Source organism: Xiphophorus maculatus, chromosome 9, assembly GCF_002775205.1.
Source record: "Xiphophorus maculatus strain JP 163 A chromosome 9, X_maculatus-5.0-male, whole genome shotgun sequence".
Lineage (NCBI taxonomy): Eukaryota > Metazoa > Chordata > Actinopteri > Cyprinodontiformes > Poeciliidae > Xiphophorus > Xiphophorus maculatus.
In genome coordinates, this window is record NC_036451.1 from 8,217,423 (window position 1) to 8,279,354 (window position 61,932).

Genomic DNA, 61,932 nt, shown 5'->3' on the forward strand with positions numbered 1-61,932 from the left:
CAATCCAGGAAAGAGCATTTTCCTTCGCTGCACCTCAGACCTCTGAGTCCTTACCAGTTTCATCCAGTTTTACAAAGCCCAGTTTACATTATTATTAATATTAAGATTCATTTGAAATAGATGCAAAGAAAAGTGGTAGATTTGTATCCTCTGACAACCGACACCGGTAAAAATCTAAGTTTTATCCATATTATTTGAGAAGTGTAATAAATACAACACAATTAAACATTTTCCCCCTTCTCTTTGAGTATATGAATAGAAATAGCACTTGGCCCTAAGCTAACACACGGCTGGCCTGACTTCTCCAGACAAGTTAAAATCTCATGACTGACCTCAGACTTTGTAAATTTGTCTCGCTTTTATTTTATCTCTTATTTTGCATAAAATAGTACAAAAAGAAAAAAAGGTACATGGAGCCAACATAATTCAAAGTTACATTCAAGCTCACTTGCTCTGTCCATATAAACGAGTAACATTAATTCTGTCTGAAGAAGACTAACTGCTTGCTTTAAGTTTTATAAAACCTTGCCTTTTCAATGACATGATTTTACACAACTGTTTGTTTCAATACATTTCCATCTTGTATGATGTTTTAACTCAAAAAGGTTTACAGTACTTGGATTTTTTAAAATGTGGCGTTTTACTGACATCTAGTGTTTGATGGGTAAGAACACGTTTGAAAGACATCTTTCTGCTTTCTAAATAACACTTTGCAATTTTAAGATTAAATGGAAGACCATATGTTTAATTTATAATTCAAATTCCACTTTATCAGCTAAGATCTATATGATCAATTAAAGGTTTAGACACAATTTAATAAACGAGACACTTTTAGAGGCTTTTATAATGATTTCTTTTAAAAATTCAGTGAAAATTGTCATATTTCTTTTCTTGTAATGTGTGACCAAAACTAATTTATAACCACACTCATGTGATATATTTAGGAAATATTATTATTTCTAGACAGCTCTGAGCTAAAACTAAGCAAACTAGAGCATCATCTGACTATTAATATTTATTAGTTGCTTTGTTTATTTTTTATATTATATATCGTTTTGTTTTCTCAGTTTTCTAAATATACCTAAAGGTTAAATTTTTCCAGATAGTAAAAGACAGCGTTTGGGTTAACTAAACTCTTTTGGTTAATCCCTTGTTACCTTCAAAATGTTACCCTCATGATGACACAGGTGTTAAGAGGTTTGAAGGGGGTGAGAGGGATATGATGTAAAACTGAATTTTTTGTTTTAGCGTCATATCATGTTATAATATTACTCATACATCAAAACATACCAGGAGTGTTGCCTTGATTCTTTCATTTATGTTTGAAAAATCCCAGAGTGTTTGGTCGTAGCTATTCAGGGTGCTGTGATGACGTGCTGAAGGTGGAACATCGGAAAGAGCAGGAGCTTTTTAAAGAGACAGAAGCAAGTTACATTTGAAATATAAAGTAATTACATAACTGAAGATAACATATTTACTTGATTTTGCTGTAAAAAGCCTTGAAAATATATAATATCCCCCTTTACCTACTTTTTACTCATCTTTAGTTGAGGTGCCAATAATGGAGGAAGGCGCTCTATTTGCTTACACAAACATCATTGTCCGATTTGGGTTTTTGAAAACGTTCATGTCTCATATGAATTGTACCTTGTATAATAGGAATAAAGTTAATGTATATCTGCTCTCTGGGTATCAAATTATGAATAAAATAATAGTTGTTTATATAAAATAATGCTAAGCTAAGAGAAAAATAATTTTGTTAAAAAAATCTTTCACATTTTTATTGTAAGCATACCTTGTTGAAAATACTTTCTTACAGAATTTGAGCAAGATTTTTTATTTTTTTTTATTTTTAAGTGAATTTAAAAACTGTAAAGTGGCGTGGTTGGTATCACTGTTGCCTTGCAACAAGAAGGTCCTGGGTTCGAGATAGGCACCAGCACCCCTCCCAACCCCGATGGGATAAGGGTGCAAGAAGATGGATGGAATTTACAAGAATATATCTTACGTCCCCCAAACTGGGTGTTGAATTCCATATTTATGATCTCCACTAGGTGGCAGCATTTGATTTGTTTTTCTTACCTCGATTATCCCTTCCCTTACCAATCATGCTTGGTAAGGGAAGGAATATTGATTTGTGCAGCAGTTTTCACACACAATGTGCTGGAACACAGGAACAGAGAAAGGACACACAAAATACATCTCAAACAGAACATAAATAAAAAAAAAGAACTACTGTAAAAATATGAGCTTCACACAAGAAAAAATAAAATGCACAAATGAGGCAAATAAAAAATTAAGACATAAAAGATGTGACCTGGCAAGAGAACATTGGGCCTATATGGGTAAAGTGCAATAAACAGCATGTTTTCAGTCCTGATTCAAAATAAGCAACATTTTTTGCAAATTTTTTAGTAACACTTTTTAGGGAGCTTGTTCAACATATGGAGAACATAGAAACTAAGTACGGTTTCCTTTTGTTTAGTTCTGGTCCTGGAAATACTGAGTACAGACGTCTCTGGTGACCTGAGTAGTCTTAATGGTTATCATCAGCATTATGACGTTTTCTTGGCCCTTTCAGTGCCTCACAAAACCTCAACAAGATTTTATAATCTAATATTTCACAAATGGCAAGAAGCCACTACAGTGACACAAGGTCTGGTATGAAATGCTCCACTTTTGTTGGTCATAACTTTAGAAGTAGAATTTTGGATGAGCGGAAACACAGACAATTAAAAGGTAAGGATGAAAAACATGGGGAGGAAACACATAAACTGCTGAATATTCAACTTGAATAAAATCTCACAGGGCAATTTGTTTGGTACGAGATGTTAGTACTGTGCTGACCCTTCCCCACCACTCACACCATACACTCTGCCATTTTTAATGTTACTTAAATCCCATCTTCCTCGTCTAAATGTTGAATTACATGAAGTTGCTGCCATATTAGATGGTGTTGCCATTGTGTTTGTAGGAAATTGAACAGGTGTTTTAATAAAGTATAATAATAAAGTGTGTATTTAGAGAGCTCAATATTACAGGGAAAACATTTGCAGACTTCTTTTTTAAAACAACCACAACAGAATCATTTTATGTTAGGAGAAGAAAGCTGGATCTTTTTTCTATGCTGACTGTTTTTAACCAATATTTCTAAGCACATACTGCATATCCATTATAGTAGAAGCCATGAACATCTTCATCTGGCTGTGCTTGTACCCCTTGTCCTTGAGATTAAAATAGGTGTTGCTCATGCGGTGCACACAGAGTCCCATACTTCTCATTGGGGATGCAGAGCGACTCCCTTCGTGGTCATAAAGACAAGAGCAAACCGGAAGCAGATGACCCTGTGTGCACATTCCTCACTGTCTCCCCCAGGGCCGGACATGTGCAGTGCATACGTACCTCAGTGTGGCCTGAACCTCCAAGGACCTTTAGTCTGCGCCCTCAAACTATCTCTCATATCTAATAAAGACACTGGCACAATATTTGACACGTAGCCTAAATACACCACACACCAACACACAGCTTCACTTTAAACATAGAGAATGTTATTTTTGAAAAAAAGGTGCTTCTTTCCAATATGAGAGTTTATTTTACAAAGATTGAATTGAATTGACAAATTCGCACAAAACCTTGAACATAATATGTTTCCTTCATATTGTATTGAGAAATATTGAGGGAACATTTCATACAATTATTTGATTATTACAGCTAGGAAAAGAAATCAAGACTTCAAATTCAGGCACATGAGAGTAAAAGGAGAAGAAAAGGATAAGGAGAGGTTCCATGGTAACCATATTAGATGAGTGGGCAAGAAGAGAGCGACAAGAGTGAAGGGATGTGACAGAAACAGTTATTATCCTGCAAGCGTGGGAAATCTCCTGGTGTGGGTCCCTGGTGAAAAGACAAAACTGTCCTTTCTGATGACTTTCAGTTCCTCAGGGTTCACATCCTCTTGTCCCCTCAGGACTAAGCTCAGCTCTGGAGGCAAAGCAAGCTGTTGGACATTCAGTTACTGCTTTCCTTAATTGTATAGTATTTAAAATTAAATGTGGTAATGTCCTTGCTAAGTTTTTATGAAAACTTTCTAAAGCCACACATGTGGTGCCATACACTATTTACACAATTATTTAATGAGTATTTTGACCATTCATAATGTTCAGGTACATTTTCTAACTCCAAGTCAGATAAACTTGAATGTTATTCAATGTTAAGATTGTCATTTTAATGAAATATTCCCAACAATACTTCTTTGAATGATGAATAACTTAGGTAGATGTGTTTGGAAAAACCAAATGTATATTATACAAAGTGGATAAAAGTAATGATCAATTAAAAACTAAAACAAACGTGTTTTAATTTTTTTCTCCTATTTTTCACAAGTTATAACCATCTAATATTTATAAAACACAGATATCATCAACTGCATATTTGTACACACAAAAGAACGTCAAAGTTATCAAAAAAAGATTTAGAAAAATGAAATGCAGTAAAATGTAGTTGTGAAATACACTAAGAAAAAAACGCCCTTTTCCTTCACAGATTCTTGATTAAAAATAAGTTCTCATGCTGGAATCTTCTATATCTCTACAATGTAATTCAGCTTACTTTGGATGGAACTGCAATGTTTCTCCATCTGAGATTGTTTTTGTACTTTCCCCCTACATTCCACCTTTACGCTTTTCTGAACTTCCTAATGTTCTGGAAATGTTTACACAATTTTTAAAGATATTTTTACACAATTTGTGTGTCCTTATAATGTTAGTGGTCATGTATACATTATGAACAGTCTTGAGTAACAAATTTAATCACAAGTTGTTTATCATTGCTAATGTTTACATACATTATGTCCCTGAAACTTTAGTAACAAAGATAACATATTTGTGCAACAATAAACAACCCTTTCCTACACGTATTATGATTCTGAGAGATCTTAGGCAGAATAAAGAGCTCCTTCATTCTCATTATTTAATTTTTGTGCTGGATTCCTTCAAGATCAGAAAAACACAATTAGTACATCAAGACACAAACCGGGTCAGACAGAAAATAAATGCAGCAATTTGTAAAGTGAGATTAAACAGACAATATCCAGGAAAAATTCAGGCAAAGTAAAAACATTTACTGTTTAATTTGTCCGCAGTTCTATTTAGTTCATAAAAATGCATGATTATGTAACATAATCTGGCAAAAGCCAGTGGTCTGGAAAAGTCTGACAGCTTGTAACACACATTACATCAGAAAATGAGGACAGTAGTGGAATTTTACCAGAGAAATTAGGACAATTTAATCATTTTTCTTCAAGTATCCATCTTCTGCAGTTTTCTGGATTTGAACCTGTGTGTGCTTCAATATGATACACATACATATTTAAATGTATGCACATGCTCTTTCAGTTTACAGCTTTTAAGTCTCAGCACAAATTAAAATATATGCCTTAAAGTTAAATAAATGCGGGTAAAATTTGAAAGTACAATGCAAATAGACAGTTTCTGTCTTATATTATCTAAAAGAGCAGTATTATGTATGTTCCAGGCTTATAGTGGCATTTAACAGCACAAACAAGTGACTATGTTACCTTGAGTTAAATAAAAATGTTGTATATATCCAATATGACTTAAAAAAAATTTGACTGTGTAATTTGTGTAAATCTTTCTCTTTAAAAACTTCTTTCTGAAACGTCACCTTGTCATCTCTACAAATCACTCTATTAACCATTTAACAAAATTTTTCCCAGCGGTACACTCAGAAGTAGCTCTTATAATGAGCGTAGCAGACACAATAAGGTCAACCAGGTGATTGCTAATTGCTGTTGGCTATTCTGAAGGAGCTGAGTGGCGGCGTCTATGGAGGCAGCTGGGGGCGAGGGGCTGCTCTGTGAGGTGGAAGCTCAGAAACTCCAGCATCGAGGCGAATATGCGTCTCTAAAAAAGGAGGAGCTACTCTTTGGCCCCTCTCCCCCCAGGCATTTTGCAGAGCAATGTCATCTTTGTGTGTCATTTTACAGGAGATTAAATTATTTCTCAAACATATATGAAAGAATAAAAGCAACATTTAAGGTATGCATTTTTTTTTTAGGGAATAACATTATAACATGATCTAAAGTTTGAGCTTTAAACCATCTTTAGATGACCTTGAAAAGAGTCCGTTTTTCCACAATATTGCCCCTTCACTATCCTCCACAGTGTCTCTATGTCTGTTTCTGCAGAAACCCCTTGAGGTCACACCACAGCATGAACGTTACAGAACAAACTGTGGTTGTTAACTTATTTTTAGCTATTTTGTTGGCCAATATTTGATAGTACTGTACTGACAGCAGTGTTCATCCAGGACAAATGACCCTGCATTTGACCTGAGAAATGCTTCGATAAACAGAGGAGATTATGATCACCTTGAATGACTGTAAGGTGTGCAAGATTCTGGGCTGTAACATAAGTATCAGTTATGCATCTGTAAACAAAATGCTTCAACATTGATTTTTTTTTAGTGTGCCAATTTCTTTGGTACTTTGACTCTACTCCTCGCACCAAGCTATCCCATAAAGCTGGTGATGAATTGCAGCATTCATTTCTTTTTTTGTAAAACCTCTCACACAGAATGATAATCAGTTAATCAATGCAACTAATTACCAGCATCGGCTAATCAATACAATTAATTAGTAACATCTGCTTAGCCAGTGGTCTCCAAATTCCAGTTTCTTGCAGAGGGCGTTAAAGTTTGGATTCTCACTTTTGCGTTGTTTACTTTTAAGACCTTGAAAAAAATTTTATTTATTTTTTATTTTATAAAGTATGTATATATATTTTATCACTATATTTTTACTTCAGTTTTACCTTGTGTAATTCAAGGATGTTACCAATTCTTTTCTTTTAAAATGTTCATTTTCCAAACAGAAATTTTCATAATTGCAAATATACTGGGCCATCTGGCTGTGTCCAGAACTGACAGTTTGTTGATCACCAACTCTACTTCCATTATTAATGTGAGCTATATTCATTCTCATTACTTGATGGCAGTTTCTAAAAACAAGGCAAGAACAAGCAGATGAGGGAAAAAATGCTAGTCTGTAGATTTTCCTTTGATAATATGATTTTCATTTGGAAACTGAGCTTTGCATTTATTTCTTTGAAATTAAAATTTATCTAATAATCTGAATAATTTAAATTTGACAAAAAAGAAAAATAGAATTATGTAATAAGTAAAACATAAGTACAAGTAAGGTGTCAAATGCGCAGTCAGTATCGTAATAATGGTATAAAATGTTGAAATTTATAAAGAGAAATGGAGGATTTTTTAGAACAGTTTACATCACTGAAAAACTAATTTTTTTTTACTTTTAAAACATTAAAATACAAATTTTACACTGATTACAGAGTTTTAAACTTATTTGTGAAACAACACAGAGCTTTTCTAGTTTTCACAAAGCATTGCTACAATTTTGTCTCATTCTTGGTAAGTTATCATTTGGACCATCTTGTCTAGTTTGTTCATTGTACTTTTAGAATCTCATTAGCAAAACATTGAAAAATAACAGAGCTAAAACCTCAATTAAAGTTAAAAAAATTATATTTGTTGTAAAATGTGATGTGAGCAAGCTTACTCAAGTGTCCATCATACAAGACATATACAGTAACTGAGTATAACTGTCTCTGTAAGAGAAAAACTCAGTGCTTTACTAAAACCTTGTTTGAGCTTCCATCTTAAAGCCCATTAGTGGCAAATGCAATAACACACATGCCTACAGTAAGCAACAGTGAGTGCTGAAGCAACCATCAGTTGCAATTTTGGCCCCCCCACCCCATCCTGAAGTGCTCCTCAGTGCATTAACCTTGCCAAAATGTCAACATGACAAACATGAAGTACGTGAGCTCTATAGGAAACAGGCTTTCCCACCACAAATGTTTCTTTTACCAAGGTCTAACTTTGTAATGTTTGATTTGGCTTTAATGTTCTCAGTTTTAAAGCTATTTGGTTTGATTTAATGGCTATATCCTCGAATACCAAATAAACCACAGTACTAAATTAAATGATGTCATTAGCAATGTTTTTTGTGTATGCTATTTTAACTAATAGGACAGATAAGGAAGCTTCTTGACTGTGAAAATACACAGGAAAAGATTGATGCTGAATATTTTCAATGTTTGTTCAATCTTCATGATTTCACAATGTTTTGTTCAGATTAATATTAGTACTTTTACATGTAGAAATGTGCCAGTATTTTTTACCAAAATAGTGCTGGGTTTAGTTTTGAGGAAGTGTGTTATAGAAGCAGCTTAACAAAAGTTCCATTACTAACATTCAGTGCTGACCTTCCAATGGAAAATCCATTTTCTCTCATAATGAAGAATGCAATTTATTTCTCTAAAGCTGGAATGCTAACGGATGCATGAGTATTTATCCTCAGACTCTCTCCGCTGCTTGTTTAGAGCACTAGTCAGTCGCAGACAAATCCTTGATGATGCAAGAGAAAACAGTCTTTGTAGCCTTACTCGGCCCCGTGTTAGTGCCAGGTTGACCGGAAAAGTCCCAGCAAACAAACAACTTCACAAAAATAATTAATGAAGCTGTGGGAAAAGCGATTTAATTTCCTCTCACTGACTATGTGCATAGGTCTCTGAGGTTCAGCATGAGAACAGAGAGGAAAAGTTGCTCCTAACATAGATTTAATCTGGAAAGCCATAACAGGGAAAATCAGAGCATGAAGATAAAATTAAATTAAATTGAATCTACTGAATGTGTCACAGCTTCATTGTTTTTATTGACGACCTTTGTCACTCACCACCCTCCCTCCTTTCTTCCACAACACTTAGGATGGATATATTATTTTCCTGGAGCATTCACTGTTGTTTTCATTAGCTAGAACACACGTTTTCCCGTAGCTTAAAGAAATTCTATGGGCAAACTCCCAATCTCCCAATATGTTGTTGGACAAGATGTAGAGTATACACCCTGCATGGACTGCTAGTTCAAAGGGCATCACAGATAAAATGTTCATGAAAGAATACATCTCAAAACGGAGTTTGTTGGGTATTACTAAAATCTTTATCATTCATCAAAGACAACTGCAATAATCTCTACAGAACTGAGTAAACCACAGGGTTACATAAAAAATGCAAGATGGTAATCTGATGCTATGCAACAATGTTAAAGCCATTGGGTTGTGTTAATGACTTTAATTCACACAAATGCAATATTAGCCTTTATTTGCTGAGTATTTAGCACATGACTGTACTAGCTATGTTTGGGATTTAAACTTTGATTACTAACTCTTTGATGAAAAAGTTAGTAATTTGCATAAATGTTTTTAATAAATTCAGACCTGGGTTAGTAAATTGGATTGATTGTTTGTTTGTTTTTACCCAGCAGTGCTCCAAAAGCTCAAATCCCACAGAATAATTTTAACTAGTTATCAGAACTAATAGCAACTTCTGTACAAGTAAATAAATATGTATTATACAATATACAATAAATCAACCAAAATATATTAGATACAGACAATTGGCACAGAAACAAAACAAAAAACAACAACAAAAAAACAACAGCACATTATTAAGCAGCATACCATGAAAGGTCTTTTACAAAATTCCAGCTTTATCTAAATGCTGGAATTGCAAAGTTTTGTTTCTGGATGCTCGAAATCCTGTTATAGGTCTCAAAGGAATCCCATTTCCTGTTACTAATTAAACAGCTGTTTCTGTATTTGTTGAGCTGTGTCTTCCAGTAAGGAATAATGCTCAATTGAAGGAAGACATTGACCTTTCAATTTGTTCATAGCTGCAGGTCGCTTGTAAGCAGAGTAAGCAGAGAACTTCCTAAAAAAAAATGTCCAATCTCATTGCCCATTTATGTCCGATTGTGTGTTTTTTCTTCAAGCTTTGTATGATTCAGGTAAAACAGGCTAAACTAATATTAATTAGGGGTCTTTCTGCACAGAGTGTCATGTTCTCCCTGTGTGTGGGTTCTCTCCAGGTACTCCGGCTTCCTCCCACAGTCCAAAAACATGACTGTTAGGTTAATTGGTCTCTCTAATTTCTCCCTAGGTGTGAGTGTCTGTGTTCATGGTTGTTTGTCCTGTCTGTCTTTGTGTTGCCCTGCGACAGACTGGCGACCTGTCCAGGGTGAACTCCACCTCTCGCCCAGAACGCTGGCTGGAGATAGGCACCAGCAACCCTCCTGACCCCACTAGGGACAAGGGTGTTAGAAAATGGATGGATGGATGAATATTAATTAATATGTCAACTGCTCTTTACAGATTTAAAAATATTTAAGTCTCATTTCTACCTTTATATATCTATATTTCTATTAAGAAAATCAATAAAAAAAAATCTTACAACCATAATTTATGTTCTGCCTTATTTTCTAATTATGAGTACATTTTTGGGATGCACTGAACCCTATTTTATTGGGAAATCCTAGCAGGTTATTATTATTATTATTATTATTATTATTATTATTATTATTATTATTATTATTATTATTATTATTATTATTATTATTTTGCTCAAGTGTAGACATAACCATGATCTTTTGCAATGTATGATGAGGGGCATTGCCAAAGAAATTGCAATCTCTGTTGGAACCAAAACTTTAACAGTGTGCGATATTGGCACTCCCACAAACTTTTGAAATGCTAAACAAAACCATTCTTTTGTCAGTGTCTTCAGCTTTGATAGCCCACAACCATACCAGCAGACAAAATAAATGATTCAAATGGAACATTCTTTTTTAGATGTAGCAATAAATACATTGAGTTAAATTCAAAAAGTTGTAATAAAAACTAGGTGTTTGTTACTGTAAACACAATGAAAACAAACTTAGTTTACTGTCTAATATCTGTTCTGAGTTCATATGTTTTGGAAGCAGTTGAAGAGGTTATTCATATGTGTTTTCAGACAGACGAAACAGGTATATTGAGTCGTGCTAAATATGAATTTAAAACCTTTAAAACTGTATGACCTGCACTTTTGTATTGCATCCCAGCTCAATGAGTTTATATTGACTTTAGAATGCTTGTTGACACCAGCCAACTACTATTTCATGGGTTAAACTTTTATTGAGCCATTTTGAGTCAATTACGCCTGAAAAACAGATTTTATTGAGAGTTCCCTACTGTCACATGTCTATTCTCAACGTTAATTTAGATAAATAAAGCCTCTGTAAACATCATAAACAAAGCACCCGGTTGCCAGCTGTTACCAGTTTATTTGAACAACGGTCCAGCTCTTGCCATTAGCTTTAGCGTTCATTCACTCAAAGGGCTGTCCCTTCCTGAACCTTTGCTTCCAGGAAATTCTATAAAGAAAGCATAACTCCCTTCTCTGCATGTGCCGTCTGCAAAGGAAATACAAAAGCGGTCACAAAACGGAAGCACTCCTCAGATTTTCCAAGTGAAATTTATTCACACATCTGTCTGTCAGCATAGTGATGCAAATTATGATGTGCACAAACTTTTATTTTTTTATTCAAGGTTACCAACATGAAAACAGTCTGAGCAAGATGCAAGGGTGCAAACGTTTTAAGTGAACAGAGGTACTTTGTACTTTTTGAGATTTTGCACTTGAAATTGGAGACAAAATGTAGAAAAAAAAGCTTGTTCACATATTTATGTGCTTTAGGGATTCGCAGTCAACCTACAAAAAATGAAAGAAGGTGTATGAAATTACCTGTAGACGTTTTGCACGCTCCTGAGTTAAAGGACACCTAGTCACCCTGACATTTTGTTCAATTTTTATAAGTGCTCCTGTTACGTAATTGACAAGAGTCTATTGTCTGGCTACAGAACAGGCAGTGCTGGAATAGGCACTTTCCCCAACAAACCACTGTGCCCATAAAGCTGATCCCCTTTAAGGCTCAAAGCTAAAAATCAGGACTAAAAAGACAGGCAAGGTTCATTTGAAAAGCTTGAACTTAAATCTTATTGCAGGGTCCCAAATGTTCTCTAGACAGGGTGTTGTTTATTAATCTGTTAGGAGAGTTAAACTGTGTGAAATTAGAAAATTTCCTAGGTTGTTCTGGCTCATATGTTTGGATTTACATCTCATGGATTTTATCCCTGAAGCAAATTTTAAGGACGGTTTAATGCTGTGTGTTGCATATAAATTAACAACCCAAATAGAAAAATCACCTGAAGTGAGTGAGAGGTTCCGTACATCTGATGTCAGAAATAAGCAGTGAATGTTACAAAATTTAAAAAAAAAAGTTGTTGAATATTTATAGAAGATATATGTCCATGTAATGAGCAGCATTGAGCCAGGCTCATCTTCCTTTGTTTCCTAAAAGCTTCATTTTTTGTCTGCCCTCAGTTGGCCGGAGACACTTTAATTAAAAAAACGTTACAAGAAAGATTAATGAGTTGCATCTTAATAAAGTTGGTGCAATGACATGCTCAACCAACACACAATGAAATTTGACATCAAATATATCAAAACCGCTTTTTAATAATTCTGTTAAAGATCAAAATGTTTATTGGCTTAGAAGCTGAGAGATAATTGCTTTCTCGTTTTTATCTTTGTTATGAGTAGCACTTTCAACCAAGATAATATAGCTCAGTAATGATATAAAGATAAAAAATAGCCGAGAGACCAATGACTAACAACAGTCAAATGTGCTTGTCTTGTTTCATTAAAAGTAATAAAACACAAGTCATTTTAAAATTAAAGCCATGTAAAGTAACAATCTCTGACATTATACCATACTTTTTAAATTTGAGATTTTACATTTACACATTCGTTAAACAATACGTGTAATTGTGAGAAACTTGTAATTGCTTTGCTATTCTTGATTTTAATATGTCAAATGAAAACCATTTTCCCCTGACTAGCAGAAATGTTTTACTTGTTTTATAACCAACGTTAAAAATGGGCATTAGAAGGAAAATCTTATCCCTTTTTTCTAGTCCTGAAATGAGACATTAAATTACTTATTTGTATTTTAGAAAAGAAAGTTCTACATTTCATAGAAGTTCTGTGAAAGACTCAATGTGTTACTTATTTTGAAAGTATTTAAGAATCTAAATGTGGTAACTGATTAAGTCATGACATTTCCATCATGTTGTGAAAAAGAAACTATGTTGATTCAGTTAAATGAAAAGTGCTGCTGTCTGAAGGAAATGAATTAAGGTCTATATTTTATTAAATAATGTCAAATATTAAATAAAAAGTGTACCATAGTTTGCCATTCAGAGTGTAAGAGACCTTCCAATATTTAGTGAATATCAGGATATTGATAAATTTCCTGAATCATTTTATGCAAATATATTTTAGGTTGAATTTTAGATGCTCATCAATCTTGAATTTTACAAAACTTAATACATTTAGGATTATATGGAAGCTCTTTGGGATTATTTAAGATGAATGCTGAGTTGCTGAAAATGGGAAGGAAATTTGACATGATCTCACAAACTTCAAGTGAAACCCTTTTGACCTGTCTTTATACTTTAACTACATACCAATCATTCTGCTTACAGTCACCACATACAGCACATCTATCTTGCAACCCAAAATATGCTAAAGGATCTAAAAAGACAACAAGAAATTCATGAAGCAGAAGAAAAAAACATGAAAAACTAAGTCATAGAGATCTATTGTTTTAGAAAGGTTTTTGGACTCAAACAAACTGCCGAGATCTTCTCAAATGGGGAAAACATTGATCAGTGTTGAACCTTCTCCAACCTTCCAAGAATTCCAGTACTACATGAAGTCATTATCTATTCATACACACAATCAAGCATTTTATGGTAGTAAGCTATATTGACAGAAACCAAGGATGCCATAATCTGCACCACCAGGCCCTTTGACCACCAGCTCCAGGCGAGATGGGCATTAAAGGTGAAGTGTCTTGCTGAAGGACACAACAGCTGAGAAAACCCACTGGTTACAGGACAAATCCTTACTCACTTGAGCCACTGCCATCCCCTTCTCACATTCAATGAGTGTGTCCAGTAACTAATGAACGAAATAACGCACAGATGTTTATGTGCTGAAGAAGGCTATGAATTATTCAGGGAAGAGATCTTATTTACATAGTTTAATGCTCCCTTCAATATAACTTGAGTCACTTAGGTGATGTAGAAAAGCCTGAAGACATGATTGAACACAGCCACTATCAGAGTCAGAGGACTGGCAGGATTAGATTAGGTTTTTCACTCTTTATGCGGAAGTATTCTAAAAATATTTTTACTTCCAAACTGGCAGATATCAAAATAAATACTGTTGAAAATTTGAGAGGTTGAATGTGACGGAGGAGCCGTCACGAGCTGGGCGTTAGAGTCCGTGTTAGCATGCCCGCATAACTGCGCACACACGCCGACAAACACATACATCATCACTAATTTACTTTTGTTGCAGGTTGGACTGGGGCGGTTCATCGTGGGTGCACACGCGGTGTTCCTGCTCCGGTTAAACATTTACTGTAACCTTTTTTTTTAGCACTGGACGTTTTCCTGGTTTTTGTTTTCAAGTAGTGTGTTTCCGGATTGTGACGTGCCGGGAGGGAGTCACATGAGGAGGTGACGTCAGCAGAGCGCATTGGGTGTTGTATATTAAATTGAATATTGTATTTTTGTTTACAAGTTTATTTATTTATTTTTTTTTGTATTATTTGGTATACTGTATAAACTTTAGGCTGATTTGAAGTTTGATTCAAATCAGAATCAAACTTCTGATTTGAGTTAGAGATGATTAGTATTTTGCTAGTTTGGATTGTCTGTGGGCGGAGCCTGGGGCTTTAAAAGCAGGGCTCTGCTCCACAGGAGTCAGTCGGTGGTTAGACTGAGAAGAAGTCACGCTGGTGATGATGAACTATTGCAAGCAAAGGTACTAATGATTTTTGATTTCTAGCCTGCTCTGGATGTCCTTTGTGTGTGATCTGCACCTGCCACCTTTGTGAGAACCGAATAAATCTTCTAAAATGATCTCCAACTTGGAACAGTCATTCTTTTTTGACTAAACCATAAAGAACCTCGTCACACATGGTGTCAGGAGTGGGATTATGGCGAGCCGGAGAAGAGGATCTCGTTTGGTGAAGCAAAGATCTGGTCTTCGATCACAATCAAAGATGGAAGAACAGGTGACTGACAAAGCATGGGAAAGCATGCCAACGACGGATGGATCAGATGAGGAAGGTGAACCAAAGCCTGGCCCCAGTGGATCAAGTGCATCTGGCAGTGAGTTTCTCACTTTGATGAAGGGCTTTATGGCAGGTCAGCAAAAGCGAGAGAAAGGGCTGCTGAAGGAACTGCGACATCTTAGGATGTCCCTGCAGCAACCACAGCAAGTACCACGTCCTCACCTTCAGTTAGGAGTTGGTGCAGAGCAAAGTGACGATGATGATGATGACGACGGTGATCAAAGCTATCAACCTCAGTCAGTAAGTTACACCACTGATCCAAAAATTCCCCCTTATCAATTAGGAGAAGATCTTGAAAACTATCTGCTGCGGTTTGAGCGCATTGCCAAGACCTGGAGGTGGCCAGAGTGTGAATGGGCGTGCCGTCTCATTCCACTCCTTTCTGGGAAAGCGCTGGAGGCCTATGCTGCCATGGATGAGGACTGTGCTCACTGCTACAAGGACTTGAAAACTGCTTTGTTAACAAAGTTTGACATCTCACCTGAGACATACAGACAGAAGTTCAGAGCAACAAGTATACCTGCTGGTGAAACTCCTACTGAAACCTACCACCGCCTTAGAGGTCTCTACCGACGATGGATCCGTCCGGACCAGCATTCCAAGGAGGACATCGGGGAGCTCATCATCCAGGAACAACTGCTGAGCATTCTGCCCTCTGATGTAAGGACCTGGGTGAAGGAACATGAACCTGAGGATGGTCTGACTGCTGCAAAGTTGGCTCTACAGTACATGAACGCACGGCGAGGAGGAGCAGCACGGTTCTCCAACCCTGGACCGCGACCTGTTCAACCAGCTGGACATCAACGGTATCCCAGAGACCCAAGACAGGAGGTTAAAGGTATCACCAGTTCTCTGAATCCACCATCTAATGGTAAGACATTGATTTGCTATTATTGCCAGCAGCTGGGCCACAAGGCTTCTGTGTGCCCAATAAAGAAGACTAAGTTTACTGGTTCCTGCTATGCTCCTAGAGTTGAAAATCAAGCTGGAGTCAAAAACTTTGAAACTAGAACTCATAAAACTGTGACTGTGAATGGACAGCATGTGACTGCATTAATAGACAGTGGTAGTTCCACATCACTTATAAAAAAGAGTCTTGTACCTGTTGGATGTATGAACTATGAAAAAAAAACTGAGATCTTGTGTGTGCATGGAGATTGTCATGTTTATCCAAAAGCAGAAGTGACTGTCATTATTGATGATCAACCATATTTGCTAACTGTCGGTGTGGTGGAAAACCTACCTTTTGATATAATTTTGGGTACTGATCTACCTGTGATGTTTCATCTTTTGGAAGAGGTACGAACCGAGGGGAGTAAAGTTAGCAATGTTTCCGGACCTGTGATTACTCGTTCTCAGGCCAAAGAACAAGTTGAGTCCTTACCTGACTTTGATGAGAGTTTGTTTGAAATTCCAAAGAGGTCTAGAAAATCCAGAAAACAGAAAAAATTTGAGAAAAAGTTAATGCTGAGTGGGAATGTGTTAACAGATTTAACGGTAGATGACATGTGGAAAATACCTGAAAATATTGCTACTTTACAGAAACAGGATGTGTCTTTACAACCTTTGTTTGATCGAGTGGAGGAAAAAACTGATGCTAAGTGGAGAGGAAGAGAAACTTTTGTGTTAAAAGATGGTGTATTGTATGCTTGTAATGAAAAACAGCGGTTGGTAGTTCCAACTTGCTGTAGGGCACTTGTCATGCATTTGGCACACACCATTCCATGGGCAGGGCACTTGGGGCGTCACAAAACATTTATGCGTGTCAGCTCACGTTTTTTTTGGCCGTCAATGTACAATGACATTAATGCATTGTGTGCTTCTTGTCCCACATGCCAGAAGACTCGTCCTGCTCAGAAATCAGATCGGGCGCTCCTCCAGCCACTACCAGTCGTCTCCACTCCTTTTCGTAAGGTTGCAATGGACATTGTTGGACCCCTAGTGAAGAGTGGGCGTGGTCATCAGTACATCCTGGTAGTATGTGACTATGCCACCAGATTTCCAGAGGCTTTTCCACTGCATACCATTACTGCCCCTGCAATAGTTCGAGTTCTGGTCCAGCTATTTTCAAGAGTTGGAATCCCAGATCAGATTTTGACAGACCAGGGAACTAATTTCACCTCTAACCTCCTAAAACTCTTTCATAAACAGCTTGGGATCTCAGCCATCAGGACGACGCCTTACCATCCGCAAACTGATGGACTGGTCGAAAGGTTCAACCAGACATTGAAGAGGATGCTGCAGAAGTTTGTGGATGACACTGGCAGAGATTGGGACCGCTGGTTACCATTCCTTCTCTTTGCCTATCGTGAGGTGCCGCAAGCATCAACTGGATTCTCCCCATTCGAACTCCTGTATGGGTGGGATGTTCAGGGACCATTAGACCTGCTGAGAAAAAGCTGGGATGCATCAGAGACCTCATCCAATGCCAAAGGTGTGGTCCAGTATGTGCTGCAGATGAGAGGTCGGCTTGCTGAGTACCAGGAAGAAGCTGAAAAGAACCTGCTGCAGGCTCAGCAGAAGCAAAAGAGGTGGTATGACCAGCAGGCACGGCAAAGGGTCTTAAGTCCTGGACAGAAGGTGTTGCTTCTCCTGCCTTCATCCACAAGCAAGCTTTTGGCAAAGTGGCAAGGGCCCTATACCATCAGCCGACAGCTAGGACCCACCACCTATGAAGTCTACCATCCTGACAAAAAGAAAGCTACACAGGCTTATCATGTGAACTTGCTAAAGGAGTGGAAAGAACTATCATGTCCAGCTCCAGAAACATCATGCCTGTTGAGGCCAGTGGAAGAGGAAGAAGAGGTTCCTGGTGTTGAAGTGATGGCTGAACAGTCAACCCCCAATCTCAGCCACTTGACCTCACACCAAGCCTCACAACTTCAGCAGATCTTCCAGAAACTGTCTCCTCTCTTTTCTCCTAATCCAGGCCGGACCTCCTTGATTGAGCATGCAATTCGACTGAAAGAGAAGCAGCCAATTCGTCAACGCCCATATAGAGTTCCACAGCAGTTGGTGGGGCAGCTGCGAGATGAAGTCGAGACCATGCTAACGTCAGGTATTATTGAACCTTCAAACTCTGAATGGTGCAGTCCAGTAGTCATTGTGTGTAAGAAAGATGGCTCACTGCGGATTTGCATTGATTTCAGAAAGCTTAATGCAGTTTCAGAGTTTGATGCCTATCCCATGCCCAGGGTGGATGAGCTGCTGGAAAGGATTGGAAAAGCCAAGTTCATTACCACTCTGGACCTGTGTAAAGGGTACTGGCAGGTTCCATTGGAGCCTTCAAGCAGACCGTACACAGCATTTCGTACCCCTTCTGGTCTTTTCCAATTTACTGTAATGCCATTTGGCCTGCATGGTGCTCCAGCCACCTTCCAGCGGCTAATGGACAAAGTCTTGCGAGGAAGTGAAGACTACAGCGCTGCTTATCTTGATGATGTAATCATTTACAGCAATAGCTGGGAGGAGCATGTCTCACATCTAGCAAGAGTGTTGGAAAAGATTGGAGGTGCAGGACTGACACTTAACATATCAAAGTGTGTTTGGGCACAACAGGAGACCAGATACCTGGGTTACCAGCTGGGGAGAGGAGAGGTGCGACCACAGATGGACAAAGTTGAAGCGATCCAAAAGTGCCCTCGTCCTCGAACCAAAAAGGAAGTGCGGTCGTTCCTGGGACTAGCTGGTTGGTATCGAAGGTTTGTGCCTCATTTTGCCACACTTGCTTCTCCACTCACAAGTTTGACAGCTAAAGACCAAAAGAATCCTGTGGTGTGGACTAAGGAGTGTGAAGCTTCTTTTAACACTTTGAAAGATCATCTATGTTCATCTCCTGTCCTCCGAAGTCCTGATTTCAGTAAGAAATTTCTGGTTCAAGTGGATGCATCCACAGTTGGCTTAGGAGCTGTCCTGGCTCAAGGAGATCCTGGGGAGGAGCAACCCATACTCTACCTGAGCCGTAAGCTGTTACCTCGTGAGGTGAGGTATTCTGTAGTAGAAAAAGAAGGCCTGGCCATTAAATGGGCTCTGGAAAGTCTCAAGTATTATTTGATGGGCAGAGACTTTGATTTGGAGACAGACCATCGTGCCCTGACCTGGATCAACACCATGAAGGACAGTAACCATCGTCTGACTAGGTGGTATTTGTCCTTGCAACCGTACAAATTTACCATCTGTCATAGGAGTGGCAGACTTAATAAAGTGGCAGACTTTCTTTCTAGGTTGCCAAATTTTGCCAACCTTGGAGAGGAGAGGGGTGGTGTGACGGAGGAGCCGTCACGAGCTGGGCGTTAGAGTCCGTGTTAGCATGCCCGCATAACTGCGCACACACGCCGACAAACACATACATCATCACTAATTTACTTTTGTTGCAGGTTGGACTGGGGCGGTTCATCGTGGGTGCACACGCGGTGTTCCTGCTCCGGTTAAACATTTACTGTAACCTTTTTTTTTAGCACTGGACGTTTTCCTGGTTTTTGTTTTCAAGTAGTGTGTTTCCGGATTGTGACGTGCCGGGAGGGAGTCACATGAGGAGGTGACGTCAGCAGAGCGCATTGGGTGTTGTATATTAAATTGAATATTGTATTTTTGTTTACAAGTTTATTTATTTATTTTTTTTTGTATTATTTGGTATACTGTATAAACTTTAGGCTGATTTGAAGTTTGATTCAAATCAGAATCAAACTTCTGATTTGAGTTAGAGATGATTAGTATTTTGCTAGTTTGGATTGTCTGTGGGCGGAGCCTGTGGCTTTAAAAGCAGGGCTCTGCTCCACAGGAGTCAGTCGGTGGTTAGACTGAGAAGAAGTCACGCTGGTGATGATGAACTATTGCAAGCAAAGGTACTAATGATTTTTGATTTCTAGCCTGCTCTGGATGTCCTTTGTGTGTGATCTGCACCTGCCACCTTTGTGAGAACCGAATAAATCTTCTAAAATGATCTCCAACTTGGAACAGTCATTCTTTTTTGACTAAACCATAAAGAACCTCGTCACATTGAATGTCACAGAAAGCAGAAAAAAATAATCATGTGCTCTGACTGATGTATGAGACCAATGTATCTGGTCAAATCAAAATGGTTTGCATCAACAGCACACAACACTTCATGAGCAGGATTGATTTCTTCCTTGTTTAACTTCTGCAAAATGTTCAATGCTTTAAAGTGTTCTAACTTCGCATACTTGACATTACAAAGTGTTTTACGATTTGATTATTTTTAATTTAAAAAATTTTTTTTTTAGTAAAGATATTTTTGCATTTCTTTGTTCATTAAATTAGATTTGCTAAATTCTGTTCTTAATTATGTTTTCTTAATTGTCAATATGCAGTTAAATACGGTTAAACCACTGTTGAACCATGTTTGTTTTTGTAAATGAGTAAAAACACTGGAAGGAAGCGGCTGAAGACTGCAGGATACAATCTATGTGACGGTGAGATTGGGTGAAATTATTTCATGTATTTCTAAAATAATTATATCTACATTTTAAAGATGGAGAGGTAGTCTAATTATAAGGAAATATTTTATTGAGAGAAAGAAAAAAAAAGAAAAAGTCTAGTAAAATACAACACATATTGAGCTCTAAACATATTCATGTATACAGTCATGTAAAGCACTTTGTTATAATTGATTCTGAGGAAGTATATAAAAAGTACTCTATAAATAAAGTTGGTTTAATAGTTAAATAAATATTAAATTGTGCAATTGTTACAAAGCATATGTCTTGCACAAGAGGTAAAATTGGAATAACTAACATTAGTGCAAACTAATTTTGTTTCTTCATCCCGCAGAAGTGTCCAGGAGGTTTTAGCTAATTGAAACCTTTAGGTAAACACCCATTCACTTCTGAAAACCCACCCTTCCTCAGCCAGGATGCTCAGCTGCCCATGCTGTAGACATTCCAGTCTGATTGGCTTAGCTGCTGGCCTCCGTCCCAAAGGGCGTCTGTATAAAAACTCCCCAAGTGGCGAAACCCGGAGACAGACAGCAAACAAAGCTCAAGGAGACTTTCAGAGGGCTAGCAGGAAATAACAATTCTCTTCTAAGTGCTGCAACTGAAAGCGTCTGAAAATGTGCAAAGGATTAGCTGCATTACCTCAAACTTGTCTTGAAAGGTAAGATCGTTATTCACCTGTTTTTAACTGTGCAAAACAAAATGTAAACTGTGTTGTTACTTTGGGTACTGAAAAGTTTTGAGGAAAGTTCAGATCTTTTTTTTTTCTGTCTCAGATTAACATCTTATCCCAAGTATTTTTTTCTGGTTTTATGAGGCTCTTCAAATTATTATGTTTTAATTTTTTAACAACATTAAAGTTAATATAATTTTTTTAAGTAACTTTTGCAACTACCCGAGATCAACACAGTCTGTTTGTCTACTACAGCTTTATTAGACATTTGGTTTCAAACAACGTTATCAGCATGCTGGCATGATGGTGATTTATATCCCAAGGACTTTTTCCAAGATGTCAAACCAAGAACGTAACATCTGCTCCTGATTTGCCTAACCCAGGGCCAAAGAGATCAAGTCAAAGTTGGGAGTTTTGCTTCAGAAGCCTGATAATGCTATCGACCTCATCATCCCATACCCGGAGAAGGTTGACAAGAAGCCGGAGAAGCTGCAGAAGTGAGTGTTCTGTTTTGTTCTACAAGACTAATGATTGGCTGTGCCTGTTAGGTGGCCTGTGTATTGCCTGTTGCCTTAACCAGATAAGTGAAAGTGAAGTGGAAGAACAGAGCCCTGAGCATTCACAAAGAGGTGCTGATCAAAAGAGATTAGACATGCCCAGACATTGATTTGGCTCAGATGTCAAATGCTACAAAGCAGATACCTTGAAGAGATTTCTAGGAGACAAAATTGTGTGGGAAACATTCAACCTTGCTTTGTTTGTTTGTTTGTTTGTTTGTTTGTTTTGTCTTTCCTTTGCCTCAACTCTGTTACGTTACAACCTTGTAAGTATTAAATATTTTTGTACTTATCTTAGCTAAATTGACAAGAAAAAACATCAAAATTTATCTCAGATGTAGTTCCTTAATGAGCAATCACGGAACTGGAGTGCTCAGATAAACACAGGCTGTTGTTGAGTCAGTTAACAACTTACAGTTCTGCCGCTAATCTTTCCAGATGTATTTAAGACCTGAAGCTCTGAAAAACTGTGCAGAAAACAGAGCATAGAGAGGGCAGAAAGGCCACAGCATTTTAAGATCAAACACAAACTTAGGTATCTATTGTACCCCTTTTATCTTGTTTTAGAGATTAAAGTCAGAGTTGAAATAGTTCTTGTGAACTCACACTTAATACCAGATGGAACCTGCTTTGGGGAAATGTTTCCCAGAGTTTAATCAACTGGAAGAACATATCTGAGGTTTGAGTCTTTGTGGATCTAAAATATATGCACTATATATGTGAATATTTATGTCATTTAATTATTTTTTTTAAATAAATTCAGAATTTCCTTCTGAATCTGCACATTGTATTTTTGCTTGTGTGTTTTTGGATAATATCACCTTGGTGCTTTGTTGAAACTACAGGCACTAGATTCAGGCACAACACTTAAGTGTGGAAATGGAGACATCTTTCCAAAACCAAAATTTCAGACCTGTCCTCCAATGCTTCTTTTTTTTATTTTAAAACTCACATCTCACACTGATCTATGGTTTCTCAGCAGATTTTTCTTAAAATTGTACTCCAACTGAGAAAACCCCCCCAAAAACTACAAATTTTACTAAGCACCCCCACCACAAATATCCATAAATTCAATACTTACTTCTTTTTTTTTTCTCCATGCAGGCCTACTCCTGAGGAGGCTGCTCAGTGGCGTGACAGTCTGGAAGGAGTCCTGAACAACAGCTGTAGGTCTTGTTCTTTCCTTGATCTCTAACAGTGGCTATGTTAGTTACTGTGAATTTTATTTGTAACCACAAACAGATTTGTAGGAAAAAATTATGTCTCTTTAAAAACAAATATTGCAAGTAGTGTTTTTAAATTGTTTCCCAAAAAACATATTGGTATATACTGGTTAATAAAGACTTTAGTTGTTTTTTTTTTGTTTGTTTTTTTTGTCATGATATTTTCTCCAAACTGTGTGACTTGCATATTTGATCTCAACAGTTTTGGTGTCTGAAATCTAGAAATTGCACATAACACAGCAATTTTAAAATGACATAGTGCAGCATTCGGGTTTGAGTTGTTGGGAGTGCAGCCAAGCAAAGACACTGCAAAAAGCATCATTATTTTGTTCTATACACACCATTACACAGCATCTAGAGCAACATATATCTAAACAGAATATACTCCTTTCCTGATGCCCAGTGTCTATCTTGTTTTAATCAGGTTCAGCACACCAAGCAAGGCTTGGTTTCCATAAACATTTTACAGCTTGTGTGGTTGTTTAAAAACCTGAATGACAGTAGTTAGGATTGAAATTAGTAATGAAAAATATAATGATGAGGATATTTTTCTTTTAGTATCTCATCGAAGTAAGTTTGTTTAAGGTTTACAGGACTAAAAAGAGCAGTTTTTCAATTTGTGAGTGCAAAAATGGTCCAGCAATGAAAAAGTTTAAAATTTAGATTTGTAACCAGTTCGTGTATACTTTTAGATCTAACCATTTAAATAAATTTGCATGTGCAATTAATCAAGTAGCTTAACATCTCCAACAACTAACTGTATAAGACAAAACTTGGGTCAATGTTTCAAACAACTGAAAGCTCAATGTGGCTCAATGAATTGTGTCCACTGATGAGCAACTGGAAGGAAGAAAGCAACTTTTTGAAAAGTAAAAGGTTCTGTGTTATTCTAGTTGTACTATGAAAACAGGAACATAATGATGAAGAAAAGAAGAAAGCTTCAGAAACTCTTATTACTGGGCAACATATTAAAATAATCAGGCATCTGTTGTAGCAACATTCACTCCATGCAACCACCTAGAAAAACACAAAAATCAGTGACTAATTCTATGCATAGTAAAGAGCCTGCAAAAAAGCAATCCACAAGGAAATATTTACATTGGAATAAGTTTAAAGATGATGTTAACACCGGAGGAGTTTAGGTGCCAACCTAAACTAGGAGAAATGTTAGCAACGCTCTGTGGGGGAAAACACATTTATATTCTCTGTGCATACCACAAGCAGACATCCTGCTCCACTGTTTACTTCACAAAGTGCTCAGAAAGCCTAACCGGTGAGACGGATGATTACCTCTAACTGTTAATGGTATTTAGCCATACATGTAAACTATCCTGCTAATAAGTCACTTGTGTTAAAACCACATAGAGATGTCACTGAACAGCTGATTTGTGTACACTGAAACATTTTCTCTGAAGAGGTCAGTGGGTGGCAAAAGACCTTCCTAAGTGACTTCTTTAGCACAGTTTGAGGCTCAAAGATATATTTGTACAGCCTTTGCATGCTTGAGTTAGTCTGTGTATGCACTTATGTCCGTGCATTTAAAGCTGCCCATGAGGGTTACTCGTGTGTTGGTAACATCTCTAGGGAGACATCAGACAGAGTCCACAGGGCTGATTTATATCTCATTTGCTGCTACCCACTGTGTCATGATTGTTTAATGACTTTCCATCAACATTAGCAAAGTAGCTCTTACAGAAAAATTATATTTCTTTCACTTAATGTTGAAACCAACCAGTAATAAGAATAAAATCTAAATTCTGCTGACACAAGTGTTCAGCTAAACAGTCTTTAATTTTTGATACACAAAGTGTTCGTCATTTGTGCCTGTGAATGTGTGCGTCCTCGTATGCGTGTCCTTGTACTAAAGGTCTATCAAAAAAAAAAGGAAAAGCTGAAGCTTGATTGCAACTCAGAGCTATTTTGGACCAAGCCAGCCATTTAGATGGAAGATAAAAGCCTAAGGCCACAGCAGAATGCTTATCATCTGCAACACCGGCTTGTTCAGACAATGGGAGCTTTCACCAGCATTGTGTGAAACCACAATAACCTTGGCTGAGATGCGTGGATCTTATACTTTGGGATAACCACAGCGCATTTACTTTGAAAGTTACAAATCGTTCCTGAAAGTACATAGTTAAAATGCAATTCTTTGAAGTAATACCAAGTAAATCTTCTGAACTGGAAAGAATGCAGTTCATGCATTCAGCAATAATAAGTATTTTTGGTAATCCATCTCACCTAAACATGGAACGTTTTGTCTTATTTAATGTCAGACAATGATTTAAAAAAAAGATGTGTTAGGACAGTGCAGTTATTAAGAACAACCATGTTTTGGTGTCATGTTCATTTGAATTAAGTGAAGAAAACTGAAACTTCTTTGGGGAACTTTTGGACAAAGTAAATATATTTTGGTAAGAACAATGAGACGAAACACTTTACACGAAATTAAACTTCTGTCATTCTATGGAATACTCTATCAAAGCTTTGAAGTCTTCTGTATGTCTTTCTAGATAACACAAGAGTCTTTGTCATTTTTTTGGTTGACAATAATTTTGGCCCTGGTGTTTTCCTTTAAATGCTCTTTGTTGCCCAATCTCTTTCTTATTGAGGATAACTGATAACTTAATGTTTGGCAAATGAGTCCATCATGTTCTGAATGTTGGTTTGCTGTCTTTTTCTCCTGGATTAGACTGGTAGGCTGGCCACTCCTGGGAAGGTTTATCATTGGTCCAAGTTTTCACAATTGTTTGCAATGCAATGCAATAGAGTTCCAAAATAAATGGCTTTCTATAGGTGCCTATTAAATGTGATAAGTAGAGGTTAAATAGGTAAACAGAGGTTATATTTAACTAATTCCTTTGTTCTATAAATTCAACTAGCAACCAACCCAAAGATTTTTAGTTTTTTTTTCCTCTTGTGATGTAATTAATGTGGCTGAAAGCTGATATGCTTTGTTCAAGTGTCATGTAGATGTATAGTTAATGCTTAAAGCAAATCTATTATTGTGTTCTCCTTGTTGATTTTATTAACGCCCTCTGTCTTTGTCAGACGGCCTGGCTGCTTTCCGCAGTTTCCTTCAGTCTGAGTTCAGTGATGAAAACATCGAGTTCTGGATGGCCTGTGAGGACTTCAAGAAGACAAAGAATCCTATGAAGATGGCTGCCAAGGCCAAAAAGATCTATGAAGACTTCATCCAGTCAGAGGGACCCCGAGAGGTCAGAGAATGCCCATTTCTATGTTATAGTCTATAATATAATATTCTACATGAATAGAATAGGTTATTTATATTGTACATGACCAATAAGCAATGTTAGACTTTATCCATGTCTGTTTTTTTTTCTGCTAACTGCAGCTTTTATAACTGTTCCTCAACAGGTGAACATTGACCACTTCACCAAGGATGTGACCCTGAGGAACCTGGTGACTTTGTCATCTTCTACCTTTGATCTGGCTCAAAAGAGAATTTATGCCCTGATGGAGAAAGACTCCTTTGGCCGTTTCCTCCGTTCTGACCAGTACCTGGAGCTTCTGGTCAACTAAGCCAATAAAGAGTCCAGGAAGGTGGGGAGGTTTCAAACAGCAGCTGATTTGTGAAAATGAAGCCAAATTCACATATTTGATTCAAGCAAATATCTATAAAGCACTCCTGCATAGGACTGAGTAAAGAATTTAACTAATCTCAAAATTAGGTTTCAAAATGTGGCTCTAAATTGACATAAAATGACAAACTGCATCTTGAAACAGCCCCATCTTTCCACATAACACATGTTCCTGAATTTCTATCTGAACTGGAGATTTTGGGGAAGTTGATTTAACCTGTTACTGTTAAAGTTTCCCCTGGTATATTCGTCAGATGTATCTCCTCAATATTCAAAGTAACTGAAACAAAAAAAGCAGGAACATTTACATTTTTCAATTTGCTCCTTTAATTTAGGATGAGAAAATATCTGAATACACTCTAAAAAATTATCTGTTACATCTGTTAAAATTTATGAGATATTTCAAAAGTTGCTTTGCCACAAATCTATCATTTTTTGCCTTAGAACTTTAGAACTAAGTTCTAAAACTTTCTACATCAGTTATTTTGTTTGTAAACATTTATAAAATACGAAATGATGACGATGACTTAATCTTATTAGGAAATAGTTGCAACTTCAACTAAGCCTTGAGATTGTTAGTTGGTTTAATTTCAGAGCAAATAATTAATAAAATAAGTAATTTCACACAAAAAAGACTACGGTATATGCATGCAAATTGACAAACATTATTATTTTCATTCTTACTGACCAACAAAATTCCTCTTAACAGATAATGGCCAGTTTAGATAGTTGTCATGAGAAAATTCATTAAAAGTTTTCTAAAACTGAAAGTATACGACTATATCATGCGTATGTGATTTCAACAAGAAGTCTCAGTAAACACATATGTTACATATATTTTAGTATCTGGGAGAGAAATGAGTCATTTATCTATAAGAAAAATATGCAAAGGAAGCTGTTGCAAGTCAAGGGCAAAATCATTTAAAGTCTTTTGTCTGTATTAGTGTACAAATATGAATTTCCCTGTTTCTCCACATAACTGTTTCACATTTCCATTATTAGCACACTTGGATTATTACCAAACCCACCTTTTAGTTGTAATTCCTCCTGTGGGAGCAATTCATGAGAACAGTGCTGCTTAGCTGGCCCAGTGGTGCAACCCTTAGGTTGCCACTAAAATGTAAGTTGCTAAGATGGGAAAATCATTTAGGAGGGAATCTCAATTTTATAAATGGTATAAACAGAGTTGTGGGTTTATATGAAGAAAGTTATTTTTATTTTCCCATGTGATAAAACTAAAGTTTTACTGCAAGTATGCATACCAGGTTCCTAAACGGTCCAGTTAATAAAAACATGGGAGAAGGAATTTAAAGGTTTGCAGCACTTAATAACGCCACGCCATGTAGGCAATTATTTTTGCAAATCCACTTATTACAAGTTAACTTTAAGACTCAAATGAATATCCACAGGAGAAACATTATCAAAAATGCAAATCCTGTAGTTTTTTATTTTATTTTTTACAATTATCTCCATCAGACAGCATTTAAATCACAAGTCATCAATTTTTTTAAGTCACAAGAAATCATAAATCACCCAGGTACACTTGGTCAAGATAATCTGATATAATGGAGAGGTTGTTGTAAGAGTGCAATGTTTAAGTGTAAAGTGTTTTGCAATGAGTTGATTATTGACAAATGTATTCATCATTAAGTGTGATTATATGTACTCTTTTTTTTCCTTTTAAATTTAGAAATCATTATATTTTAACCACCACTGAAAACAAATCTATATTTGATATATTCAGCATTTTAAGCCCTTAACATGCCAAAACAGCTCACTAATTTCAGATGGTATATTTTAAAAAATATTTTCAAGTCACTAACTGAATTTTAAACATCCTATATTCTGCACTAGATGACAAGTACAACGATTATCCAATCATTTTGGAGAGAATTGACTAGAGGGTCTATAGGAGCACAGATTGACCAGTCTGGTAGTTCAGAACCCTAGAACTACAAGCAGAGAAATCCTTGGAATATCATAAAATATATAATGTAAGAGCTTTAATAATGCTGAATATATGCAATTGCATGTAGCCTTGCATGTATGTTTTGTAGTGGATCACATAAAATATATATAATGCATACAATTGTTGAAGATGTATTTATTTATATTTGTAAATATCTATCTAAGTTATTCTAAACACAACAATGGAGTCAATGATTCTTTTCATGGAGAGCTGCAGAGAGCTCATAGAATCTTTCTACTGTTATAAAAACAAAATTTGACTTTCTTTTGTCACTTTGTTTTTCTTCACTAGACAACTATAAAGTTTTCTGGATGCAAAGACTTAATTTTTTGTCCTGGGGATGAAAATGTTATAGCAGGTTTGGAAGACTTGGTGGGATGATCTTCAAAAGGAAAAAGCAGTTATCTTAAATAAAAAAACCTAGAGAAGAATTTTAAGGCTATTGTTCCTCTGCAGGTAGACGCCAACATTTACTCTCAACATTTACAAGGAGACTAAACCTAACTTGTTTCTAAATGAATGTCACCATAATTATCAAAATAGTAAAAGAGAAAAAATTCAATGTCTTTTGCAAATTATATGACAACTTTAGTTGGAACCTAATAAAATAAATTAAACACCTCCTTTAGTTTTGTCTAAATGGTGGCCTGAACAGAACAAAAATCAAAATCTGCACATAGCACAATGTTGCATGTAAGAAGTACGCAACTCAAACGTCAGTGAGGGTTCGAAGAGCAGAGCGGAAGCAGATGCGACTGAAGAACTGGCTGTAAACAGTGTTACAAGTTCCAGGGAGGCATCAGTTACTACAAGATTTCTTGGGCCTAATGGAAAAGGTCACATACTGTTAGTCCCCAAAGGAGGTCGATGACTATCTGACCGAAACTTTGTTTAGCTGCAACATATACAGTACAGTGACATATTTCCAGAAACCTGGTAATGTGAAGTCTTAAAATTATGTCATGTGAACAGGCTGAATATATATATATATACATATATATATAATTGTGTTTACCAGTATACAATACATCTATTATCTTGCTAAGGCTTGCAAGGCATGTGAAACTGCCATAGCACTCGTGTTATTGTCTACAGTTCATTCATTCATAAACTTCATGTATACAGGTAATTCCTATAAAAATTATTATTGAATTCACTTTGCAATATAAAATGTGTTTTGTTACAAGTAGACATCATCCAGATATCACAAAATTTATGTTTCTTTTAAAGTATCCTGTCTGGGACTGTTGCTCTGAGAATTGCCTGACTACCAAGGAGAAGATCGACACAGAGAAGGTTTCCCCGAGGTAGATATGGTGAAATCGGAGCCACAGACATCCAAAGCTCTAAATCTCCCACCTCCAAGGGCACACCCCCACAAGAGAGCTCCAAACCCAACACAACCATGGACCGTGAGCCCACTCCAAGCCCCCTTCCTCCTCCCTCACTCCACCACATAGAATGCTGCAAATGCAAGGCAATAGCATTGTGTGATGCCAGTCCAGCCACCATATTCAACAGACCAGATGTTACCAAGACACACAAAATGCCCTGACCCTACACCAGGAGAGGATTAACTCACTTACCAATCCCCTGGCAGGCGAGACAATGGCCCTCACCATGCTGTTGCAAACACACGAGAAAACATACAACATCTGGGTCATTACAGGATTTGGCTACCCAAATGCCAGAGACCCCACATCCAAAAAGGCCTATATCATAAAGTTTTGTCTTTATTAAACTTTATGACAAAAATTTATATAAAGAGAGTTGTGCAAAGTAGAATGTCAGCACAAGTGAGGAAAAGCAATCAAGAAAGAGTGGTTTAAAAAAAATCCCTCAACCACTCAAAATTAGCTCCCTGCTGTGAAATAAGTGGTGAAACACACCAACGCCATCTATACTAGCACCAGAGGTGGTGCTGGCCTGTTTGACTCAACGGGTGAACCACCCTACAGGCATTGTTATTACCTAACCCAGCCCCTCAAGCATAGTTGGAATCTATATTTTATGTCACTATCTTTCCATTTTAGTTTAATCAGTGCAATTACTAATGATATAGTATAAAATATCAAGCTTAGTAGACTTCTAGTCAGATTTAAAACCCTTTGGAAAAGTAAAGTTAAAACATAAATGCAACATAACACCCTAAAAATGAAGAGGTAGTGATTTCTTGTGTCAAATCTTGTGTAAGGCATCTTGTTAATTTATGCCCACAATAATTATGACTAATATGCCATTCTCAACGATATTTGAACCACATAGTTGTATAATCTAACACCACTATATGTCATCTATACATCTATGCATTCTAATCTGTAATATATTCCTCAGCATTATAGTCACAACAGTACATCAGGAGGGCAATCCTAATTAAATTTTTAAGCCCTCAATGATTGAACTAGGAAAAAACATCAGAACCTTAATTGTAGTGTTGATTTTTATGAACCGAGTAAAATCTACAGTATGTTATCAATGTACCTTCTTTTAAAAACAAGTTGACTTATCATGTGAATGATGTGGTTGTATTTTTTAGTTATTCTGTTTTCTAATGTATGTTAAATAATCAACATGCTGCTTTGTCTTCTGTTTGTATTATCACATTTTTTTCAAGTCTGAATTAAAGTTCATTCAGACTTGAATTCAAAATCTTTAAGCCACTTGCTTTTCCCAAACTAGTCAGAGCATCATGTCCTCATGTTATTTAATAAATTCACATGGAATTATGAAACTCACAAAGTCTTTGTGCTCAGTCAGGTTTAGAATGACACCCTGTCTAATCTTCCCTTTATTTAGTGTTTGCAAGATTGATTGAAAGCAGATGGTGTGGATAGGATGAACTCAAAACCCTTACACAGTGATCAACAGTGACGTTGGCCCTCGTACACAAAATTCGTTTTTGTCTGTCACAGTAATTAAGGTACTTGACCTAGAAGATAAAGACGGCCAAGTCTAAATTAAATTTCACTGTCATTCTGTGAAGTTCAGTGTAATATTTTACTGAAATTTTTTTAAACAATGTCTGTTAATCTCACAATCACAAAGAGCACATTATGAAACTCAAGATCAGGAGTGTAATATTTTTCAGTTTCTATGGTGACAAACAATTCATGTTTGGTGCAGAACATGACTTGTTAATCTGTTGATTCTATGCTGACAGTCAATACTTGATAGTCACAGATGTGAATCTTGCCTAGTGTGGAGTGACGTTCTGTAGAGCATTGAGCAGATGCGTTGTTTGCCATATTCAGTAATGTCTCACCTGCTGACCAGCTGTCCTTTGTTTGTCAACCTGCCTGTTAACGCCTGCCATTTATCAGCTTCAGACTGCTTACAGCTTACCCAGCTGCTTCTCTTTGTCTGATTAACCTTCATGTGTCTTTTCAGAAAGCCCATGATACATTCAGTTAAATCAGTTTAAGTTTGTCTGAGCTTAAATGTCAAAGGATAAATACCCCCAAACCCAAAACATTGCTTGATTACTTTTCATCATCCTTATTTTAGTGAAGTTAAGTTTATTTACATAGCATATTTCAGCAACATGGAATTCCAAGTTCTTTACAAATATAATACCATAACAAATTCTGAAACAAGCAAATATTACATTGCTTCAAATGCCATCATCAAGCAAGTATGCATCAAATATATTAACGTATGTTCCAGCTGTTATTAATCAAAGGTAACTCTAAATGGGAGGGTTTTTTAAATGTAAACAAAGTCAGTCTTTCAGCTGTTTTGGAGTTTTATGTAAGTTTGTTTTTGGAGTCAATGTAAGGACATTAGAGCTGGGGTGATGTGATCTTCTTTTCTCATTTTAGTGAGAACGTGAGGGCATCTGCTCCAAAGCCTACAGGAAGTCCTCGCCAATTATTCGCCCTCAAACAGAAAGTGACAAAAATGGAAAGTTCGATTTCTTTCAATCTTTTAAGGCTTGACCTGGGCCTGAACTAAAGTGGACTGAAGGTGATTTGGAACATTCACATAAAGGGCCACCTTGTGGACAGGTTCAGGAATAGCACTGACGGGTTACAACAACCCTGACAAGGGCGACAATGATGGAGATGGTGCCTTGTGGTGTGGTCGCCACAAGGCAGGAGTGGCACTGACTTGCAATACCCATCCAATTGTGTTTGCAGCTTTAATTTTTATTGCAACCATAGTTTTATGGCAACCTTTTCTGTCAGGATGAACATTGATCTCATGAAAAAAAAAAAAAAAAAGCTAAGAATTTTAGATTGTTTTGAAAATGTACTTTACGGAAACAAAAAAAATTAGGAGCAGTTGACTCCCTTATGAGGTTGCGCTATGGGTGCTTAAACATTCTCCTTTAAGTTTCATTAAGTGTCTTTCATTTTTCTAAAGGCTCAACATCCACAGTAGCACAACATAAAGTTCCACAAGTCAGCATGGCATGCCACATTTGACTATTGTTATTATTATTGTTGTTATTATTATGATTAAAAAAATTATTAAGGCATTTAGTTTATTATCAAAACTATGCTTTTAAAAACTGTTTGGCCAAAAAGCTGGTCCTCAAAAGCAATTGCTCACTAATTTGCCCCTTTAAAAAATCTTTACTTCCCATCCCATGAATATTAAGTTATTTTGATGCAAACTAAACTGATAGATTTGGTATAATATTCCCTATGAACCTCTACTCACTTTGAAAGATCCTGTGGGCCTGATTTCCCTATATGCGTTGTAGTCCAGACTGTTTTCATCTATGCTTATGACATAGTAAAATGATCTACAATGCCAGTGGCTTACTTCTACCCTTTAAAATACTTCAAGACTTATTGTCAAAGAAAATGCCTTTAATAACACTCCTAACATAGAGAGTACCTAACGTGTTTCCTTGTCTGTGCTGTTGCCACCAACAATGCCATGTACCGTAATTAATTTTTAGTTTTATTTCTGTACAAAGTAAAATATAAAACTTTAAGTGTTATTAAGTGTGCTTGTAATTTAGGCTACATCACTGCAAATCTTTTCTTATTGTAAGTCTGAGGCAATATTGTAATAAAAAAAAAAAAAAAAGAATATATATATAAATTCCCTTCTCACCCACCGCGGGTGGTTCTTATCCTCTGAGCTCGGGTCCTCTACCAGAGGCCTGGGAGCTTGAGGGTTCTGCGCAGTATCTTGGCTGTGCCAAGGACTGCACATTTCTGGACTGAGATGTCTGATGTTGTTCCTGGGATCTGTTGTAGCCATTGGTCCAGTTTGGGGGTGACTGCCCCGAGGGCCCCGATGACCACAGGCACCACTGTGGTCTTCACCTTCCGGGCCCTCTCCAGTTCCTCCCTGAGGCCCTGGTATTTCTCTAGTTTCTCGTGCTCCTTTTTCCTGATGTTGCAGTCGCTTGGTATTGCTACATCTACCACAACGGCTTTCCTCTGTTGTTTATCCACTACGACAATGTCTGGTTGGTTTGCCATTACCATTTTGTCTGTCTGGATCTGGAAGTCCAACAGGATCTTAGCTCTGGCGTTCTCCGTCACCTTTGGGGGTGTTTCCCACTTTGATCTCGGGGTTTCCAGTCCATATTCTGCACAGATGTTTCTGTACACTATGCCTACAACTTGGTTATGTCGTTCCATGTACGCTTTCCCTGCCAGTATCTTGCACCCTGCTGTTATGTGCTGGACTGTCTCAGGGGCCTCCTTGCACAACCTACACCTTGGGTCTTGTCTGGTGTGGTAGATCTGGGCCTCTATTGCTCTGGTGTTTAGGGCCTGTTCCTGGGCGGCCAGGATGAGGGCCTCTGTGCTGTCCTTGAGTCCAGCTTTTTCCAGCCATTGGTAGGATTTACTGATATCAGCCACTTGGGTTATTTGCTGGTGGTACATCCCATGCAGGGGCTTGTCTTGCCATGATGGTATCTCTGGCACCTCAACCTCCGTTCCCTGTTGTCTGAGATATTCACTGAGCACATTGTCTGTTGAGGCTTTGTCCCTGATGTATTTATGGATCTTAGTTGTTTCGTCCTGGACTGTGGTTCTCACACTCACTAGTCCTCTGCCTCCTTCCTTGCGGCTCGTGTACAGTCTCAGGGTGCTGGATTTGGGATGGAATCCTCCATGCATTGTTAGTAGTTTTCTAGTCTTAATATCAGTGGCTTTTATCTACTCCTTTGGCCAGCTAATTATTCCAGCAGGGTATCTGATTACTGGCAGGGCATAGCTGTTTATTGTGTGGATTTTGTTCTTGCCATTGAGCTGGCTTCTCAGGACTTGCCTTATTCGTTGGAGGTATTTAGCTGTGGCTCCTTTCCTTGTGACCTCATCGAGGTTGCCATTTGCTTGTGGTATACCTAGGTACTTGTAACTGTCCTCTATGTCTGCTATTGTTCCTTCTGGGAGTGAGACCCCTTCTGTGCAGATGACCTTCCCCCTCTTTGTGATCAGCCGACCACACTTCTCTAGTCCGAATGACATCCCAATGTCCGTGCTGTAGATCCTATATATATATATATATATATATATATATATTGTATATAAACAAAACAACTAAAGGCTTGAAAACAATAGTCTGCACGCTATCCAGATCATTTATTTCCCCTCAAGGAATGAGTTGTGGGAATAATTAAACTTTTTAATAATGTTATAACTTAGCAAATATGACTGCAAGAATGTTATGCAACAGTTCTATAGTTAACAATAAGGTGCAGACATATTCTGAATATCAATTTTATTCTGTAGAGTTTAGAAATGAAACATCATAGAAAATAAACCACACATCCAGACATGTGGCAGCAGGGCTGTGTGTTTTGCATGTACTTGGTGCATGTATAATTGTGTGGTAGAGATAAGTGCCTTTGTGTCCATGTGTATCAGAGGGTACGTGCTTTCTTGTGCGCATGATGACATTAGAGCTCCAGACCCTCCTGTCAGGTTTCAATTATCAAAGCTCACAGCTGCTTAGCGTTTGGAAGCCTGGAGAAAAAATCCACCGATAAGCAGGTTAATACAAAATGGAGTACCGCTTAGGGCCAGAGTGTCTCAGCCCGTCCAGGACCTGGGCATTATTACAGCTGCAGGCAAAGAAACACACATACTTGCAAGACAAAACCTCTAGAATTATATTTTAAAAACTTTTTCAAGAGAAAAACAACAGGAAAAAAAAACATTCTACTTTTTTCTGTTGTCCACAAACTAATGCTGGTAATTATTGTTAGATTTTTTTACTTGATTATATTAAATCAGACTTCTTTATCAATGTGTTGTTTACAGAGCAGTTAATCTAATCACAATACCAGTCAGAGACAGAGGAGGAGGAGGAGGAGGAGGAGAACAGAGCACACTGATTAGATGGAGAATGCTACAAAATACAAAAGAGAAAATTACAACAAAGGTCAAACAGTTTCCTACAACGTTAGGAAACTTTGTAGGGAACTGATTTGTCATCAGAGAGAAGGAATGATAATTGCAGATAAAACCAGGTGTTCACATGAAGTGCATAAAACACCCATAGAAATCCAAAAAAGGATTTTAACCCCAGAACAATAGCAAAAGATAACACAGGCTATACCTCGTATAAGATTGCCATTATGTGCAGTAAAAACACTCCTGTGTGGCCTAAAGAACTCATCAAAGGGAATTTATTGAACCAAAAGCAATATGTAAAGACAAATTAGAGTTTGCAAATGCACTCAGGAACAAGGAATTTTCAAGACACATTCTGTTGCCTAATGAAATCAAAATAGAACAGTTACATGTTTAGGAAAAAAGGGGGGAAGAGCTTTAGAGCAGTTTGTTCTCAAAGACTATATTGACCATTCCTGATGTAAATTGTCACACGATTGAGACACCGCTGGCAGATTTCATCCAGTTGTTGTATGCATCTTGGCGATCTAGAACAAAAACTGCAGCAAGACCATTGAGGTGCACAGAAAAAGATCTTGCATTCCTTCAACTTTGATGCGTCAGTACTAAATTGTTATAGTAGTATATGAATAATTCCAAAGTTGCTCCTTCCTTTTCCTTAGCTTGCACCCCATTTAATCCAGTAAATAAATGATTCATTCATTCATTCATTCAAGTGGTTGTCTTTGAGTGTAGTTTTTCATATTGAGGAGAAGAACACGAATTGGTGAATTTCTTCAGGTGGCAATAGTAGCTCAGAAAAGAGGTGGAGAAGATCAATATTTTCACAGATTATCTGTCTCATATTGTACATGGTAAACTTTTTATCAAACTGTAAAAAAATAAATAAATAAAACATATTAAAAAGAACACACGGCACCTTTAAGAGAAGTACAGAATGCACACAAAATTGTCCGACCACACGTATAACTCATATTGTCAACATATTGTCTTGCTTGAGGTGTGCATCTCTGCAGTCCCTTCAAAAACTGTAGAGTCTTTGAAGCGACTGCAGCTGGAAACTTACATACTACAGTACTTTGTCTGTTTCTTTTTTTAAAAATATGGATACAATAGATCTCAGTGAGTCAGATTGAGCTATGTTTTTTAGCACTGCTTTAAGCTCTGCAACTTTATCCCTTATCTGTCTTCTGTGTTCCTTGGTCTTCATGATGCTGTTTGCTCATTAATGTTTTTTGAAAATTCTCTAAAGCTATGTTTCTCAACCACGATCCTCGAGGCACACTTCCCTGCGTGTTTTAGATCATTCCCAGCTTTAACACGCCTGATTCAGATTAATGTAGTTCAGCAAAAGCCTGTTTTGATACAGGGAAACATCTAAAACATATGTTTTCCTTGAGGACCAGGATTGAAAAACACTGCCTTATGCCTTATTGCATTAGTTTCATATTTGTCCACAGTTGTTTCTCATCTCTTGATTTAGTCACCTAAGGTAGCATACAGTTCTCAGACTTTCCAGTGTAAATATTGTTTTCTGACTTCTGAGTATTAAAATCTTTTTTTCAGTCACGCACCTCCTGCTGTTGTCTGAGGTTGGATCCCCAACAGTACATTGACATGATAATTTTTCCTTTTAATTTGTAGTATTCACTTTGTGTTTTTAAACTTCACATGGCTCTTTATTGCTTCCAACATCCTGCCAGGGGAATTGCCTAATGTTAATTCTTGTGAGGGAAGGAAGTTGACAATGATTTGTCTAGTGTAATATTTGAAAGTGTTTTTACAAGCAGATTGTATGTTAAAATCAAAAAAACAAAATCAGTTTTGTCATTTGGATAAATTGACTTGGTACTATTTAGGTGTAAGCAGAAACATTTAGAAAAAGCATACTATAATCTTAGGAAGGTATTTGAAAAAAGCTAGATTAATTTCTTCGTGTCCTGTTCAATGTTGTCTTTCTTCTTCTGTCTCTTTTTGGGTTTATGGTTTTCTGTGCTGTTAGTGCTAACAAGACATAATCACTCGTTCACTTCATGTGCTTTATGCCTCCATGATTGCTTGACCTTGCCTTGAATAGTCACATCTGTGTCCTATTATTTCCCTTTAAACTTAGTTTTTTCACTGCTCATTTCAAGTCACATACCATTTACTTTCTTTGTTCTTTGTGCTGTGGCTCAAATACTAAGAGCCACAGCAGTTCTTAGTATTTGTTGTGCATTTGACCAAACGCCAAGATAGTGGATGATTTCTTTATAACATCATCTCTTGCACTTAATCATCTCACTTGTTTTTCTTGTACTTTGAAGTGTGGAATCTGAAAAAGAACCATATGAGATCTGAATTTTTTCACAACTTTATATTAAATTGCTTACATACCTAAAAAACAGCAACAACAAATGGAGTAGATTATTATGTACAGGTAGGCATTATTAAAAATGTTTGTTTTGTTTTCCCAATCTTGAGATTCTTTGATATGACGTATTTGTCAATTTATCATCATATTACCATTGGAATGTAACCTTTGTCTCCAACATTCCCTTCCCCATATGTCAACTCTTTCAAGCATATCTTTGTAAAGCTTTCCATCTCCCCCCAACAGCAACTAGATATTGTTTAGTGTTTCTGAACTTTGTTCAAACCTACTGATTTGTTTTTTTTTTCCTCACATCATCCATTGACTGATAACCTGTGGGCTAAACTTTGCCTGAGGTAAAAATTGTTTTTCACTTAGTCTTTGCTGTTGTGCTTTGGTCATCAGAGGTTTTTCCTTTGTGGTGTTCTGCAGGACTTGCGCAAGATTAGTCTCGGGGATTACACAAGCCGTACCACTCAGAGCTGAAGTTCAAAACGCAGAAATGCATTGGCCTAGTCACAAAGTAAAGCAAACCATTAAGGCTGAATCCCTTTTTTCTGCCTCTTTAAAAGGTGAATATATAGTGTAACCCCCATAAACTATGCTGATCTGTCTGTATGTTTAATGTGTTTGTTTGTTAGTACTTAGACTGTCCTGTAGAGGGCACTAGACCCACATTTCTCCTGTGTCGGTACGAGAAGAAGAGTAAAGAAGAGGGAAGAAGAAAAAAAGAAATGGCAGACTATGCAGACTAAGCACATTTCAGCAGAAGTAGAGAAGTTACTACGCATAAGTGCTGCTGTGATATGAAAGAAATCTGTTTATTTTGAACTGGATAATGTACATTTTGTTCTGAGAGTTCTCCGGTAGTTTTTTTTTTTTGGACGACCGATATCTGAACGAGCCAGTGGTTCCAGAAGCAGGAGGGTTCCGCCGCCATCTTTGTGACTCGGACTGAAGCCTGGAAAGACGGAGGGCCTGGTGCCGCTGGAGCTGGATGTTTTGCGTGGACAACAGATAAGCTTATTGAACAAAAAGGGGGCCCCAAATCTTTTTTTTATTCCACAAACTATTTGTTCATGAACATTTTCATAACGGACAACTTATGCCCACATTGACTGAACTGACTGGCTGAACTGTTATATTGAAGGACTAACTGGAATATGTAATTTCTTTTGTTGAAATAAGCTTTAAAGCTACTGTTTAACAAAAACTAACCTCAATTTTCTATATATTAATTTGATATTTTTATATAAGGGTGGACAATTTAAGTTTTATACCTTAATTTCATTAAGGGAACTAGTGTGACCTGGATTATATTTTTTTTTTGTGGGGAAAGAAAAGTAAACTTGAGTTGTTAAAACTTGTATGCTTATCATCCTCCTGTGTGACCCTAGAACAAAAGTAACTTTCCTACTGAATTTATTGCTAATTAAATTAAGTAGTGGTTACAATAGCTAAAAGAGACTAGATGTTTGGCACCTGCCTAAATCTGCAATGTTTTTGTAACAAAGTTACTGGTCCAGTTAACAGAGGCTCATCCAGGCTTTTGGAAATGAAGCTTGGTCCGTGAACCTACCCTGATGGTAAACAAACATTCAATAGTTAGCATTGTCCAGACAGACAGAGAGGAAGAAAGAGAAAGACACACAGAGAGAGATTTTGTTTTATTGTTTCTTAGTACCAGCTATTTTATTTTTTTCATATGAGGAATTGACAATTACATAACTGTGTAGACATACAATTCCATCATGGTCCTATAAAAAGCTTTTCAACAATCTACAATACATTTATCAAGGATTCAATGGGGGATTGGGGTCATTTTCTATTTAATTTTCTAAGAAGGCTTAGAGCATTCATCATACTTATTATATAAAATTATCCATCCACCATTCTGAAAATGTCGCAGTGTCCTTGAAAATGACATGGAAATCCACCCCAAGTGTCCCTCTCAGTGGGTTCAGATACATGCTGCTGAATAAATAAAACAATTTCCAGGAAATCGTTTACTATTTTTTTGTCCTTGTCTTTCTTTAACATGTTTTAAGACTTGTTTAAGTCTTTAAGTTTTAAGACTAAGTTTTAAGACTTTACCTCTATGAAATTAATCCTCTATCAGACATTACAACAGCTTTAAACTTAAAGTTGAGTAGCATTTCTCTCAGTTTCTGTGTAAGTTGTTTAAGTTGTAGTAGACCTGACCCGGGTGACTAAAAATAAACACAAGCCATATTTAACATTGTTTACTATAATTAAATTCAAATTAAAAAAACAAAACAAAATAAGCATATGTACCTATTTTCAGAAACTTAGCAAGTAATGCAGTAGGTGATTTTGCAACTACTTTAGTTACTTTTATCAACTCTTAGGAAAACTAATTTCCTAACTAAGGAATTGGAATGACTAGTTTTGCTTGTTTTGTTTTGTTTAATTTGGCGTCTTATGTGGGATGGGGGCAGTAGTGAGTAGTGCTTGTGCTTTTTACTTAGAAGTAAAGTCATGTGCAGTCTATGGTGTGAGTATGAGTGGATGTGACCGGTGGATGTGATGCATATCAGAAAGATGTAACACTACATTTGCTCAGATTGCTCTACTTTTCTGTACATAGCTCTTTGAATGGATGAACTTGGATCTAAATGCAACTGCAGCCATTTAAATTAATCTGAAACAGGGTAAATAACTAACTGATAAACATGGAGGAGAAACTACTATTGGAGCTCCAGTAGAAGTTTCTTTGTTGGATAATTCAAAAGGATTCAGAGGCTAAAAACCTTCCGAGGCATATTTTATTCCATTTTTGAACAGTTAATGGAGATGTCAACCGGCTTGAGGAAATTAAATGAAAGCAGTGCTTTAAGTGTAAGTCAATCCACTGTTACTGTCCTTTAACTAGTGTTCTAACATTAAACCAATTGATATGTGTAAGTTAGGGATATGCATAAATAGATACACCTACACTTATTCCTCTGGACAAAAATTGCCCTGTGCTTATTATCAGATGATACTGTTACATTTTGATAATGATCTGTAATCTGAAAACACTGCACAGGAAATGATGTAGGTTTGCAAATGACAGAAATTTACTGTAATAATAAAAGAACAATTTTACTTTTAAGACCTTCAAGTAAACAGATCAAACCCATATTTACTGATGGATTGAAATTTGTAATATAAAACTGATTAAATTGCAAACATACACCCCAACATGCACACACACACTTTAATAACTAATAAATTGGTCAACACATCAATCAGTCTTCTGTTTAGACACTTTCCTGCAGCAAACAAATCTCTGAATAGGCTGTGGTAAATGCCTATTCAGATATAGGCTGTGTTTTACCACAGCCTATTCAATTTCTGGTAATTTCTATTTGCATTAGATTTCTAATTGCATTAGAAATACAGCCTAATTACCTGTTTTGACAGTAACAGATTAAAAACATTTTGATTTGAAAATTTTGCAAATAATAAAATCTTCAATCTCTTTTCTATTTTTTCTGTATATGTTGATTAAATATTACAGCAACTTTTTCTATAATTTATCACCATGCTTTGTTATTGCTCGTTTCCGACCATGATTGCGTGTCAGGAGAAGCTTATTACCTGAGCTAGCAAAATGAACAAAGCGCATCTTTGTGTTTTCCTATTAATATTTATCCATTGGATACAGAGATGGGTTGTTACCAGCTTTAAGTACACACATATTTGAGGCTCATCAACAAAATGAAGCCTTTCTCAGTGTGAGCACTTCATCCCTGTTTTATCCACTTTACACTGGCTGCCTGTTTCTTTGAGAATAACTGCTACAATTTAACTTTTAGTGTTTTAATTCTTTCAAAATCGGGAGTTTACTTTCCTAAGTATTTAGTTGCATTGCCTGTGAACTGTATGACATGGGAGAAATGTCTGGAAACTTGTGCAGCTCCATAATTCTCTTCTTGATATCTTGGCTGATCTCTTTTGACATTCACATTATGTCAATCAAGAAAGCAGTGTGTTCAGGGTGTGGCCCTAAAAATACATCCACAGGTATAACCCCAATGTGTCAGGTAACTAAATGATCAAATATTCTTAAAGTGTGCATGCAGAACGGAGTGTGAAGACACAACTTCATATGCATCAAATTGAAGGAACTGGTTTCCTGATCTTCTTATACTTAGCATTGAGTAAAAGCTAATATTTTATTAATATAATATCTCCACAAATGACTATGTGTTACACCACACCTGTGTATAATGCACAGCAAAAAACAGAGTCTAATCAGCAAGGGGAGCATTGTGACTACAAACATGGCCAACATTTGCCCAACTACTCCTACTGCAATGTGCAGTTTAGGACATGCATAAAAAATGAATGACTACCTTCATTGCCATTAAACTAAAGAAGGATTTATGTAAATGGAATAATACACAGCGAACAAAACATCACAACTTTTGAAGCACAACTTTATTTTGAACAATCACAGACAGATAAATAGGACAATACCATAATTGAATAATATCAACATACAGAATCAATCGTTTTTTCAAATGATCACTGTATACATTTTAATTTAACACGTATGTCTCCTTTTATATCTAGCAAGTCACCATCCATTTTTTTGGCAATGCAGCATGGCTTACATATAAATGTTGAAAACACCTCAATAAAAAACAATTAGCAATTAGCTGTTATCTAAAATGTTTAGAGAGTATATAGCATGAAAATATGGTATTCTGATATTAGTTTTATATATTTTCACAGTGTATAGCTCATGTCAAGATGTTCATACAGCACAGCCAATTGATAGTTTTGTTGAATTTTGGGAATTACAAAGCAATGAGAACAGGCATCAGAGACATTCATTTGCTGTTGCACAAGCCACCATAAACATTGATTATAGACTTAAAAATAAGTTATAAAAATGAAAAACTTAAATTGTTAAGCCATAGAGAGTGTTTGTATCTAACATTCTGTTTACTGTTGCCACTAAAACTCATTTTGAAGCAAGTGGCGTTATCTTTCTTGCATTCAGTTAAGGTGCACTATACTAATATTTTTATGTTGTAAAACTGTTTTGTTTGTGAATAGTTACCAACCAACTTAATATTTAATACTTAATATTTGTGCTTGTCAACACAAATATAATGTTATAATGTTATGCTGGGCTGTATTCAAACATTACTGTGTGACAAAACATATACTGTATTTGCACAGTGCTTTTAGCTGTATCTGAAGTTTTGTAATCAATCAGACCATATGTCTATAGTAATATTGTCATAAGATCTGATTGATGTGTTTCTTTTCGCTTCTATTTCAAAATTTGTCAGATTTTAGGTTTTTGAATTCCAAAGAAAAGTCAAAAAATTGCTAAAGTGCAAAGGAGTGTCTTGGCAGGTTGATAAACTGAATCAAGTTTTGGTTTTGTACTAACTTTGTGCTGGAACTGCACTAAAATTCAGCCCGCAGTCTTTAAGCAGTCTGTGGTACTTACTTGTCTTTTTAACCTTTTTTCAAGTGTTCAAAGTCTTTCAAAGTGAAGAGCTTTTTAAAGGTTAGTTTGTTGGTTGGAGGTAGATTGATCGTAATCCATTTTAATGTCTGACCTATAGTTCCTACAAGGGTTATAATTTGGAGTCACTATACAGTACATATATTTGTGAAATCTGTATTTTTTATATTAATGGAAATACAATGCAAGGTCTATCCATACCAATCTCTCCAGAAAACCACAACACAGCAGATTGTGAATTCAGAGATGGAAAGCATTAGATTTTGTCACATATATGACTACTAAACTTTACAAGTGAATGACAGCAAGTTGAATAAGTAAAAAAAAAAGGCATCCTAGATAAACCTACATGAGTCACCATTAAGGATAAACTCTTTCTGATAATCTGTCGCTCTCAGTCTAGTTCTCTGTTGCACTTTCCATCTTTGGCTCCTGCTTTAAATCTTTATGTCACCCCAGTGTTTAGGCCCCACCAGCTAAAACCTGCCTACTGTCAGGCCAGTCACAGCCTTTCTTCTCTTGAGCAGCACAACTCTCTTTCTGGCATATTTCTTGAATCATTTTGGATTTCAGGAACCTTCTATAAGAGTCTTTTTCCATCAAATTGTAGATCATCTTCTGAGCCTCATCAAAACAGGATGGGCTGCCACTCTCGATTTCCCGCCTTGTTTTTTCTCTAGTAGCTGCGTCCAAGTTTACCTTGAATAAAAAAAAGAGGCAGAGTAAAAATCTGGAAACTTGGATTAAATTTTACAGGTGCAGGTGTAGGGCAAATGGAACGTCATCTTCTTAGTAAACTGCTGACCATATCCAGAAAAATCTTAAAACTATGTTTTAAGGGGGTGGGGGGAATGCAACAGTGGCAAAAAAAATCTCAAAGTTATTCGCTCTAAGTCATAAAACACTATGTTTTCAGAGAATGTAGTAAAAAAAAAAGAAAAAGAAATAGCCAAAGAAAAATAATGAGCTAAGCAGAAAGCTGGTTTCACCAAGATTGGTAACACTGTTCATTGTTGAATTTCCTGGGGGGAATTAAAGTCCTTCCTAATGATCAGATTTTCTTGTTTTAATTAGATAGACTACATACTTATTTACCATGTCATTTATGTGCATTTCTACTTTCAAAAGATATTTACCCTTGGCTGTTTTTTATTTTGTTTTTTTCATTTAGTTGCCTTTTCTAGTGCTTTAGACTTCATTCACAAATAAGCAAGAGTAAGTCGTAATTTAAAACCTATTGTCTTAAATTATGTTTAAAACAGTAAGTGTTGTATAATGTTTACATAAGCAAACTTACTGATTTCATTCAAGTATTTTTATCAAATAATGAAAAAATCGTTACCTCATTTGGAGCATCTGCCTCAACATATTGCTGGTACATTTGCTTGGCTTTGGTTGCCATCTTGGAAGGTGGAGTCTTCTTGTAGTCCTCACAAGCAATCCAGAAGTCAACATTTTCCTGGCTGAACTCTGACTTCAAGAAGCTTGTAAAAACTGTGCGACCCACTAGGAGCAAGAAAGAAATTATATAGACATGTGATAACACAACTTAACATCCGTTCTTCTTTCCATTTGGACACAATCTAACATCTAAGGGAAATAATAATCAATGACTGTTATGTTTCTGGACTGTCCATATTTTTTAACCGTAGGAGAAAGCCAAAGTACCTAGAGGATCATACAAATTTTACATAGAAAATTCAATTCATGACTAAAAGATCATATCTGTGACTATACCAATAAAAAATTTGTAAATGCCAAATTAAATGAAATAACCAAAATGACACTTTTAATAGCTTAAGATGACAAAATGTCTATTTTGTGCTGGTCCTTACCCATGTTGGTTTTGTAAATGAGAACTAGTTCTTAATTGTCCTAACTCATCAAATAAAGGTTAAAATTAGGAGGTAGCAAGTATCTACTTTTCAGTTTATCCAAACCAAGGTCATATATAGTGTATTGCAAGGTAGAAAAGCTTACAAAGTTTTTTGAAATATCTTAAAAACTATTTTAACTAAGGAAATTAAACTCCTTAAAATAGCTCATATGGGCTTCTTTAGAAAATTTCACACTTTACAAGATAAGCCATTCTTGACTTTGACTAATGCACAATGGAGACATTTGGCTATTAAATATCGAAGACGTAATTGTCATAACTATGTGCTACAGCCTCAGTTTGAACTTTTACAGCATATCTAAAGCAAGTAAAAGCATTGCTACTGTCCAAATCTGAAAATCCAGAGGAAGCCATGTAGGCTCATGTAGTACTGATCATTTGTGTTCAAACAAAAGGAATAAAATGAATTGTCATTTGATCATAATCAATTAGTATTCACACAAAGACTAATCCATCTGCATCAGCATTTGTTTAATCTGTGTGCTAAACATCAGCTAATTGTTAAGTAGTCTAAAGTATTTAAAGACGGAAAGCAAATAGATGTGAGCCTCTGCTGGGGACATAATGCCAAAAGACTTAACAGACACAGCTGTGCTTCTTCAAACTTCTGCACAACTAAAATGACAGATGGTGGAAACTGTTTATGATAAACAAAGTCTTCTAAAAGAAGATCAGTTCACTAGAAGCTGACGGCTGGAGGCAGAAGGAAGACATGACAATGTTGGAGGTCAGTAGTTAGGTTCATGGGATGCATCATGTCAGAACTCAGCTGGTTCCCGCAAGGCCAATGCTCTACTGTCTATTGCATACGCTTGACGAGATTCTCAGAGTGCTGAAATGCACAAACACAAATACACACGCCCACATTTGCCCCCCCACCCCCCACACACAAACTCTGCACTAGTCACAACACCCACAGGGGCCATCCAGTTGTGCCTCGTGACACGTAGCAAAAACCCAGAGCCTGAGAATTAACTGGGAATTGCCTGTGCATGTTTGTACTTAATTTGTTCCTCTTAACATCGTGAAGTCTAAGTTCCATTTGATGAAAAATAGTGTTTCATTGTTTCATGCAAAATTATGTCACTTCATGAATAATTATGACAATGAAACCCTAAAAACAAGCTTCCACTTTTTTTGGATTTTTTTCAGGTTTACATTTTTAAAATGTGGAGCAGAGATAACACGCATGCTGCTCTCATCAAAAACCTTATTGACGACCATTAATGAGTAAAGTATTTGTCAGGCTGCTGTCTGATAGTGTTCTCATGACTGAAGCACAACTGTGTCTCAAGAGAAACATTATTCAGCTTATATAAACAAGTTTATTCTTTTACATAAACCCCAAGGACCTCCTGCTGAGAACTAATGAGTCCAGCATGACAGTCAGAGGCAATGTAATTGGGATCACATCAGCTTTTAGCTTCATTTATATCTGTAGCTGTTCATGTACTTTACCTTGTTCTACTTTAAAGTCTTTTTTATAGATGTGAAACTGTAATATTGTACTCACTTTCACTGCTCATTACATGACAGAAAGACTCCTTCCATTTCTCCACCTCAGCAGCATTAGGGACTCTGGAAGATGACAAATAGCTTTTTTAAAAGGTAGCAGAGAGGTAGCATGTGCAAAAAAATGTAAATGTGATTTTTATTGGTACATATTTATTCAGGTTTATCTTAAGATTCCGCTGTTTTGTTTTGTTTTAGACTTGTTTTATCTCACATACAAATTCTTCAACTCTATTACTACCATCTCAATAAATAAGGTTTAATATGATTGTGATGAGGATGAATGATTTATTTTCAATACTGCATAAAGAAATATGCTTTTTTTTGTCCCAGAGTATTTTTAAATTATTGCGTGTATTATTCAGAATTCAGTGTTGACACCAGTGACAATAACATCTGACCTTTCTATCATGGAAACTTACACCTCCACAAAAATCTCTCTGCCTTCGCAAAACCAAAAGTCATAAGAATAATAACAGCTATGTCCAGAGGGGAAAAAAGCATGATTTGTATTCATATAAATGACTCCATGAACTAAATATTGATTATTTATCACTGTTAATTTATTGGTTACGTATTACCGGAAAGGAAAGGTCAGCACCATCACCTTCTCATAAAGAACAATTACAAGCTTCCCGTGAGAATTACACCTGCGGGCAGATCAGGGTCAAAACAAGATCTGTTGTTCCGCAAGTTGTTGATGTTAAATTTAACTCTCCAGTCAAAACACCAGTAATCATAATAAAGGTATGAGTATATTTGGTCCAAACAGCTACAAAAGAGTAAGTAGACTAAATGAATGTAAAGAACCTCAGACATGTGAGCACTGATTTTCTAATTAAATAAAATGGCATTCTGGCTGAGTACATCGTTGGTAGGTCTTTTGTCACATGAATCAACGCATCAATCAATCAATTCTCTTTATCGCTCCCAAAATTACAAAATAAAAGGCATTCTCACTACTGAAAAGAATCCTCAGTTTCAATTATTTATTGAAAGAGGCAAAAACATCTTGTGAAATAAGAAAGCATTGAAAGCACTTTACAGGTAATTTTGTTCATCAACAAATTGTGCTTAAACAATATTAGACTGAAATAAAATAGAACAAACAAACCAACACATATGTTTATTCACATTACTCTCTCCTACATGAATATTTGTATTGTTCTTAATGCAACAGGTGTATTACAATGAGCATTATATATATATATATATATATATATATATATATATATATATATATATATATATATATATATATATATTTTTTTTTTTTTTTTTTTTTTTATCTTCTGGAAAAGGAACATGTTAAACTTTAGGACAAATCAAATATTAAAAAAAAAAGAAAACTAAACCATCTGAATTATTCTGACCTCTTTGTAACAGTCGTTGCAGTTTTCTCCTTTATCTCCTTCTGATCTACGGCTTGAGGTTCAGGCTTCTGGAGTAGGAAGCTTATTTTGTGCTTGATGTCTTTAGCACTGTGGAAACATGCATTTCAAAGATTTCAGTTTCTGTATGCATAAAAAAAAACATCAAAAGAATGGCTTAGAAGCATAGAAGTGTTCAAGAGCTCTTATATTTTATTGATGAATATAATATACAAACTGGTTTCAAATAGTAGTATCCTGTTTCTAAAAATAAACAGTTAAAGAAAAAGAGCAGATAGTATTTGATTTGATTTCCGTAAGCATAACAACTTACTTCCTCTTATTGTTTTAATTACACTGATCTTACCTTTTCAAGCAGGTGGCAGGGAGTGTTGCAAGTCCTTTACACATGATGGTACTCTAAAAATCCAAAAGTCACAACTTGTTTTTCTCAATTACAGAAGAGAGCCAACTGAGCAATTGTGACCAGCAGAGTTTTTATAGCGTTGTCCTTCAGCATTAGACAGCAAGCTGAAGTTATCTCCACCCCCAACAGTGATTTATACCAGCAGAAAGCTTTCAGAGAAAAGCAGCCAATCACAACAGATGGAGAGAGGAAGAGAGAGGCGGAGAGAGGGAGGGAAATAAAAGGGAGAAGACACAATAGAAACTGAAAACAGATGGGATTCAAATCAACCTGAACAAAAGGTGATTTGTTCCTATTGAGGTCATTCGGGTGTTTGAGGAACTTGTGAAGGTGTTCATATGAAGGAGAAAGAAAAAGTATTTATTTCCTTCATAAATCTAACCTAGGCTTTGACAGTGACATATGCTTGTGCTCTTTTTATTGTACTTAACAAGGTATTTCTGCAAAACCATTGTCATTTGTTTTCATTGAAGAAGTCCCTTTCAATAAATGTCACTGCAGTGAATTTTCACAGTTAAATACATAAGGGTAAATTCCTTCAATAACATTGTATGTGCTTTAGTCAGGATAATCCATTCAAAATAGCATGTTAACTTACAACATTTGGCTATCCTTTTTATTAATATCTTCCCATTTCAAACGGCACATATAAACTGTTGTTGAACAATATTAGATGTGTTTAAAATCTCTCCTGTTATCAGGTATCTGATTTGTATATTTACATTTGTGTTTCCACTCCCAAGTTAGTTTAGCTGTCTGATTATTTGTTCATCTTAAGCAAGTATGATCAGCCAACAATATGTCTTAAACACATGTATATAGCAGTTGATAGAACATATGAGAGAAACTTGTCACAATAAGATTAAGTATCAGTAAAAATGTGTTTTTCTCTAAAGAAACTTAAAGCAAGGGTGATGAAGGTGGCTTGAGATAGCATGTTGTAAATTCACACTATTTAAATAAATTTTCTTTTCTAAACAGAAAACAGAGGGAAGAGTACATTAATTATTTTTATTATTTTTACATTTTAATAATTCTCTGCAGACTTTACTTTCACTATAATGCTCCACTTAGTATGCACTGATATTATTCGGCTTATTTCAAATGCAATCGACACACGGACAGAAAAGAAAGGTATAAAGAAAAATGCAAAGGAAGGGCGATGGAGTAAGAATTTAAAAGGAAGAGATAGAAAAAAGATAGAGGAGAGAAAGATGAATAGATAGGGGCTTATTGGGCAACTCCTGAGTAGGAGAAGAAAAGTTGCCTCACCTGTGTGTAGAAAAACTCACAAATGCCCTGGTCACTTTTCTTGATTTTAGAGTTCTCTCCAATAAGCTCGAGGGTTTTTACTTTGCTCTTTCATATTAAAAGAGGGATGGTTCTGATTCTTCTCCAGGCTTATGTACCACACAGTAGTTCAGATTACAGCGGCTTCTTGGAGTCTCTGGATGTGTCCTGAAATGTGTATTATCTAGGTATGTTGTGGTATTCCTGAGGGACTTCTATACCCATGTGGAAAGGTTCGTTTTAAAAAATCTTTATCGATCTGAATTCAAGCTGTGTTTTGTAATTTGACTTCTGCAGTAGGCATAGGCTGTTCATAACAAACTTCACATACAAACAAAAGGCAGTGCATAAGTATGCTTAAAATTATTACATCTTGGGCCAAAGGTCAATAATAAGCACCATTCAAGAACGAATGTTTTGGTTTTTGTTCAAATGTGCAGAGTTTGTCTTCATTCTTTGTGGTAAATATTTGCCTTACTGTCATGTGTATCTTCAAGGAAGAATGTTTTCTTAACGTACATCTTCCATCAAACTTGTGCAGTTTTTTTTCTGATTGTACAAGCACCTACACTGAAATCAATAGTACCCCTGAGTTAGACAACACATTTCAGATACTAAATTAGCATCATTCCCAAGCCAAACAAATTGGGATAAAGTGACCAATTTGTTTTGGTCACTCTATCCCAATTATCTGATAATGGAAAGAAGAAATAAAAGCTTGTATGGACATAAATGACCCTCTGGCAGGGTGTCAGCACACCCTGGACAGAGATTATTATGACCCATGAAGCTCACTAAAAGCATGTTCTCAATTTTTCTTCCTTATTTGGTATTTCTTATAATCTCTCTAACTTTGTTCTGTAACAATGTGCAACATATCACCAGCTTTAGAGCAAGTCTACAAAAGAGTTTTTACTGTTTCAAGCCTTTCAAGGTTTAGATGAATTGTGTGTGTTTTTGTATGAGACAGTCTACAACCCACTTTGTCTTTTTCACAGTCTTTTGGTTAGATATTCAACATATATGTGCAGGGCCCACATAATGGAAGTTTGCTTAGTTTCTACCAAAACAGAGCTGCTTATGAATTCTCCCTCACAGCCCCCAGCAGCTGACCAGCACTGATCCAGACAGCAGGATGTAATTAGAGCCCCAGATGCCAGGCAGTCGCAGCAGGCAGACAATGATGCCTCTGTGTGGTTGTGGTTCTTACAAAGTCACACACAATCATGCAGGTGTAACAGAAAAGTAATTGGGAAAAACATCCAATTTGGGAATTTTTGTCAACAAAAAATGGAAATAAAGCATAAGTAACCATAATGTTCCAGATTATACAATTTGCAAACAGTTATATTCATATTTGTATCAGGATTATCATTCAGTTTTGATGGATTAGCATTGTATAACAAAACAATTATAACAGATAATTTTGAACTTGAACAGGATTTTAAGCTTCCTTTGTTAATAATTTTTGGATATAAAATAAATACTAAATAAATAATTTGGTTTGGTAAATAAATACTCAACATTTGGTACATAACTCGGTTTGGTAAAGTGTGGGTTTGATACCAAAAGAAAAAAACCCAATGCCAAAAAGTACTTATTTTACTTGTTTGAAATGAGAAATAAATTGAAAACCAATGAGAGGTTTTATTTGTTAAAAAAGAGACTCTGTTCTCAGGTGCTGTACAACAGGACAGTTTTGTCAGGTTGATAGAATAGATATTCATTGATCAAATGACTTTTGACTCTTGTCTGTAACCATAACCATAAAGTTTGCATTCTTCTTTTTTTCTTTTGTTTTTGCTTTTTATGTCATATCCCTAAGTACAACGCATAAGTCGTCTTCCACAGATTACTTTTTAAAGTAATTAAATAACTCCATATTTGACCGTTATATTTCTGTAGCAAATGTAACCCAAGTAAAATATATTGAATATGTGGAAAAAACTGAGACTTGAACAATGAGACTATAGCTCCCTAATATTTACCCCCACAGTTATCCTATTCATCTATCCATTGTCTACAATTGCTTATCCTTGCAGGTTATCTGGTGCTTATCTGGTGCATTTCTCTAGCTGTCACTGAGGGCAGGGTACACCCTGGAAAGGTTGCCAGTCCAATAAAGAGCAACAGAGACACACATCAAACAACCATACATGACCACACCTTCATACCCAAGGATAATTCTATTATCTCTTCACTGTAACACAGTTATATTTTTGGACTTTGGGAGAAAACCAGAGAGAACCCACACATGTATATGGAGAACAATTCCATGCAGAAAGACTCCAGGTTGAGACTCAAACACAACTGCAAGGCAATAACACTTCTAACTAAACCTCCATGCAGCCTCTTATATGTATTCTGATGATGTGTTTGTTGTGACTGTGGCTGCTAGCCCATAGACTTGAGCTATGCAGAATAATGCTAACCAGTTGAATTCCCCTATTGATTGCAGCCCGACAGCTTGGAACAACTTTGTCATAGTCCAGCATTCAGAAACCATCTCACTCAGGCATACAGCCCTGCCCACCCCGTGGAGAGTCAGGAGTTGAAATAGCATGACCTTGATGAGTATTGATCGATAGCATTACACAGCTTTGCAATTAAGCGATTCATTTTCAATATTGACTCTCAGACTGTGGGTACTGGTTTCTCTCCTCCTTGTAGGCTGAAACAAAACATATGCTCTGGTATGTCATGTACCTTTGCATGTCATGTAAATAATCATGGTGGACCACCATGGCCAAAATGCCAGGACCATTTTTTGGTTGCAGTCCTGTCCAGCCCTGCACAGCACCCACAGTCTGAGAGACAAGCTGGAGATGTCAGCAGTGGACTACCACCCAGTGGATCCTGGCCTGCCCCACTAACTACCCACAGTATGTGAGGACACAAGTCTGTGTTTCAGACAAGCTGGTCTGCAGTACGGGGGCCATGAAGGTAATTATGCCTGCACTGTTCCTCTTCAGCTTCTACACTATGTCCATCAGGTCTCCAGTTAGCTATCTTCAGAAGTTTTCTAAACATTCTGCCATAGTCTGTCTCATCACAGGTGTTGCTGTTACACTGAAATTTCTGCACTGCGGAACAATTGTGTTTCGTCTTCTATAATATTACACATGGCAGTATGAATTCTAAGAACTTGTGCTAATAGAGCCACCTGACAATATTTCAGTTATTTCATACAACAATTTTTTCTTTACCTACTGAACAGTATGAGATTATGCTACTGCAATTAAGGATGAATGCAGTTTAAGACTTTTTACACATAATTTTAGGAAAGGAAGTAATAAATGTTGAGAGAGCTGTACATCCTCCCACCTATGACACAGTTGAAAGGTGCGTCAGAGCATGAAGCACTTTATTATCCTCTCTCATAATACATCCATCTTGACGTCATGGAATTTTACATCTTCCTATTTTACATATTTAAAAGGAAGTAAAAGGAATGACATGGCCACAGGATTATTTTTTGTTGTTGCCTTTGTCTGAACTGCCAGATTAAACAAGTTAGAACTAAATTTTTCACATTGCTGAAAACACGCAGAAAAACACTGCATTGTAAACAGATGAACCTGTTTATTCCAATCTCAAGAAAAAAAAGGCCCATACTAAAAGGAGCACATGGTCAAAATGATCAAACAAGAGAGACATGTAAAGACTGCAGAGTTCTGACAGGATACAAATGCTGCAAAACTGAGATAGCCTTAGGCAACCTAACATCTAATCTTGCCAAGTTGTGGTACTCCTAAAACAAAAATAGGAAAAGAGCTCCGTCAACACACAGAAAAAAAAATCTTCCAGGAAGCAAGTCCATGGAAAAGGTGACATTGTTAGTTGAAGATAGGGGAGTCCTGGTGTTTGGTTTACAAAATAATCTAAAGATTTTTTTGTTGTTGTTGTTCGGCTTTTTATCAGAGAGTGTGAAAAAGTTGCAAACATCAATTGCTAACAAGGAGCAAGAAAGGGAATTAAAATTTATCAAAAATGTTGACAATAAAGTTTTTTTTGTTTTTTTTTTGCAACTTGAATTATGTAAACAGCTCCCATCTGCAAGAATGATAAAATGCTGTCTAGTTGAAATAAATATTGTCAGTTTTTCATCCAAAAGGTGCCTTATTTACATGTGAACAGAGTGTATCAATGCAATGAGCCACGCCTTTAGGAGCAGTTCTGCCTTTGAATCTAGTTTTAAACTCTAATCCACTTTGAAACTCAGGTATGCTAACATTTATCCCTTGCAGATACCTTTGTGCATTAACCCCTGATGTGCAGGGCACTTCCAGCATATTGGTACAATATGCTACTCTCTAATATCTAGGTTTTATTTTTATTTTTTTTATTTTTATTTTAGCATGTAACCTGTACTAACAGGGTCATTGCTAGTCATTTTGGTGCCCTAAGCACAGGCGCTTTCTGGTGCAAAGAATTACTTTTAGGAGTAGTTTCACTGCACTGTACTTTCACATACTGTACATGTGGGTGGGGCTACAGGACATATCAAGACACAGTTGGAAGGATTTTCTCTTTTTTTGAGAAAAGAGAAACACAGCTGCTGATTAGAAAGGTACATTCTGTCTTTTCAGCTGTGAGAGGCATATCGAACACAAACAACGGGGTACAGTTTTCCAGGCTCGGCTAAATGACCTGTGGCATTGAACTCACTGTGCTTGCATACAGGGCGACTACGGTGATTATTTACTGGCCCTGTCAGTAAGTCATTCATGTCCGTCCATAATAAGCTCTGATGAGGCTACGTGAGGAACAGCATGTAGGTTCAGTTATCAAAAAATGCTGCTACTGGAATGGCCTGCATTCACAGCTTTGATCTCACGTGGTGACAGTGCGATGATGAATGAGTCAAAGTGTTAGTGAGCAACCGTAATTGGTGTTTAAGTACATGTTGCTGGGGATAAAAATGTTTTTAAAAGCCTCAAAATTTCCTGAAAGCATTATGTGTAATTGCTTGTGTTTGTAAAGAGACTAAGTGCCACAAAGAGAATTTTATCTCGTTCCCAAAACCATATGCACATTGTTTACAAGATATATGGTGATGAATTCATATATGAATCATATGGGGACAAGTCTGCAAGCTTTCACATTTTTAATGTGGCTTTTTTATTGTCAAACCCTTGTGAACAAAGCTATTTCTAAGCTATCTGCAATATAGTTTCTTTGTTTGATAAGATATTACTGGAGGAATTTGTTTTGTAATGGGTGTCAAAAATATTTTGTTGATAGGGAAAACGGGTGGTAATAATAACAAACAACTAAATCTATTACATTTTAAAACCAGTGTGAAGGCTCTGTATCAGAACAGAGATAAAAAGAGCTACCACAAAATTAGGAATATTTCAGAAGCAAACATTCAGGATTTAACAAAAGCTACTACTCATCACATTGCAAAAAGAGTTTATGATTGAATCCTAATAAAAACCAGAAAACTGAAACAAAACGTTTTTCTTGAGGTAAGAGGCCAAACTATTTTACAAATATTTCTTATTTTATTATCTCTCACAAACATTTTTATTGGAAACAGACACAATATTGTGGTGTAAACAACATAAGAGGACTGGGAACACTTCTGGAAACGTTTAAAAGCAAACAGTTGGCATGCAAAGAGACAAATCAACGAACACCAAAAAATAGAGGTTTCTTTATTTATGAGTCTGGTAAAGTGGTTGTGTTGTCTCAAAAGTCTTCAGGCTAAAGGGAGACAAACCAGCACAAGATCAATCTCCGGGTTAAAGACAAGCAAACATGTTGGGACAGGAAGGATCAGTGAGGGGAGTAACTCACAGCTAATGTTAAGATTTTGAATCATAGTAACTTTGACGTCAGGGAATAGCTTGGTAATTTCAGTGACAGAAACCTAATTTTGAAACTGTCACAAACAACATTGACTTATTGTAAATCTAAGAAAAATTAAATATTTAAATTTTTTATTGAAGTCATGATTATTAATAAGTGCGAATTTTTGAAAAACCCAATGCATTTTTGTTTTGGGATATATCTTTCACAGGGAAATGCCATTTAAGCATCTTCTCTGCTCCTATGTATGTTCCTGAGGGTAAGGTGTTGCTGTGTGTGTGTCTGTCCATTTGCAATCAACTAAATAGCCACACAAAGTCCCCCATTAGCCTGTCATGAGGTGTGTAATTTGTAACATTAAGCCACAGTGATGATATTGGCTCTCTTTTGTTGTAATGGAAAAAACCTATTTCAACCCATTTTCCTCCGAACACTTGTTAAATATCTCCATTTAATGACCTGGATGAGAACATTTTGTATAACAGTATATACTTAATTTGAAACACAACTTGAAACACAAAACTTTGATGCAGAAAAAGTAATTTTAAACATTTTAAAATGAACGAAATATTGGGTTGTTTGTAAAAATGATTCACAAACAAATCCTATTAACTGTCTTTCGTGTTATATATGTTAGTGTAATATATGGGAATTTTATGAATTAGAGCTACTTAAAATAATGCATAATTGTGAATTGAAAGAAAAAGCCCTGCAATAATCTTAACAGACAATATACAAAAACATAATTGTGTAAACAGTATCAAATGTGACTAAATATTTTTAAAATATTTAAGTTTCTTTGTTTAATCTATGTTAAACCCCATAGAACAAAGTCTACTTCCCTTTTTTCCATCAACACATGGATTCCTCCAAAATCTTTAAAGGTGCTCAGAGGAGCTCAGGTGAATACCACTGCAAAACAGTTCAGATGATAAAATAAATACTTTAACTAGCTTAATAAAATGCAAGTGAGAGTTGTGATGTACATCTCATGAGTATGAACTAAAAAAAGACATGTTTCTTTTAAGAAATCAATCATTTTAGATTCAACTGTTGACATAACTGTTCATGAACATTCTTTCCTAAAATGCAATTCAAATAAACAAAAAGTTTAGCAAGTTTTAAATTTTAAACACAACCAAACAACTTGTGGCTCCTGGATTAGTAGCATTATACATGCTACAATTTAGGTGCACAAAAAGGGAAATGGGGAGTTATTTGCCCACAGCTATGTTTAGATAAACATAATTAAAAACACAAGAAAGATACACAATGTTACAGGGGTATTAAATAAAAAAACATTTTTGCTTTTAAATAACACGTTTTACTTCGAGACTAAATGTTGCTTTACCTTTTTTATTTACTACTAACCTGTACATTTATGGTAAGCAACTGCTAGTAGTAAACATCGCTTCAGTTAATTAGCACATGTGGAAATGATCTGAAGCACATGTAGACTGCACACTATACACTGTTTATGGAAGTTTTTCTTCTATTAAAGTCACATGGGAGACAACCAGATTATGCTCAGGGCTACGGTTACAGTGCGTCACCGGGCTAATGAAATTAATTACACTCACATGGATAAATTCTGTTTGAGCCTAGATATTTTATATAACATTCATAAGAACTGTGTGGGACTCAGTGATATTTTAGTGACATAGAGAGAGCATTCAATGACCGGTGCTATGTCTCCTTTGGGGGACAGACTGCGTCCACCAGCACAAAGCACACCAGATCCCAAAGGGACATTATGAAGGAGCAATAGTAATCAAAAGAGATGTCATGTAATCCTGCACCTCATGGTTCTTCAATTTTAGCTGTTTTTGTGAACCAATGGAGTTTCTTCAAATAAATGTGTGCCATGATATATAATACTTGTATTGCATATATTTAGCTGTATCTTCTGACCCTTTGAAGTTTTCTTAACAGATAGAGAAGATAGAGCACATAACACCAGTTTTAAAGTCCCTCCACTGGCTCCCTGTAGCTCAAAGAATAGACTTTAAAATACTGTTGTTAGTTTATAAATCACTGAACGGCTTAGCACCACAATACATTAAAGATCTGCTTTTATTGTATCAACCTTCCAGACCTCTCAGGTCTTCTGGTTCTGGTCTGCTCTGCATCCCCAGAACCAGAACCAAACGAGGAGAAGCAGCTTTCAGCATCTATGCACCACAAATTTGGAACAAACTTCCAGAAAACTGTAAAACAGCTGAAACATTGACTTCTTTTAAATCTCAACTGAAAACCCACCTGTTTAGAATTGCATTTGAAATGTAATCAATTACAAATTTATTGATGGAACTTGACTTAATGATTGATTCTATATTGCATTGTGATTCTGTGTTTGTTATGATGTAAAGCACTTTGAAATGTCTTGCTGCTGAAATGTGCTATACAAATAAAATTTGATTGATTGATTGATTGATTGATTGATTGATATAAAGATAAGAATTGTTCAAAATATCGTCAGCATAGTTGCTCAACTAGAAATTTTTATTTGTACCTACCCAACATATTACATTAGCTATTTCAAAAAAATATTGTGCTCTAAAGTCTAAGCAGTAGATATACAGTATGTTTAAATTTGTATTGCAACTGAAAAGAGTGTTTAAGTTATATGTTAACAACTATTATCTGAGCACATAGTGTCATTTTATGGAATAATGAAGCAAAAATTATATATATATAATATGAGCAGATCAGAATCTATCAGACAAATGTGATCTTAATCAGCTTGGTACCAAGGCTTTTCATGGGAACAGTCTTAGAAAGAGTAGAAGTATTGCAGCATTACAAAGAAAAAAAATCCAATCACATTTGCTCTATTTGTATTGTTGGATTCTAAATAAACCAAATAAACAGCCTACATTTATATTTGGAATGAGCAAACATGCAAAAATGAGTTTTTGTCAGCTATTCTGACCCAGGACTGATTGACTCATTGCTGATCAAGCCCCTAGAGGAACAATACCATCTGTTGTGAGACTCTGTTCTTTGTTTCTCTGAAAATAGCTCTTTAATATTCAAACTATATATTTTGAAGCTTTCCTTTTGATATAGAATGGAACACAGACTACACCACTAGTTTCTAAAATACATTTACTTATTTTTAAATGCCTCAATGATATAATTTGATTATTTCTTTTCCAAGAACAATCTCTCAGATAGACTTTGTGGCATGTGGGCAAGAATTGGAGCCTAAAGGTTCTGAGATAGCATCACAATGTCTTTATAAGGAGTCTTGCTGGAGTGATTGAAGTTCTCAGATTGCCATGCCGTCATTTCACAATCAGCAATACTGTAAATATTTTTGGAGGTCTCATTATAAAAAGGCAGAAATCAGTCTTTATTTAAATATCTGACCTGTGGGTTAAGGAACAATCCCCTATATGTATGTGTTCTCTCTCATATTACCACTCATATTAGTTGAAAGGGTTTTTAGCTTTTAAATTGAATACAAAGCAATGAAAACCAAATGTGTGATGTATAAACTGCACAGAATGTGCCTGAAAACTGTCCAGGTCTTGGGCACAGTGAGGGGATTATTATATACTCCCTGTGTGAGCAGCAAGCAGCAAGAGCTGAAACTCAGATGAGTTAAACTGTTTCACAGTCACGACTTTGTGCCAAGAGCCACAGTTGTTCTTCATCTGCCCCTGAGCTCATCATTATTTCTGGTTTCAACACATACAGACCTTTTTTGCAAATCGCCCCTGACCACCGATGCTGCCTCTATTTTGAATGCTTGAAATGTTGAACATATGCTGACTGGAGTAGACTCAAACGATTCTAATCACCATTTTCAGCGGGGAAAATTTGGGCTCTGTCTGTGTTTTTCTCCTAAGATGACCATTGGTCTCTCTAGTAAAGTTGATGAGTAGAACAGAAACTATTATTTGTCTTTTTTCTGCAGTGAATATTGCTCAGTGTGTTTTAACTGTAGACCTTAACAAGTGTATCATTTTTCACTCCAACACTGATTTAAATCTGTCAGCAACATGTTGAATGCATGTCTGACCGGGACTTAGACTCCAGCACCATCTTGTGTTTGAAATAAGTCTTTTTGAAACTAAAGTTATATCCCTATGATATGACAAAAACCCTTAGATTTTCACAGTAGTTTTGTTAAATTGGGATGTTTACTATGACTACTATACGCTTTTAAGCTATTTGGCAAAAACAGATGATGTCATTGTTTTGTAAGTTTCAGATAGCTTATGTGGAGGAAGTTCTGAAAGCCATTCAGAGGGAAGTTAACAAAGCAAGGAAAGCAAAATAGTTGCTTTTGTATCTTTATGATACTACAGCAGGCAATGGATGTTTGGACAAGGTGTCATATTCATCTGTTTATACAATTATATACTTAGACCATGGAAATGCCAAGATATAATACTGTTCTGAAACAAGTTTCACAAAATTATCTATCCATCCACATGTGATGGAAGGATGGATGAACAGACAGAAGGAAAGAACAAGGTGATCTATGTTGTACATTTTTTGAGTTGGATTCAGAATAAATACAAGCAGAGGGCAAGTAATATTAGTTAAGCTGATACATGTTTATGGTGTTTGCAGTCCAATGACCAACATTACATGACAAGAGGAATAGGAAAGAAAAAATAATTTATTTATTTTGTTCAGAATACTTTAAAATGTTGAAACACTGCCTTGTGCTAATTTGGTTCTGAATGGACTTGAAGCAGGATTAAGAAGGATACTAACACATGATGCAAATGACCTCCAGCTCTTTTATGAAGCTGTGTTTTTGCTCAGGCCCAGGATGAAGTTGGTGGGAATGATGGAAACAGAGCAAACAGACAAACAACCACAGACTTATTTAAATTAAGCAATGGAACTATGGCAGAGGGAGGAAAAACGTAATGATCAGTGAAAAGAGCAAAGTCTGGCCATTGAGCAATTCTAACTCTGAACAGGTTTTATCTCAAAGTTTGTGATTTCAGTCACGTACAAACAGCAACATTTTTACAGATTAGGTTAGCAAAGTTGATATGCTTTTTTTCTTTATTTGAGTTATTGAGCAACAAAAATATACAGCATTTAAAATCTGTTTTTGTGTGTGCATAAACAGAAATGACTAAAAACAAGCTAATAGAATAGGTTAGAATATTTGTATAAGATGAATGAAAATATTCTGCAGGAGTTTTATTTAGCATCTTTTCCACTGAACATTAATCTGAGAACAAAAACACTGAAACATAAAAAAGACTGGAGACGGCTGCAGAAAATGTGGGAAACATTTACAGAGAAGGAAACCTGGTCTTTGATTATGGACATTGGTTCCAAGCTTCAGGCACTCAATGCCTTCACAGTTATAAAAGGGCATGTTGATTTTTCTTTTTCCAATTGTATTTGAGCTTTTACAGCACATTCAGGAAGTATTCACAGCACTTCTCTTTTCCCACATTTGGTTATTTTACAGCCTTTCCAAATTGCATAAATGAATCTTTCCTCAAAATTCTACACACAAATACCCCTTTATGACAATGTGGGAAAAAGTTATAGATCTTTGCTTATTTATTAAAAATATAAAAACACCACCTCACATTTACATAAGTATTTACAGCTTTTACTCAATACTTTTCTGATCCACACTTGGCAGCAATTACAGCCTCCAGTCATTTTGAATATTATGCTACAAACTTAGCTCACCTAAGGCAATTTGGCCTATTCTTCTTTGCAGTACTTCTCCATCAGGTTCCATGTAGACATCTGTACACAGCCAGATCTGCCCAGAAATGTTCAATCGCATTCCAATCTGGATTCCTACTTGGCCAATCCAGGTAATTCTGAAGCCACTCCTTTGAGTGGCCCCTGTGATTTGGGTCA

At 36.3% G+C, this 61,932-nt stretch overlaps 2 protein-coding genes across 2 annotated transcripts; one reads left to right on the top strand and one right to left on the bottom strand.

Annotated features, from left to right (window-relative positions):
• Positions 1-21,101: 21,101 nt before the first annotated feature.
• On the top strand, positions 21,102-28,856 carry LOC102223037 (regulator of G-protein signaling 5-like). The gene is made up of 5 exons (XM_005802291.2): positions 21,102-21,237; positions 21,633-21,746; positions 22,911-22,972; positions 26,078-26,244; positions 26,405-28,856. Exons 1-5 carry the CDS (start codon positions 21,194-21,196, stop codon positions 26,567-26,569), a joined length of 552 nt encoding a protein of 183 aa, XP_005802348.1. The 5' UTR covers positions 21,102-21,193; the 3' UTR covers positions 26,570-28,856.
• A 13,845-nt stretch (positions 28,857-42,701) lies between these two features.
• On the bottom strand, positions 42,702-49,107 carry LOC102223466 (regulator of G-protein signaling 4-like). Its single transcript, XM_005802293.2, has 5 exons — positions 48,913-49,107; positions 48,549-48,656; positions 47,177-47,241; positions 45,109-45,272; positions 42,702-44,465 (listed from the first exon to the last, which is right to left on the bottom strand). The coding sequence occupies exons 1-5, from the start codon at positions 48,954-48,956 to the stop codon at positions 44,229-44,231; spliced, it is 618 nt and encodes a 205-aa protein (XP_005802350.1). The 5' UTR covers positions 48,957-49,107; the 3' UTR covers positions 42,702-44,228.
• Positions 49,108-61,932: the final 12,825 nt, after the last annotated feature.

Excerpts from the sequence above, each read along its gene's own strand:
- LOC102223037 (XM_005802291.2), top strand. The coding sequence starts at position 21,194 with ATGTGCAAAGGATTAGCTGCATTACCTCAAACTTGTCTTGAAAG. Across the intron at positions 21,747-22,910 it reads AAGCCGGAGAAGCTGCAGAA|GCCTACTCCTGAGGAGGCTG; the intron begins GTGAGTGTTCTG and ends TTCTCCATGCAG. Across the intron at positions 22,973-26,077 it reads AGGAGTCCTGAACAACAGCT|ACGGCCTGGCTGCTTTCCGC; the intron begins GTAGGTCTTGTT and ends TGTCTTTGTCAG.
- LOC102223466 (XM_005802293.2), bottom strand. The coding sequence starts at position 48,956 with ATGTGTAAAGGACTTGCAACACTCCCTGCCACCTGCTTGAAAAG. Across the intron at positions 45,273-47,176 it reads TCATGTAATGAGCAGTGAAA|TGGGTCGCACAGTTTTTACA; the intron begins GTGAGTACAATA and ends TCTTGCTCCTAG. Across the intron at positions 44,466-45,108 it reads AGGCAGATGCTCCAAATGAG|GTAAACTTGGACGCAGCTAC; the intron begins GTAACGATTTTT and ends TTTTTATTCAAG.